The following is a 62,795-nucleotide window of genomic DNA, read 5'->3' as shown; positions in this document are numbered from 1 at the left end:
TCTCTGCACAGACAACTTTGGCCCCACCCCTGTGTCACTGTAACTCGCTAAGCCAAACTCCTTTTGTCCCTCAATTTGTTACCTTGCAAAACAACCTGCAGGGGTAGGAGGAGGGACCGAAATTTACAGACACTCCCTGACCTGGATAACACAGCAGTAACTCACCGTTAAACATCTCTTGTATACGGTTAACATGAATGTTCTAATTTCTCGCTGATGGGGAGTTTGATTTGGAGGAAGCAGTTTACTCTGGTGAGCTGACCTTCTATGGAGCATGTATGACATGCAAATGATTTCACGAGGGCTTCCCAACTTTGTCCATCAATCCAAAGAACCAAATTACAGAAGTTCATCCCGCTTTCAGGAATCTGAATTTTGGTCTCACACCAGATTATGTTCTCTCATCCTCTTAGACCTCCACCCCAGCCAGCCAAGAAGATTCTGTCCCTAATCTCCATTATGGTTACTGTGGAAGCTATGACCTGCTAAAAACCCATCTGGTTCAATAATGGTCTTGAGGGAAGGAAATCTTGGCCAGTCTGGCTGACGTGTGATTCCAGAGCCGCAGCAATAGCATTCACCCTTAACTGCCCTCTGAAATATACATTTGCATTAAATCACTCACACTGTGGCTTTATCTGCACCAGATGGACTGCAGTAGAATCTGAAATAATGCAACGTTACCTCAGCACTGACCCTCTGACAGTGCGGCGCTCCCTCAGCACTGACCCTCTGACAGTGCGGCACTCCCTCAGCACTGACCCTCTGACAGTGCGGCGCTCCCTCAGCACTGACCCTCTGACAGTGCGGCGCTCCCTCAGCACTGACCCTCTGACAGTGCGGCGCTCCCTCAGCACTGACCCTCTGACAGTGCGGCGCTCCCTCAGCACTGACCCTCTGACAGTGCGGCGCTCCCTCAGCACTGACCCTCTGACAGTGCGGCGCTCCCTCAGCACTGACCCTCTGACAGTGCGGCACTCCCTCAGCACTGACCCTCTGACAGTGCGGCACTCCCTCAGTACTGACCCTCTGACAGTGCGGCACTCTCTCAGTACTGACCCTCTGACAGTGCGGCACTCCCTCTGACAGTGCGGCACTCCCTCAGCACTGACGCCCTGACAGTGCGGCACTCCCTCTGACAGTGTGGCACTCCTTCAGCACTGACACTCTGACAGTGCAGCACTCCCTCAGTACTGACCCTCTGACAGCGCGGCACTCCCTCTGACAGTGCAGCACTCCCTCAGTACTGACCCTCTGACAGCGCGGCACTCCCTCAGCATTGACTCTCTGACAATGTGACACTCCGTCAGCACTGACCCTCTGACAGTGCGGCACTCCCTCAGCACTGACACTGGGAGTGTTGCTCTGGATTTTGGAGTTGAGACTGTGGATTGTGAATTAAATTCAAAAACAGCTCCCTGAGCACTGAAAGAGATTTGAACACCTTTTGTCACGTCTGTTGCAATGTGCCCACAAGTTGTGGATTTACTAATTTCCAACGAATTTATGCCTTGCGAAACCCCCAACTGTTTAGTGACAGTTTCAATGTCTCAACAAGCTGCAAACTTACAAAATTCCCCACATATTTCTGACTTGCATAATGCTCCCAGCTTCAACATTGAATTCTGGTGGTACATGCTCTGGGTACAATCTCGAGTTGGCGCAATGTTGGGGTCTGTAGTTGTGGGACTTGGAAATTTTTATTTCATTTTGGCAATCGGTTCCACAAGTTTGGGTGGGTGGGCGGTTTGGGGTGGGGAGGGGTGGAGGGGGTGGGGTTTGGGCGATGCAGTGGGGTTCCATTTGGTGTCTTGTTTTTACAGGGTGCTGATCTTTTCACTGGACCTTCAAGCAGAGAAGGTTTAATACAAATATGAAATATTCAGTAAATGGCAGAACACTTAAGAGTATTGACAGGCCGAGGGATCTGGATGTACAGGTACACAGGTCACTGAAAGTGGCAATGCAGGTGGAGAAGGTAGTCAAGAAGGCATATGGCATGCGTGCCTTCATCGATAGGGGCACTGAGTTTAAAAATTGGCAAGTCATGTTGCAGCTTTATAAAACCTTAGTTTGGCTGCACTTGGAATATAGTGTTCAATTCTGGTCGCCACACTACCAGAAGGAAGTGGAGGCTTTGGAGAGAGTACAGAAAAGGTTTACCAGGATGTTGCCAGGTATGGAGGGTCTTAGCTATGATGAGAGATTGGGTAAACTGGGGTTGTTCTCCCTCGAAAGATGGAGGATGAGGGGCAACCTAATACTCGTGTATAAAATTATGTAGGGCAGAGATAGGGTGAACAGTGGGAAACTTTTTTCCAGGTTGGAGGTAACGAATACAAGGAGTCACAGGTTCAAGGTTTAAGACAGATGCCAGAGGGGCATATTTTACACAGAGGGTGGTGGGGGCCTGGAATGCACTGCCAAGCAGGGTGGTAGAGGCGGACACACTGGGGTCATTTAAGACTTATCTGGATAGCAACATGAACAGACTGGGAATGGAGGAATACAAACAAATGGTCTAGTTGGACGCATGAGCGGCGCAGGCTTGGACGGCTGAAGGGCCTGTTTCCTGTGCTGTATTGTTCTTTGTTCTTTGCAATGAAGGAGTTCAACATGTATGAAAAATGTAGTACACAACAAAATCCTGCAAGAGAAAAAGAAACCAGTAGGACATATTTTAAACCCTGCACCTAAATGCACCCAATATTCGGATTAAGGTCAATGAGTTGACGGCACAAACAGAAACAAATAGGTACGATTTGGTGGGATTACTGAAATATGGTTACAGAGGACCAGGACTGGGATTTGAATGTCCGGGGGTACTCAGTATTCCAGAAGGATAGACAGGATGGAATAGGAGGTGGAATTGCTTTATTGATTAAAAGGTGAAATCGAGGATGTTTTATGAAATGACATTGGCACCATGAGCCAATATGTTGAATTGAACTGGGTGAAAAGGAAAAACAAAAGAAAAAAAACTTCTCGGTAGGAGTAATTTACAGCCCCCCAAGCAATACTGCCAAAGTGGGGCACAGTATAAACCAAGACATAATGGGAGCTTCTGAGCAAGGGCCAGTGGTAATCATGGGTGATATTAACGTGCATATTGACTGGATTAACCAAACTGGCAATGGTAGCCTCAAGGGAAATGTCATAGAGTGCACGCGGGATTGTTTCTCAGAGCAATATGTTACGGAACCAATCAGGGAGCAGGCTAGTTTAGATTTAGTACTTTCGGTTATGGTTGAGGTCAGAAATGCAGAAGTATTTTATGGAACTCACCTGGATTCTAGCCAACATGCAAACTTATGATCTAGGCGTGCTCCATAAAACACTTTGGAGTTTCTGACTTCAACCATAACATACTCCTTGAGTTTAGAAGGGTGAGAGGGGACCTGATCAAGGTGTATAAAATACTAAGATATATTGATAAGGTAAACCAAATGTTTCTGCTTATGAGGCAATCTAGTGACCACGTGATTCCTGTGATTCAGCCTCTGACCTTCGGGTAAGCATTCTCCAAGGCGGCCTTCACGACACATGACAGCGCAGAGTTGCTGAGCAGAGACTGATAGCTAAGTTCTGCACACATGAGGACGGTCTCAACAAGGATCTTGGGTTCATGTCACACTATCTCTAACCACCATGACTTGCCAGGGTTTGCAAAACCTCACTTACTGTACTGTCTGGAGACAATATACATCTCTGTAACCTGTGATCAGTGCTCCTTCCACTCACATTGTCAGCCACTTTAAGACTTGAACAGCAGGTTAGGTGTAAAGATTCGCATTCTAATCAGTAATCTGTAAACTATCTGTGCTTTATATGCTCTGTCTGAGGCCAGAACTCTCCATTCACCTGATGAAGGGGCTAACCCCGAAAGCTAGTGAGTGTACTATCAAATAAATCAGTTGGACTTAAACCTGGTGTTGTCAGACTTTTTACTATATTCTCCTTAACCAGTCGTGCAACTCCCCCACCCTTTTTACATCCCCCTCCCGCCTGAATCATCTGTGTCCTGGAATGTTAAGCTGCCAATCCTGTCCTACCCTTAACCAAGTCTCTGTAATGGTAACAACATCACAGTTCCTGGTACTAATCCAAGCTCTAAGTTCATCTGCCTTACTGTTACACTTCTTGCATTGAAACAAATGCACTTCAGTCCACCAGGCCCACTTTGATTAGCAACCCCACCCACCCTGCTGCTTCTCTGAGTCTTACTGGCCCTAATCTCTGGCTCCCCTTCAGCTAATTCACCTTTGCTTTGGTTCTCACCTCCCTGTCAAACTAGTTTAAATCCTCCTATGTGACACTAGGAAACCTCCTAGCCAGGCTATTTATGCCCTTCCAGTTTAGAAGCAACCCATCCTTCTTCTACAAGTCCCAGCTGCCCAATGGTCCAGATATCTGAAACCCTCCATCCCACACCAGCTGTTTAGCCACATGTTGAGCTGCACTTTCTTCCTATTCCTAGCGTCATTAGCATGTGGCACAGGCACCAATCCTGAGATTACAACCCTAGCTGTCCTGCTTTTTAACTTTCTGCCTAACTTCCTAAACTGCTGCAGCAGGATCTCCTCATTCTTCCTACCTATGCTGTTCATGCCAAAATGGACCACAACCTTTGGTTGTTCACCATCTCCCTTCAGAACGCTTTCTGTCCATTCAGGGATATGCTGGACCCTGGCACCAGAGAGGCAATATATCATCCTGAAGTCTCTTTGACATCCACAGAAAAGTGCATATTCAACCCTAACCAGACAGTGCCCTATAACTATTGCTCTAGTCCTCTTTGTCCATCTACCATTTTACCCATTAGCCACCTTCACCCGCCGCAGCCTGGCCTGCTGCGGACCCACCCGCCAATCACCTCACTCACTGCCCACCCTCACTCATTCCCCTCACATACTCACTTACCTGGAGTGCAGCTGCTCCAGAGTGAAATTACTCAAGGTTTTTTTTCACATTTAACTTTAATTTACAATATTAAGTTTTCAACTCCTTCTCGTCTTGGCCGGGGCTAATCAAACAAATCAAGCTCTCCCAGCGCTTGGCACTGCTCTGCGCATGTTCCTCCTCTCCTGACCCGAGTGTTCCCGCTCTGCGCATGCTCCTGTTCCCCCTGACCAGAGTATTCTCACCCGGCGCATGTTCTTGCTCTTCTGACCAGAGTGTTCCCGCTCTGCGCATGTTCCTTCGCTCCTAACCGGAGTGTTCCCGCCCTGCGCATGCTCCTGCTCTCCTGACCAGAGCGTTCCAGCTCTGCGCATGCTCCTCCTCTCTGCTCCCGCTCTGCACACGCTCCTGCTGTCTTGACCAGCGTGTTCCTGCTCTGCGCATGCTCCTCCTTTCTGAACGGCGTGTTCCCGCCCTGCGCATGCTCCTCCTCTCTGAACAAGCGTGTCCCCGCTTTGCGCATGCGGGTCAGGGAGCGGGGGTTTAGTATGTGGGGCATGAGGAGGGAGCACGGAGTGAGAGGGGAATGAAATGAAGGTGGGGGGGGGGAATGGAGCAGCGGTAAATGGAGGAGGGGAAGGGATAAATGGAGGGAGGAGGCAGAGGGATAAATGGAGGGGAAGGGGAGGGATAAATGGAGGGGAAGGGAAAGGGATAAATGGAGGGAGGGATAAATGGAGGGGGGAGGGTAGGGATTTCTCTAATTCTGTGAAGGTTATAAACAATCTGATTCAGACTCCATTACCAGGGAAAAGATGGAGCCCGTATCTAGGCACCACTAATTAAAAGAAACTGCTTTTTAAGTTGAGATAAGTTGGTTGCTCTAGGGTCATGATCAATGCTGTTTGGAACTCCTTCTCTCGTTCAGAGAGCTGACTCAGAGAGGGCCTCGTGAAGTTCAGCATCAGGGTGAAATGCATTCAGTTCTGGGTACTGACCAAGTGTCAGAGCATGGCAAACATAAAGGAAGCCATTTTTGCTGGAAGGAAAGATGGTATAGAAATGCAGGTTTTGCCTTAGAAAGTGGCCTCAGCCACTTTGCCATGTAATTGAGCCAATCAAAGCATCAGAAACAAAAGACAAAAAGGATTGTATGTCAAGACCCCAGGGAACCTCCCATGTGTCAGTTGTAGTCGGTTGCTTTCTTGTAGTTGCCACGATGAGATCTCCAGGTTCGGGCCAGTGATTGCTTCCAGATCACTGCACTCCCAACCTGGGAAACACCAATGTCTATAAAATCCATGCCCTCATCCCTCCTTATCTCTATGACCTGTGCCAGCCTCTGTGCCCCTCCGTATTTCTGTGCCCCACACCATCCAATACAGTCCATCTGAGCCTGGTGATTTAATCAAATGCAGAGTTACCAACCCCCTCATTGGAGTACAGGAATAAAGACGTCTTGCTATGGCTATATAAAGTTTTGGTAAGACCACATCTGGAACAGTGCTTGCACTTTTGGTCTCCACATTGGCAAAAGGATATTGGAGGGGATGCACTGAGGGGTCACCAGACTGGTCCCTGGGATGAGGCAATTGTTCTGAGTCTGTGTAAATTGGGTCAATATTATCTGGAGTTTTAAACATTGAAAGGGAATCTGATTGAAATATACAAGAATCTGAAGGGGCTTTATGCTGAGGGATTATTTCCTGCTGGCCGTGAATGTAAATCACAGTGGGGGAAGATGGGGAGGCGTGCGCAATCTCAGGATTAGGGACTGAGATGAGAAGAAATTTCTTCACTCAAAGGGTTGTGAATCTTTGGAATTTTCTACCCCAGAAGTTTGTGTGTGCTCCATTGTTGAATATATTTAAGGGTGGGGTAGACAGATTTCTGGTGTCTCATGGAATCAAGAAATATGGGGGATAGGGGGAGGGCCTCTTTGCTTCTGAAACTCAACACCTGTGACATTTCCCTCTTTCAGAAAGTTGAGTGCAGAGTATTAACTCAGAACCATGTCTCCACACAGGTTCCCTTTTTTGGTCAACTAATCAACCCTACTCTCTCCTTTGTTATCCTCTTTATGTATTTAGAAAATATCTTGGGATATTTTCCTCAGTGTTGCTTGCTGGCAACTTTTCATGCCCTCACTTTACTTTCCCAATTTCTTTTTAAATTTAATCCCTGCTCCTTAGATGTGCCTCTTACATTTCTGCAGTTTTGAGCTCTCGGTATCTGACCTAAGCTTCCTTTTTTTTGTATTTTCCTCAACTTCTAAGGGGCTCTCAATTTCTACATCGTAGCTTTTGTCTTTGTGGTGTCTGGTTGTTCTGAGTCCTCACTAACTCACTGCTCTAAGACTGATTTACCACCATGTGGCTGTTTCCAGTGCAATTTGGCCAACTCACCTTTCAGCTTAGTAACATAGGCTCCTCCCAACTGAGATCTCATGCCTTTGATCTATCTTGATCTCTTCCTGCTGCTGATCACTACTACCAAAGTGCTCTCCCTCTGAAGTTGCCCAACTGCCCAACCTCATTCTCTAAAACCAAATCCAGAATTGTGCCTTCTGTTGGCTTTGCTATGTACTGGATAAAATCCTCTCTATTTACTATAAATATTCTGTGTTCTCCCTACATTTAACACTGATTTTATCCCCATTAATATTCAGGTAGTTGAAATTCCCCACAATGACTGTCCTTTTTCATAGAAACCATAGAAATCCTACAGTGCAGAAAGAAGCCATCAGGCCCATCGAGTCTGCACTGACCACAATCCTACCAGGCCCTACCCTCATATCCCTACACATTTACCTGCTAACTCCCTACAACTCAAGACACTAAAGAACAATTTTTGCATGGCCAGTCAACCTAACCCCACATCTTTGGACTGTGGGAGGAAACTGGAGCACCCAGACAAAACCCATGCAGACACGAGGAGAACGTGCAGACTCCACACAGACAGTGACCCAAGCCAGGAATCGAACCCAGGTCACTGGAGCCATGAAGCAGCAGTACTAACCACTGTGCTATCGTGCCACCCAAGACATATGAACGATTTGCTGACATATTTATTCTCTATCTCTCTCTGACTATTTTTGGGGTGTGAAGCACATTCCCGGCAGTGTGATTGTGAATTTTCTGTCCCTCAGTTTGACACATATGGCTTCAATTGATTGTTCAGCAGTATCACCCTCTGCACCACTTTAGTTTTGTAAACTGATATTGTGACACCCACCCCCCCATGCATTTTTAAACTCTTCTCTGTCCCATCTGAAAACCCTCTAACTGGGAACACTGAGTGGTCAGTCCTGCCCTTATTTCAGTCAGAGTTCAGTAAAACTATGATGACAGCGAGTTTATGGAGCCCTATATCTCTCTGTGCCTCCATTCCCTCCCTTCTCCTTGTGCAACGTATCTGCCAGCCATTAGAGCTGTAATCTCAGCACTGTCCTCCCATCAGTACATTAAACATCAATTCCTTTCTACAGCACATACCATTGGGAATCGATAGAGATCAAATCACCACCCAAGTGCCAGGTAATGACCATCTTGAACAAGAAAGAGAATCTAATCATCTCCCTTGATGTTTAACAACATTAATATCACTGAATCCCCTACCATCAACATTTTTGGGGTTACCATTGAACAGAAACTGAACTGGACCAGCCATTTAAATACTGTACAAGAAGAAGTGAGACTTTGGAAGCTCTGCAGTGAGTAACTAACATCCTGACTCCCCAAAACCTGTGCACCACCTCCAAGGCAAAAAGCAAGGGTAATACATTGGATACAAAATGCGATGGAATAAACTGAGGTTGTGAAAGGTGTTACAGAAATTGAACTTGTTTAATTCTTTAAATCTAACTTTCCTTTTTTTCCTTTTTGCTTGCTTTCTTTCTTTCTCTTTCTCTTCCATTTTCTGGCTGTTTTGGGTGACTTCAGCTTCACAGTCCCTCACAGTCTGAAGAACTCCTTACCATCATTGAGCAACTTGTCTCCTCTGTAGAACATCCAGTATGTGTATTGCATTTTATCATTGGCGAGGCCATTGATGCTGTGATAAATTTTCTATGCTTTGGATCATCCTCGGAGGTGAATCTGGAAGGAAGGACCAAGTACAGTTCACACAGCAGGAGAATCACCAGTAAGGGCCCAGTCCACTCAATCAAGCACAACACAGTGATGACTCTTGTATTCACGCAAGAGATGTAATTTATTCCTGATCCACACCTGAGTCAGACTCCGGTCACCCTGACCAAGATTGCAACCCCAATGTCATGGACCCTGATGGAAGGATACACCGTCAATTCTAGCCCCATTCCTCCGCAGATCATGACAAAAGTTTAATTGTCTAACTCACCCAACAAAATGGCCAATTGTTTACTTGATACACACTAGGGACCTCGGGGTCCTTGTGCATGAGTCGCAAAAACCCAGCTTGCAGGTGCAGCAGGTGGTCAGGAAGGCGAATGGGATGCTGGCCTTCATCGCGAGGGGGATTGAATATAAAAGTAGGGAGGTCTTGCTGCGGCTGTATAGGGCATTGGTGAGGCCGCAGCTGGAGTACTGTGTGCAGTTTTGGGCGCCGTACTTACGCAAGGATATTTTGGCCTTGGAGGGAGTGCAGAGGAGGTTTACTAGACTGATGCCGGAGTTGAGGGGGTTGAGCTATGAGGAGAGGCTGAATAAATTAGGCTTGTACTCGTTAGAGTTTAGAAGAATGAGGGGAGATCTCATTGAGACGTATAAGATGATGAATGGGATGGATAGGATAGAGGTGGAGAGACTCTTCCCGCTCAGAAAGGATAGTAGGACTAGGGGGCACAGCCTCAAGATAAAGGGGGGGCGGTTTAGAACGGAGTTGAGGAAGAACTTCTTCACTCAACGGGTGGTGAATCTCTGGAATTCTCTGCCCATTGAAGTGGTGGAGGCTACCTCGCTAAATATTTTTAAGACGAGGGTTGATGGGTTTTTGATAAGAGAGGGGATTAAGGGTTATGGGGAGAGGGCGGGAATGTGGAACTGAGCCACGACAGATCAGCCATGATCTTATTGAATGGCGGGGCAGGCTCGAAGGGCTAGATGGCCTACTCCTGCTCCTATTTCTTATGTTCTTATGTTCTTATGACTTGGGTCACTGTCTGTGTGGAATTTGCACGTTCTCTCCGTGTCTGCGTGGGTTTCCTCCAGGTGTTCCGGCTTCTTCCCAGTCTGAAAGACGTGCTGGTTACATGCACTGCCATGTTAAATGCTCCCTCAGTGTACTCGAATAGGCAGCTAGTGTGATAACTAGGGTATTTTCACAGTAACTTCATTGCAGTGTTAATGTAAGCCTACCTGTGACACTAATAAATAAAATAAAAAACACTGATGTACAGACTGCAGCAAGATTAGCATTGATCTCATCAGCCTTTCGCCATCAGAATAAAGAGGTTGTGAGAGGTTGGCAGGATTTGGTGCATTGGCCATGCTAAATTGCCCCTTAGTGTCCCGGGATGCATAGGTTAGAGGGATTAGCAGGGTAAATATGTGGGGTTACAGGGATAGGGCAAAGGTGGGATTGTGTTCGGTACAGATTCGATGGGCCGAATGGCTTCCTTCTGCATTATCGGCATTTTATTATTCTTCTGTGGTGATTTTAAGTTTTTCAGAGATTAAAAATATTTTGTGGATACTGCTGTTTATATCATGGGGACATTTTGAGAACCCAGGTCAATGATATAATTTCAGAGATAAGGATGTTGCAATAGAAAGAAAATACAAAACTGGTAAAATTATAAATTATTTACCATTCACTTCATTAGGTTTCAGATTTCCTGATGTGAATTTGAAGTTACTGAATCTTTGAAGTCTTCCCCACAATGAGGGCAGGTTTGAAAACAAGTGTGAGCTTTCAACTGTTAGTTATAAACAAAGCTCTCTCCACAGTCTGTACATTTATAGGGTCTCTCTCCTGTGTGGATCTGCTAGTGATGATGGAGGCTCCCTGAGTCTGTGAAACTCCTCCCACAGTCTGTACATTTATAGGATCTCTCTCCTGTGTGGATCCGTTGGTGACGATGGAATTTCCCTGATTGTGTGAAACTCCTCCCACAGTCTGTACATTTATAGGGTCTCTCTCCTGTGTGGATCTGCTGGTGACGATGGAGGCTCCCTGATCTTGTGAAACTCCTCCCACAGTCTGTACATTTATAGGATCTCTCTCCTGTGTGGATCCACTGGTGACGATGGAGGCTCCATGAGTCTGTGAAACTCTTCCTGCATTCAAGACACTGAAACACCTTCTCTCCTGTGTGGATCCACGGCTGGTGAATATGATCTGATTTTATGAATTTGTTCTCCTGTGCAGATCGTTTGGATGATCCCTCATCTGCTTGATGCTGCAAAAGCCCATTGCTGGAATGAGAGTTTTGTCATTTTAAAATCTGCCCACGAGATTCGGGATGCCTTTGCATGTGCTTGTCAGAAAATCCACAGTGGAGAATGTAACTCTGCAGTAACGGCAAGGATGACACTCATCCTGTTCCTCTGCTGGGGAAGAAAGAACGAAAATTGTGATGATGCCTCTTAAAGTTTCTTTTAGAGATACAATTCAGGATTGTGTGGGGATGGGCCTGCAGGATCTGGAGTTAGCATTCTCATAGAATCATAGAATTCTACAGTTCAGAAGGAGGCCATTCAGTCCATCAGGTATGCGCCGACCATAATACCACCCAGGTCCTATCCCCATACCTCCATCCGTTTACCCTGGCGAGTCCCTGGAGCACACCTGAGCACCCGGAGGAAACCCGCACAGACATGGGGAGAATGTGTAAACTCTGCACAGATAGTGTGGAGTTTCAATAGAAACAAGGCTCAATAGAAACAAGTGCAGGACATTTTCCTGGTGTCCTGGCCAACATTCATCCACTAATCAACACAACAAACTCAGATTATCTGATCAATTACATCATTGCTATTGTTGGGATCTTGCTGTGTATCTGCTGAGCCGCTCAATTTGCTTAAACAACAAGTGATTGCCCTTCTGAAGGCAGCAGATTGGGTCTAAGAAAATTGGGACATCGAGAGCATTAAAAGTGCTTCTAACAGAGAAATTCTTTCCCAACCTGAAAATTATCAGGATATTTTAAAGGGAACAATTCCTGATCTCTGTGCCCGCTCGCCGTCCCCTGAGGTCCTGGGGGGAAAACGGCAGAACACCAACTCTGTCTCAGGCACAGAGATTTGCTCCAAATGAGGAGAATTAACACACCCACGATTCAGTGTTCAGGGTCCAGGAGAGGGAACACTGGCTGAATTCACTCTTTTCCTGAGGGAACTGCAGCAAGATGGGAACATTTTAAACATTGGAAAAATGCTGCAGAGCTGATTGTCCAATCAGAAGCTGGCTTCTGGGGAAATTTGGCTCTGATCGGATGAACGTGGGCAGGGATGTGACAGGGAGAGAGGGCCTTGGAATGGAACTCAGACCTGGCACCAGAACATGGGGCTGGGGGGTGTCCAGCATAGACTCGGAACGAGAGATAGAGGGGAGAGTTAGTGTGTGAGAGAGAGTGTCTGTCAGAGATAGTGAGTGTGTAGGAGAGAGAATGTGGCTTTGTGAAAGAAATTGTGCATATGTGAGTGTGAGACAGGGAGTGATGAATGTAACAGGGAGTGAGTGTGTGAGAGAGGGGGACTGAGTGTGAGACAGGGGGACTGAGTGTGAGACAGGGGGACTGAGTGCGAAAGAGGGAGTGAGTGTGAGAGAGGGAGTGAGTGAGCAGGAGTGAATCTGTTTGAGAGTGTGAAAGAGGGAGTGAGTATAACTAAAGGAGGTGGAGTGTGAGAGGCAGGGACTGAGTGTTTGAGAGACAGTAATGAGTGGGTGTGTGTGTGTGTGTGTGTGAGGGACAGTATTGAGTGTATGTATGAGATAAGGTGAGCGTGTGTGAGATAGGAGCCGAGTGTGTATGAATGAGGGAATGACTATGTGTGAGGGGGTGTTTGAGAGAGAAGGCGAGGATGTGAGTGTGTCCAAGATGGTTATCAACTTTCCAGCATCATTCCTCCCATTAAAGATGACAAAATGGAAGATTAAATATTTTTTAATCAGAGACCTTCCAGATTACAGCCTCCTAAAGTGGTATTCCTTCCAGGCGGCAATGTTGGACTGTGGGTGGGTGTTTTGGTCAGAGGTAAATGTGAGGGGGCCATGTAGCTGGTGAATGTATTTATGACTGTGATCCTCTTCAGAAATCCTAACAAGTGCACAGATGTAGTCAGAAAAGATATGTTTACATTTGGTTTCTGTGTTTGAGCCCATTTTATGACAAAAAGGGGCATCCATACTAAGAGAAGTCTTGTGGTTCCCTGATGCACTGGCAAGGTCACTAGGTTCTACAGCTCAAGAAGTTTGGGAAACCCTGATCGATTTTGTATCGACTGTGTGACTGCACCATTAACCCGCAGACTTTAATTTGTCAATAAGTCTATAATGTGGCACTTCATCACAATGATATTGTCACAGAAAATAAGAGGATCTTTCACCTAAATTCCCAGTTTTGGTCAGAATTCTTACAATTGTTGTTTTAAATTCCACATTGTCATCATTTGATGCCAATTTCCTTTGAATATTCATCCCCATTACCAGACCAGCAGCTCACAGCGAGGAGGAACAGGCTTGCAGGTCCTGTAGTAAATTTTGCCTTGGTGCTGAAAGGCCACAAGGTTCTGCTCCTCCTCTTTCCTGGCACAGTTAACAAATCTGGCACAAGTGAATACTCAACTGGTGAAAGCTCAGTTCACATTGTTGCATCAATACACAATGAGACACAATGAGAAACATGATCAACAGAGGGAAGACACCCACTGTGTTCGAGAGAAGACGTGTCCAGCAGAGGAAAGCAGCGTGGCGACTTTGATTGCCTTTTGCAATTCAGTTTGTTTCTCACTTGTTTGAAGTCATGAGGTTACACTGAGACTTCATTTGAAGTAATTTTTAAAGCGGCATCTTGGCCTTTTGGCTAAGGTGCAAATGACATTGAGCTTTGGAGAAGATGCAATGCCTGCTCCAATCAGCTTGGATCACATAGATCAAGCCCAAGTAAGAATTCTCGCAACGCCAGGTTAAAGTTCAACAGGTTTATTTGGTAGCACAAGCCACTAGCTTTCGGAGCGCCATTCCTTCATTAGGTGAGTGGGACTTCAGTTCACAAACAGGGCATTTAAAGACACAAACCCAATTTACAAAATAATGGTTGGAATGTGAGTCTTTACAGGTAATCAAGCCTTAAAGGTACAGACAATATGAGTGGAGAGAGCATTAAGCACAGCTTAAAGTGATGTGTATTGTCTCCAGACAGGACAGTTAGCCCAAGACAGGAGGTGAGAGCCCTGTCTTGTCAGCTTGCATCAAGAATGTCTCGCTTGCTGAGATTTTGAATTGGACTTTGATTGGATTGAATTAGAAATATAAAAATTCAGAATTAGATATATAAAAATGAAATGTATTGCCAAAAATAGACAGACTGTTATCCCTATAATCAGGGGATTGGAGCTTACAAAAGCAGGAAGTCGTATTCTATTTTAGTGCACAATTTCAGAATTATAACCAACAGTTTGGGATTGTTTGTGGTTGTTTTAAGTTAATGAGAAAGAATTAGTGCCAGGTAAACACAGACCTGCACTCCTCTCCTGCCACTTTGCCGAGCTGTCTGGCTGTAGCAATGCCCTGGCTTATCAAGGCCTTATGCCATCATACTAACCCTCCCAATAAATTCTCCCTGACACAAGGATTGGATACTTTGTGCATGCACAGGTAGTCATCATCACAAAGTTCCCCTTCTTCAGTGCAAACCTTTCTCTATTTCTTAAATTGTATCTCCTACTTTCAATCTCTTTGGTCACCTGTTGATTTGAAGATCCCACACTATTTCCAGCACAACCAACTGCAGAATTTATCAAAAATGTCATGAACCGAACTTGAACAAATCAACTGCAATTCTTTGCACACAAACGGTTGTTTGTTTGAAGGGCAGATGTTGAAGATATTGACGTAGTACAGATGGACACAGAGTTAATAAAACTTCAATCACTCCTGCACTGATCACATTGTCAACATAGAGAAATTATTCAACCTTGAAATTTGCCGTAATATTTAAAATCAATATACATTAGTGAAATCATTTATTCCAGGACAAAACCTTCAGTTGATTCACTATGAGCATCACTTTCCCAAATTAATGTACCTATTTCTTTGTTGATAGTTTTAAAAATTGTTTCTTCCACAGCTGAAACAGTCTCATTCGGGAAACCCCCAAAGCCATCATCTTTATACTCTTCTGAATGGGATGCAATCGATAACGCATCTTTTGGTTCTGAAAGTATAGAACATGTGGATTTTTGAATTCCTACAGAAATTATCTATGAGATAAAGTATTTGTCGATAATACACTCTGTTATTTACTATATATTTAGTAAATAAAGATGTCTCACAGCCCATCTGAGAAAACCAGTTGCCCCCAGCGTAGCACCAAGCTACACATTTCAGGAAGTTCCCATGTTTGGTATCATCCTCCTGTGTTCTGTTCACTGATATCAGCAATTGTAGCAAACTCATGCACAATTGCTGAAACAGAAGAATTTTTGTCCAACAAACAGTACTGAATTCTACTTGAGGCACACAAGCAACCGGAAATTTCTTCATTCTAACACATAGCACTATTTGAATTGAAGTACATCCACATTTGTACAAAGCAATTACAGAAAGAAAATCCACATTTGAGGAATTATCTGTGTGAGTAAATAATAATCAGATACTATACTCGGTTTTCTTTCATTCTCTCAGCTTTTCTGAGTATGTTCTATAGATGTTAATTATTATCCATTCTCTCGTTCAAATCACTACACAGCAAATATTAACAGGAAAATCAAGACTCAGGGGAACATGAAATCAGAGCTTGATCATGATGCTTTTCAACATCGCACACAAACTGATTTTTCCAGTAGAGCTCAAATGGTCAAAACTGCAGTGACCCTGGTTCAGCCCAGATACAGATTTCAGTGTCGAATCAGTGATCACTATCGTTGATCTTTGTGAACCATACTCTGGAGCCTCATGGTAACAAATAAAGTTAATGCCCGCCATCTAAGTAATTTACAGATATTCCAAACTGCTCACAGACTTTGGAACAATTTATTCATCAACAACATTATGAAAAGTTAATTTACAGCATCCCCATGTCATGACATTCAAACAGGATGAACTGCACTTAAGGAATATAAATACAAGTACAATTAAGCTCCCAGGGACAGTAAGCAGACATGTCACACTGATAAAAGGAAACATTAAGTGCTGGAAAAGGGTGGGTTAAAATCCTGGAACTCCATCCCTACAAGCACTGAGAGTGTGTATACATCATGTGGATGGCAGCGGCTCAAGAAGGCATCTCATCACGACCTTCTCAGGGCAATTAGGGATGGACTAGCCGGTCGTACCCAATGAGCTGGTACTAAATAAATGAAGATAGTAAACGCTGAAAGTGTGAAAAGGTCAATTTCAGTCTGAAGGAGAATAGCTGGTTAAAGTTAGGATTGGAATCCTGCAGCTCGATATCTTTCAGATACTGACAGGCCTGCACTGAGTATCTAACAGCTTGTTTCCATCTTGATATAATTGTCTCATCAAAATTTCAGTCCACATTGAATTATCTTTTTGATGTAAACTTTTTCAGTCTTCTTGCTATCATTCTTGAAAGGAAGCTTAAAGCTTCTCACCTCTTTAAAAGAATGATAATGATATTTTAGATTTCTGTTTTCATATGTTTCTGCTTTTTATGTTAGCAGAGTGGCAATTCCAGAAGTGTGTAACATTCTGTATCTAAAGTAGGAGCAAAACTTAAATAAACTTAAAAATTAGACAAAGAAAGCTTACATTAATATTCTACGCCCATACACAAAACTTTTCCAGATTCTCAGAGACCGGTAGAAACCTCAGGGTCTGGGGTGCATCATCACCCCAGGAAATGATATTTCTGTTCAGTTAATTCAATTTCCTTTGATGTTTTGTCTCAGTTACATCGTCCCATCAGAGACTGTCACCCATTTAATAATTTTAGGTTCATTTTGCCTTATCAAATGAATATACACAAAAGTGAGCATCACACATTTAATCAGATGGCCCTAAGGTTCCAGTCCCACTCTGGCAACCCCTTTGAAAACACAGAAGGCAAGCAATTTACGCTGAATTCTGCTCCCTTAATGAAAGTGAGAGTTAAACACAAAACCAAAGAAAAATATCATTCAATTTCTTTATCTTCCAACTCTCCTAAACACAAAGACAGTAAAGTAACTGTCTTTGACGAGCTCAAGACAAGACTGATTATAATCAGGCTCACCAAAAAAGCGCTGTGAATATTTTAATGAAGAAAACATTTTCATTTTACACGGTGGGTTTTTCACAAGAAACTTAGGTGTCCAATCTTCATCTGAATCACTAGATTCACACACAGGAGGTCGACACCCCCTGCCATGACTTGACATGGATGCTGGCTTCGGTACATTCAATCCTGTAAAAATTAAAATATTCCAATTACCCAAAGTATTTAATTTGACTTCCCTTGGTGACATCAGGTACATGCTGAATTAATTCAACCATTTTAGAATATCAGGAAAGAGCAGTACAGAGTTCTCTTCCACTTTTGGCAACTGAATTTAAAACCAGCCTAACCTCTTCAGATGAAAAGGGGATTTTACATCATGCTAGAGTGCTGGAAACATAGCACTCAAACCCATGACATCAAAGAGTCTTCTCACTGTTGTTATTTCTGGTGCCTCACTGATCCGTATTGTACCATGGAGAGTTGAAAGAAAGGACCTTTACAATTGTGACAGCTGATGATCACTTTCTTATCCTGGGCAAAGGCAGGGCAATAATGACATCTGAGATGCACAGTTCACCTCCATTATTCCAATACATATCGGTTGTTTATTCTTGTGGTAGAATCTTTGTGCAAAAGGAGTGAGGGAGGAAAGCTTCAATCACTATTTTTCATCCAGATTAAAGTCCAACAGGTTTATTTAGAATTGAGAGCTTTCGGAGCGCTGCTCCTTCATCAGGTGAGCCAGAGTAGTGCCACGGAAGCTCATGATTCTAAATAAACTTGTTGGATCTTAACCTGGTGTTGTAAGTATTCCTACTGTGCCCACCAAGTCCACCACCAGCATCTCTACATCACATTTTTCATCCAGTTGCACTCATTTCGACAGCAAGTGAAACAGAATAGTGTCTTCACTTCACTTTTTTATTGATGGGATCTGGGCATCAGTGGCTGCACAGTAAGAAGTCTGACAACACCAGGTTTAAGTCCAACCAATTTATTTGATAATAAACTCACAAGGGGTTTGCCCCTTCGTCAGGTGAATGGAGAATTCTGGCCTCAGACAAAGCATGTAACAGCGCAGACAGTTTACAGATTACTGATTACAGCTAACCTGCTATTCAAGTCTTAAAGATGCCGACAATGTGAGTGGAAAGAGCATTATGCATAGGTTAAAGAGATGTGTATTGTCTCCAGACAGTACGCTAAGTGAGGTTTTGCAAACCCAGGCAAGTCATGGGGGTTACAGATAGTGTGACACGAACCCAAGATCCCGGTTGAGACTTGAGGCCAGAACTCTCCATTCACCTGACGAAGGGGCAAACCCAAAAGCTTGTGAGTTTACTATCAAATAAACTGGTTGGACTTAAACCTGGTGTTGTCAGACTTCTTACTAAGTTTACCCCAGTCCAACGCCTGCACCTCCACATCAGTGGCTGGGCCAACATTTATTGTCCATCCCTCATTTAACTGAGTGGCTTGCTCAGCCATTTCAGTGGGCAGTTAAGAATCAAGCACATTGCTGTCAGTCTGCAGTCACAGGTAATCAAATGGAAGATTTCTTCCCCTAAAGGATTTGTGAACTAGATAAGGGGTTTTTACAGCAATGGTTTTAGGGCCATTATTAAATTATTTCCAGATTTCATCCAATTCAAATTTCACCGTCTGCCACAGTGGGGTACAAATCAGGATCCCCAGAGCATTTCCCAGAATTACTAGTCCAGTGACAATATCACTACACACCACCTCTCCACTGCTTTAAAACATTCACTGTGTTCTTCCTAACTGCACTATTCCTCTGCATATCAACCAGGGTCATCTTTACCTTTATGAATGGGGACATTGATTTGTTCGCTCATTTGCCATTCACAGTAAAGTATACACAAACATGTGGTGACAAACCAATTGTAAGACGAGGTCACACTTTTACCCTATCTGTTAAGGCCATTGGCTTTCTGATATAAATCATTCTATTTGATTATGGTGTAAAACGGCCAATATCGATTGGAAATCAGTTGTTGGGAGACTCTGGTGCATCAACGATTTGTAAACTGTGCTCTCAGAAAGGAGATACTGGGGAATTTCTCGATATTCATTCTTGAAGTCCCAGTGATGAAATGGAAATTCACATTCAAAATTTTCTGTCCTCTTCGGAAATTGTCCACCAGGGTGTAACATCAGCAGAATGCTGTGCCTGCGTGTGTCGAAGTTTTCACAAGAGGGAGTGAGAAATTTAGAGAGAACAAAAAAAATCATTGATTTTGCAGACCTATTGTAAGCATAGCCTCATAGTTCCACTTCACATTCTTATACCAGCCCTTTACCCATTCACTTAGCTCTGCCCATTCATCTTTGGAAAAGTGAACAGACATGTCTTTAAACTGGTCTGTAACCTGAAAATATAAAACTACTGATTCCTCACACATCACTAAATCAGTAATATTCACCAACATAAGCTCTAAATATAGGAGTAACCCTCCTGTCAGCACTGCCATCCTTTATAAGAAAGTCCTTCACTATACTCTATAATCGCAAGTAGAAAACTGACATAAGATGCAGTCTCTCTACATGTTGTTATCCATGTGATCTTGGGGTTCTGACTCATTAAAAACAGAACTGGACAAGGCCAAGGAGCACCACCTCGATCAAATCACCCCTCAGATCCAGGGAAGTTCATTCAGTTTCTGGTCAGAGCTAAGATGGAATGAAATGGAAAAGGCAATTTCAAAAAAATGCTTTCAATTAAATTGGAACAACAGGACTGGAATAAATCTGGGAAAAAGAGAGTTCAGAATTAACGTCAGAGAATTATCAAGAACTGAAAGCCACCTGGGTCAGACAATAGAAAAAAATAAGTTTGATCAGGGCTTTATATACTTCCACAGGAAGAATCAATACATGGGACTGAATGGTCTCACCGGTCAATATTGACATTTTTAATCCCGTTGACACACTGGGGAATTCACTCACTTCTGACTGACAGTGTTAATGTGACTGACCAGCTGAATCTTCCCCATCTAAACTGCAATACCCAGACCCAGCATTTTCTTTCTGTTTTCCATTTCATAAAATATAGAACATAGAACATTACAGCACAGCACAGGCCCTTCAGCCCTCGATGTTGTGCCAAGCTATGTCCGAACCCAAGATCAAGTTATCCCACTCCCTATCATTCTGGTTTGCTCCATGTGCCTATCCAATAACCGCTTGAAAGTTCCTAAAGGGTCCAACTCCACCATCACAGCAGGCAGTGTATTCCACAGCCTAACCATTCTCTGAGTGAAGAATCTACTTCAGACATCCCTCCAAGATCTCCCACCATTAGCCTTATAGTTATGCCCCATAGTAACAGCTACATCCACATGAGGAAATAGTCTCTGAACATCCACTCTATCAATCTCCCTTATCATCTTATAAACCTCTATTAAGTCGCCTCTCATTCTCCTCCGCTCCAAAGAGAAAAGCCCCAGCTCCCTCAACCTTTCCTCAAAAAACGTACCCTCCAAACCAGGCAGCATCCTGGTAAACCTCCTTTGCACTCTCTCCAATGCTTCCACATCCTTCTTGTAGTGAGGTGACCAGAACAGCACACAATATTCCAAATGTTGTCTCACCAAGGTCCCGTATAGTTGCAGCATAACCCCACATCTCAAACTCAAACCCCTGTTAATAAACGCTAACACACTATAAGCCTTCTTCTCAGCTCTATCCACTTGAGTGGCAACCTTCAGGGAGATCTGTGGATATGAACCCCAAGATCATTCTGTTCCTCCACATTCCTCAGAACCCTGCAGTTGACCCTGTAATCCACATTCAAGTTTGTCCTACCAAAATGAATTACCTCGCACTTATCAGGGTTAAACTCCATCTGCCACTTTTCTGCCCCAGCTCTGCAACCTATCAAAGTCACTTTGCTGCCTACAAGAGCCCTCCGCCTCATCCACTACTCCACCAATCTTGGTGTCATCAGCAAATTTACTAACTCATTCTTCAGCCCCCTCTTCCAAGTCATTGATAAAAATCATAAATAGCAGAGGATCTATCCCTGTGGTACACCGCTGGTAACTGGCTTCCAGCCTGAAAATTTTCCCTCTTACCACTGCTTTCTATGAGATAGCTAGTTACTTATCCAATCGGCCAAATCTCCTTTTATCCCACACCCCCTTAATTTCTTCATGAGCCTACCATGGGGAGCCTTATCAAACGCTTTGCTAAAATCTATGTCTACAACATCAACTGCTCTACGTTCATCTATATACTTAGTTACCTCCTCAAAGAATTCAATCAGACTTGTGAGGAAAAACTTACACCTCACGAATCTATGCTGACTATCCCAGGTTAAGCTGCATCTTTCCAAATGGTCATAAATCCTATCCCTCAGGACCTTTTCCATTAACTTACCGACCATCAAAGAAAGACCAACTGGCCTATAATTACCAGGGTCATTCCTATTTCCTTTCTTGAACAGAGGAACAACATTCGCCACTCTCCAGTTCTCTGGCACTATCCCTGTGGACAGAGAGGACCCAAAGATCAAAGCCAAAGGCTCTGCAATCTCCTCCCTTGCCTCCCAAAGAATCCCAGGATAATCCCATCGGGTCCAGGTGACTTATCAACCCTCAGGTCTTTCAAAATGGCGAATACATCTTCCCTCAGAACATCTACCTCCTCCATCCTATCAGAACATATCACACTCATCCTCAAAAACATGGCCCCTCTCCTTAGTGAGCACTGAAGAAAAGTACTCATTCAACGCCTCACCTATCTCTTCTGGCTCCATGCACAAGTTCTCACGACTATCCTTGACCAGCCCTAACCTCACCCTGATCATTCTTTTATTTCTCACCTAAGAGTAAAAAGCCTTGAGGTTTTCCTTGATCTGACCTGCCAAGGACTTCTCATGCCCCTTTCTAGCTCTCCTACGCTCTTTTTTTAACTCATTCCTTGCTACCTTGTAACACTCAAGCAACTAACTGAACCCTGTTTTCTCATCCTTACATACGCTTCCTTTTTCCTCTTGACAAGACATTCAACCTCCTTCGTGAACCAAGGTTTCCTCATTCAGCCATTTCCTCTCTGCCTGAGAAGGACACATCTATCAAGGACATGCAGTTTTCGTTCCTTGAACAAGCTCCACTTTTCATTTGTGCCTTTACCTGACAGTTTCCGTTCCCATCTTATGCTCTGTAATTCTTGCTAATCGCACCATAATTACCCCTGCCCCAATTATAAATCTTGCCTTGCTGTGTGACCTTATCCCTTTCCATTGCAATAATGAAAGAATTGTGGTCACTATCTCCAAAGTGCTCTCCCACAAACAAATCTAACACTTGTCCAGTTCATTATCCAGTATCAAGTCTAATGTGGCCCCATCTCTTGTCGGCTTATCCACGTATTGTGCCAGGAAACCCTCCTGCACACATTGTACAAAAAGTGCCCCATCTGAACTATTTGACCAATAAAGGTTCCAATCCATATTTGGAAAGTTAAAGTCATCCAATGATAACTACCTGTGACTTCCACACCTATCCATAATCCGCTTTGCCATTTCCTCCTCCACATCGCTATTACAATTTGGGGGCCTTGAAAACTCCTAACAATGTGACCGCTCCTTTCCTATTTCTAACTTCAACCCATATTACCTCAGTAGGCAGATCCCCTTCGAAATGCCTTTCAGCAGCCATTAAACTATCCTTGATTAACAATGCTACTCCTCCACATCTTTTACCACCTTTCCTACTCTTACTGAAACATCTATACCCTGGAACTGCCAACAACCATCCCTGTCCTTGTTCTAACCATGTCTCCGTAATGGCCACAACATCATAGTGCCAAGTAACAATCCACACTCCCAAGTTCACCTACCTTATTCCGGATGCTTCTTGCATCGTAGATACACTTCAACCCACCATCCTGTGTGCCTGTGCACTCCTACAACCTTGATACCTTCCTCAGTACCTCACTACCCTCAACACTGGCTTCTAAATTACAGCTCGATTTCCCATTTCAAGTCTCCCAGGATCTTACCTCGGATTTCCTCTGCTCAGTAAAAAGTCTGACAACACCAGGTTTTAGTCCAACCGATTTATTTGATAGTAAACTCTAAAACCTGGTGTTGTCAGACTTTTTACTGTGTTTACCCCAGTCCAACGCCGGCACATCCACATCATCCCTCTGCTCAGACAGGGTCTTTCCCTCTCCACTATCTGCTATGTCACTCTTACCCATCGCCTTCTTGAAGTCAGGCACCTGACTCACTCGACTTTTCCCGAGAATTTGTTCTGCCTGAATCTACTCCTCAGTCTTTTCAATAGTTATGTCCTGGATCTATTATTTCTTCCGTCTCTTGATCTCTCACAGTCTGAAAAGAAGTCCAATCTCATTTAAATACGTTCCGATCATCAGCAGTGTCTAATGTTTATAGTACTAATACCTGAAGCTGTCTTTTTACTCACTTTCCCTCAGACTAACACCACCTCAGTCTCTTTCTCACTAAAAGTAAACACACCGGCTCCTGGTTTCCCTCAGGAAATTTAAATATTATCTAAAAAGCATCTGAAATATTAAATACAATTTACAAATTGAATTTACTGAAGACTCAAAATACAATCTAAATCCTCACAACACTAAACTATTCCAATTTTCCTATTTTATAAACTAGGAATACAATTTATAAACTGAATTATTATTTTTCTCACCAATTTATCAAATATAAAATCTTAACTAAAATTGATGAAATTTGACTTTCATTTCTTTTAGGACAAAAAATCATCAAATTTATTTCGAATAAGTTGACGAAATAATCTGCAGTAATTTAATCTATGCTCTTGTTTCTTTCTCAGGCAGTTTAATTATTTTTTCTGAATGATTGAAGTTTAAATTGTAGCTGTAGCTCTTCTCAGTTATTTCTTTCAGCTCCAGTCCCTCAGTGTGTGAAAGGTTGAAATGTGTCGAGAATGATTTGTTCCCTCTGCCACACTCTATTGACTATCTCCGTCCGCCCAGCCTCACTCCTCTCTCTGCCCCCTTCAGCCTCCCACAAACTCAGCACCGTCCGGTCCCGCCGCCTCTATTTATATCCCCGGCCCCTCCCTGAAGGACGACTTCAGCCTCGAGCTCCTCCGGCTCCGTGGCGCCTTTTTCCGAAGTCCTCGCGCTCCGCCTCCCCGGGCCGGCACGTGGTGCCGCGCAGGCGCACTCTCTTCGCGCCGCCGCCCAACCGGGAAAGATTCTGCTCCAATTGTCACCTCTCCAGTGATCATTGCAGTCACATTAATGCAATGTGTCTCACAAAATCACCTCAATAGCTTCACCTGCCACTGAAACAAGAACAAACCTTTCAATGAATAAAACTCCTTATTCTGATTTACTCCACATCTACTTTCACTGGAAAGAATTTGGGATCACTAAATTGAAGAAAGGAACAAAGAGACTGAAAGTTTGAAATACAGTTTTGGAAAACAGAGAAATGTTTACACTGAAGAAAGAGAACATTGCAAATAGATCGCTGCTTTCTGTAATTGTAAGCAAATGATCCCGATTACAGGGAATAACATTGCTTTATTTAAAACAATCCTTCTAATTGCGTTAATTTGATTCCTGTAAGCCAGTAGTTCTTCTCATGCTAGAGGAACATTCTCATGTTCTTCTCAATCTAAGACGATTGATGGACAGTGTATTTGTCTGTTATCACCCTGAAAATAATATTCAACAGATGCTGGAAGTGTTCACTGAAAAACAAGAAGATATAGCAGTGAGATGTTTGGGATATTTAGTCTTCCCGTGTGGATGACTGAACTTTCACCAAACCCAATTCATGCTTCGTAAATGTTTGAGTTTTGTGACAGGCAGTACCCTAAATGAAGTCCATGGGTATTTACCAAACAGAATTTCATTCAGATGCGTCTCCTTTAAGTGAAGGGGGTCAAACGAGGACATTGAGGAGTAAGCCTCACCCTCACAATGAGTCTCACCGTGAAATCAAATATCACAACAAGTTGATAACTGAATATAGTGCAGGCAGGAGGCTGAGCAAGCAGTTTCAGTGAAGGAAATGCAGTTGGACAGAGTGCATTTTCGGACATGGGTATCTGTTTCCACGTTCGAGGTCACTCTGTCATTTTGCGAACTGAATGAAAGCTCCAGGAGTGCTTGATCAACTGTTTCATCAAGGTGAAGTCCACTTTCGCTGGTTCAGCCAAACCGTGAGATCACAGAGCAAGTCTCATCCTCACTCTGAGCATCACAATGAGTTCAGACATCACAATAGCTCCAAAAACACAACCACTTTAAGTGAAAGAATTGGAACTGCACAGATTGGTACTAACTGCCCATCTATCTCGAAGTCAAGGAGAGGGGTGGGGGGTGTTGCCTGGAAATTCTGGACAAATTTACTTTGTGAATTGAGTGTGAGGAACAGCAACGCCATCAAGCGATTGATTAGAGAGAAGGCTGAGGACATTGATAGCTTGTCTTTATTTTATTATTCTTTCACGGGAGGTGGGCATTGCTGGCAAGACCAGAATTTGTTGCCCTTGAATAAAGTGTTTTGCTCGGCCGTTTAGAAGCTAATTAAGAATCATCATGGATACTGTGTAGTTTCTGAACATCACGATAGGCAATATGATCAGTATAACAGACCCAGTGATACTGAAGCACAATCGGGTGGATTATTTAAAGTTGTTGCCGGTTACTCTTCGGTATTGTTACTCATGGGTTACCTGGGTCATGGATGCTCACACTGATGGTTACACAACCCCACTGTCAAATAATTCCTTATCAACCCTCATCAAACGACTACAACCTGTTCTTGAATTTGTTTCTCACTGTTCCGTACCTCAACAAAACAGAATCTGCTTCTGGTCAATTTAGCTCAGCTCTGGGAAGTTTGAATCTAATGAAATTGAGAAACATTGAAAATAAAGTCTATGATCATTTTTGCTCGAGTGATGTTACTAGTTGTAAATATTTGTGATTTGTGATTTAGCTCAATTGATGATGCTGGTGTCAGGTACCGTACCTCTAAGAGATACCGTACCTGACATCAGCATCATCAATTGAGCTAAATTTACCTCAGTAAATTTGTTTTTTTTTTCACTGAAATAAATGATCACACGTCTAAAATATTACATGCAATTTACAAACTAATTTCCTCATAAAGCTGATTAAATAATTTTTTTAACACCAGTGACGTAAAATGACAGCTAAATGATTGCTTTGGAGGGAACTTGATATTAAGTGAGTGTAAATGAACATAAATAATGTCAGACTTTTCAGGTAGGTTCTGGTGTCTCTAGTATCCCGAAAGCTCATCAAAAGATACATATGTGGTGAATGGATTACTTAGCCTCAACATTGGAAGTTTGGTGGTAGCCAAGAAACTACTTGAGGTGGAATAATCAACAATGGGAAACAAGAAAGATGCAGTTGCCTCAGGGTTAAAAATGAAAATAAAAGTTCATTTGAGCTTAAAAGAGGGGCTGGATTGAACCCTACCAGCTTCTAATATATAATGAGATGTCAAGGCTCTTTCTCTTTCCCATTGAGCCCTCATATTGTCCCTTCCCCCATGGGTGGCTGAACTGGGTTTTGGCGCCTTTTTTCAAAGCCCTCGCGCTCCGGCTCCCTGGGCACGTGAGGCACGCGCTCACCACACGGCGGGACAACGCACCGATTGGTGGAGCGTGAATCACGTGTCACCTGTCCCAACGGCCCGGGGAAGTCGCTGCTATAAATAGAGGCGGCGTCGAGGATCGAGCGGGAGAAAACGGGAGGGTGGGTTGGGGGCTATCGCCACAATGTAAGCACACGGACTTCACTGAAATAAATGATCACACGTCTAAAATATTACTTGCAATTTACAAACTAATTTCCTCATAAAGCTGATAAAATTTAACTTAATTGTTTCAGAAAAAAGCTCCATGTATTTATATCTAATGATTTGATGAAATAATCTGCAGTAATTTAGTCATTGCTCTTGTTTTTCCCTCAGGCAATTTAAACAATTTATTTGAATGATTGAAGTTTAAATTGTAACTGTAGCTCTCCTCCGCTATTTATTTCAGCTCTAGTCCTTCAGTCTGTGAAAGTTGAAATTAATTATGATTTGCTCCATCTGCCACTCGCTTGACTATCTCCGTCCGCCCAGCCTCACACCTCCCTCTCCCTCCTTCAACCTCCCGCAAACTCAGCACCGTCCGTCCCCGGCGCCTCTATTTACATCCCCGACCCCGCCCTGAAGGACGACTTCAGCCTCGAGCTCCTCCTGTTCCTTGGCGCCGTTTTTTGAAGCCCTCGCGCTCCGCCTTTGTGGTGGATGGATTACTTAGCATGAACATTGGAAGTTTGGCGGTAGCCAAGGAATTACTTGAGGTGGAATAATCAACAATGGGAAGCAAGAAAGATGCAGTTACCTCAGGCTTAAAAATGAAAATAAAAGTTCATTTAAGCTTAAAAGAGGGGCTGGATTGAACCCCACCAGCTTCTAATACATAATGAGATGTCAAGGCTCTTTCTCTTTTCCATTAAGCCCTCATATTGTCCCTTCCCCCATGGTGGCTGAACTGGGTTTTGGCGCCTTTTTTCAAAGCCCTCGCGCACCTGCTCCCTGGGCACGTGAGGCACGCGCTCACCTCACGCCGGGGCAACGCGCTGACTGGCGGAGCGTGAGTCACGTGTCACCTGTGCCACCCGCCCCGGGGGCAGCCGCTCGAAGCCCTCGCCCGCGCGGTGGCCGGCACGTGGTGGCGCGCAGGCGCACGCTCCTCGCACCGGTGCCGCTCGCGCTGCCGCCCAACCGTCAGCGGCAGGTGGAGCGCGGGTCACGTGTTTCCCTTCCAGGGGTCGGCGACAGGGAGGTCCGAGGCTATGAGTAGAGGCGGCGTCGCTGTGCGGGGCTGCGGGGAGGGCCGGGGGAGGGGCACACCATTGGAAATCATGGCAAACTTTTACCTCACATACAACTCAAAGCACAAAGGCACAAGGATTGCAGCCACAATCAACTCTAAATATAATCCACAGCAGTAGTTTAGAAGGTAAAACATGAACTGAACAGGGAGGATTGAGCTTCTGTCATCTATTCGTCAGAAGAGGACATTATTGAATTGAAAGAAGTCAGTTTGTAAGCTTTGGTTTTCATTGATGGCTCCCACATGATGTTATTCAACTGTTTATCAGCTCCCAGTGTGGTGTGAAACATATTTCAACAAAGTTAATTCAGGACTGTTCTCATCATAAACCTCAGCAAGTGTCTTTATTGAACGCTGGTTAACAGTTCAAGTTACACATGGGAATAATTTAAATACAATACAGAATCCTACAAATCAAAGTGTTTCCGTCTGTCTAACTTGTGTCAAATAAATTACAACAAATACGGTTTTCAAATTCAACTTCTGCTTAATATTTTATTGACAATTTACCTTTCAAAACAAAAACAAGCGAATTTTATTGATCATCTTATGATTAACCAGTGAAAAGTTCATGTGGGAGGAGGTAACTGGAGCAGAGTCCACAGCACAGAACAGTTTCCAACAATCACAACAACAAGTCATTAAAATTATAATTTATTTACCATTCTCTCCATTAGGTTTCACGACATTTCCTTATGTGAATTTTGAAAGTTGCTGAATCTTTGAAGTCTTCCCCACAATGAGGGCAGGTTTGAAAACAAGTGTGAGCTTTCAACTGATACTTATAAACAAAGCTCTCTCCACAATCTGTACATTTATAGGGTCTTTCTCCTGTGTGGATCCGTTGGTGACGATGGAGGCTCCCTGAGTCTCTGAAACTCCTCCCACAGTCTGTACATTTATAGGGCCTTTCTCCTGTGTGGATCCGTTGGTGAACATGGAGGTGACCTGATTGTGTGAAACTCCTCCCACAGTCTGTACATTTATAGGGTCTCTCTCGTGTGTGGATCCATTGGTGACGATGGAGGTTCCCTGACTGTGTGAAACTCCTCCCACAGTCTGTACATTTATAGGGTCTCTCTCCTGTGTGGATCCGTTGGTGAACATGGAGGTTCCCTGAGTCTGTGAAACTCCTCCCACAGTCTGTACATTTATAGGGTCTCTCTCCTGTGTGGATCTGTTGGTGAACATGGAGGCTCCCAGAGTCTGTGAAACTCCTCCCACAGTCTGTACATTTATAGGATCGCTCTCCCCTGCAGATCCTGTGATGACAATGGAGGTTTCTGCCATGTGTGAGTTTCTTCCCGCACTCAGGACATTCAAACACCTTCTCTGCTGTGTGGATCTGTGGCTGGTGAAGATGTTCTGATTTTATGAATTTGTTCTCCTGTGCAGATCGTTTGGATGATCCCTCTTCTGCTTGATGCTGCAAAAGCTCATTGCTGGAATGAGAGTTTTGTCTTTTTAAAATCTGCCCACGAGATTCGGGATGCCTTTGCATGTGCTTGTCAAGAAAATCCACAGTAGAGAATGTAACTCTGCAGCAAGGGCAAGGATGACACTCATCTTGTTCCCCTGCTGGAGAAGAAAGGAGGAAAAATGTCAGTGTGATTAAACATTTTGAAGTTTCTTTTGGAGATACAATTCAGGACTGTGTGGGGATGGGGCTGCAGGATCAAGAGTTAGCATTCTCACATCCAAATCCTACCTTGGATGTGGACCTACCTCGCATTAAACTGATCTTTCTCTACACCCTAACTATGACTGTAGCACTACACTCTCGACGTTCTTTCCTTTTCTATGAACGGTATGCTTTGTTTGTATGGTGCACAAGAAACAATACACTCTATACCAATACATGTGACAATAATAAATTAAATCAAGTTAGAGTGTGTGGTTTTATGTCCCATTGAAGAGATTTTTTAAATTTATATCCAATTCAATCCAAAGTCCAATTCAAAGTCTGAGCAAGTGAGACATTCCAGATCCAAGCTGACAAGACTGTGCTCTCACCCCCTGTCCCGGGCTTGATCTACATGATCCGAGCTGATCGGAGTCAGCATCTCTCCTTCTCCAAGGCTTGATCTCATTTGCATCTTAGCCAAAAGGCCAAGATGCCACTTTTAAAAATTGCTTCAAATGAAACCTCAGTGTAACCTCATGACTTCAACCAAATGCAGGATTGCAAACCTACAATTGATCTTATCCAGAAATTCGAAAAGTGGCCCATTGAAGAGTTTTTTTTATTCCAAAAATATACTTTATTCATAAATACTCTGAAATAAACCATTGCAGAAACAACATTTCTGAAAATTATAAACAGTGACAAAAACAGCCATATTTACAATACTTCACGGTGCTCAGTTCCAAGACATTACATTAATTACAGTTCAGTTCTTCAACAAAAACTATTGATATTCATCACATTTCACTGTGTGTTGTTATTTTTACAGGGCTGCACATAGTTATGCAGTACGAGGGGTTTTTACAGTTACTGGTCCCTCGGTCTGTCTTGGTTGAAAGGCTTAAAATGGGGGCCTTTCCCCACTGTGCCTTTGGAGTGGCTGCCCGAAGCTTGACAGCATCCCTCAACATATAGTCCTGGACCTTGGAATGTGCCAGTCTGCAACACTCGGTCAAGGACAAATCTTTGCACTGGAAGATCAGCATTTTTCGGGTGGACCAAAGTGCATCCTTCACCGAGTTGATGACCCTCCAGCAGTTGATATTTGTCTTTGGAAACAGACCATAGGGCCCAGAGTTCTGCGTCACCGAGCTGCTTGGGACGAACCTCAACAAATACCACTGCATCTCACTCCAGACCTTCTTTGCAAAGGCACATTCCACAAGGAAGTGTACGACCATCTCATTACCCCTGCAGCTGCTTCGAGGGCAGCATGCAGTTGTGTTGAGACCTCGAGGGTGCATGAAGGATCTGGGGGAAGTGCCCTTCTCGCCACAACCAAGCCAATATCTTGGTGCTTGTTTGAAAGTTCTGGTGATGAGGCATTCTGCCAGATGATACTGACAGTTGGCTCAGCGAACTATCTGACAGGATCCACCATCTCCTTTTCCTCAGGTCCTCAAGGAATTACACGCGGACCACTGCTTGATCGCCATGTGGTCAAAGCTGTGTTTTTGGAAAAATTTCTCCACGAAGGACAGATGCTGTGGTACAGTCCAACTACTTGGAGCATTCCATGGCAGCATGGCCAGAACAATCCTCCGCAACACTTGGAGTAGGTAGAACCTGAAAAAGTAGTGGCATTTGGTGTTAGCGTACCAAGGATCTTGATGCACCCGCACACAAAGGTGGCCATCAAAATGAGGGGGTTGTTGGGAATATTTTTCCCTCCATTCTCCAGAGATTTGTGCATCGCTTCCCTCCGGACATGATCCATCTTAGATTTCCAAATACATTTGAAGATGGCCTGGGTGACTGATGCTGCACAGGATTTTGGGTTCGGCCAGACCTGCTCTACGTACAATAAAACAGACAGTACCTCACGCCAGAAGACCAGAGTTTTGCTGGTGATAGAGAGGGAGTTTTGTTCCCACAGCCCAATTTCTGACTTACTATGGTGATGCGCACTTCCCAGTTTTTGGTGCATGCCCCCACAGCTCCAAACCATATCCTCAGCACCTTAAGGAAGTCTGTCCTGACGGTGAAGGGGACAAAGGATCTGTCAGCCCTGTTCCCAAAGAATGTAGTTTCATCTTGCCCCGGTTGACTTTGGCTCCCAAGGCCACCTCGAACTGCTCACAAACTTGGAGAAGCCTGCGAACAGACGACAGGTACAAGCAGAAGACAGCCATGTCATCCATGTACAGGGAAGCTTTGACTTGTGTGCTTCCACTGCCCGGCATGGTAAGCTCTTTAATGCCTGGGTCCTTTCTGATGAATTCAGTAAAGACTTCAATGCAACAAAAAGGACGGTGGAAAAAGGGCAGCCCTGCCTGACTCCAGACCTGACCTGAAAGTTATCTGATTCCCACCCATTGATTCAGACTGCACTACTGATGTCTGTGTAGAGCAGTTGCATCCAATTGCGGATTCCCTCCCCAAAGCCCATTTCGGAGAGTATATTCATCATGTAGGTGTGCAATATTCTATCAAATGCCTTCTCCTCGTCTAAGCTGATGCGGCAGGTGTCCACCTGCCTGTCCTGTACTTAGGCAATTGTATCCCTGAGTAGCGCAAGGTTATCAGAGGTCTTCCTGCCGGGTACAGCACAGTTTTGATCAGGATGGATCACCGACCCCAGAGCAGACCTAACCCTGTTGGCAATGACTTTGGCTAGAATTTTGTAATCTACATTCAACAGTGAAATGGGTCGCCAATTTCTAGTTTCTTCCCTTTCCCCCTTCTGCTTGTAGATGAGGGTAATGATGCCTTCCCTCATGGATTCTGACATTGCCTTCCAGAAGCATAATCTCGTATACTTCCAGCAAGTTTGGGCTCGTCAACTCCCACAATGCCAAGTAAAACTCAGCCGGTAAGCCGTCGCTTTCAGGAGATTTAACTTCTGAAAGGACTAGACGGCCTTTGTCAGCTCATCCAGAGATACCAATCTGTCCAGGCTCTCCCGCTCAGTCATCTAACATCTCTGTGATAGACAACAGGAAAGACTGGGAGGCCATGCTGTGTTGGCTTCAGGTCATAGAGTCTGGCATAGAAGGAATTGCAGATCCTTAGAATGTTAGACTGCAATGACTTTACAGAGCCATCTTCTTCCTTCAGGCTGCTGACTACAGAGGTTTCTCTGTGCACCTTTTGGAAGAAGAAACATGCTCACCTGCCAGAGATCCTCCTTCAGCTGCAGTTGGAGTAGACCCCCATCAACTGCAGTTGGAGTAGATTCTGCGTGCTTTTCTGGAGTTGGGACATTTCCCTCCATCTCTTTCTTCTGAACCATTTTATGGATGAAGAACATTTTGATGTTATCCTTGGTTGTTTGCCACCAGAGGCTGGAGACTCAAAAAAAGGGTTTCATGGTTCTCCAACCCCCGTAAACTATTTTGAGTTCCTCGAGGTTCTCTGGGGTCAACTGTTCTACGTTTAGCTTCCAGGATCCCCTGCCCACTTTCTGGTTTTCCTCTGGATGACAGTCGCTCAGTAGGAGGCTGTGGTTAGAGAAGAACACCGGCTTGACATCGGTGGACCTGACTGTGAGCACATGAAACATCAACAGAAAATCAATGCTGGAGTGGACAGACCCGTCTGGCCATGACCAGATGTATCTATGCTGAGCTCCGTCTGCAGACTTGCTGAAGATAACGTGCAGCTTGGCATCTTTGACTGTTGCCTGCAGGAGTCTGGACATAGCGTCCAGTTCATTTTTGGCCCTGCTGGATCGCACAGCCATGTTGATGATACAATTCAAGTTCCCACCTGGAATGATTGCCTGGAGGTCATGAGCAACAGTGGCAGCTGTTGAAAGACTGCCAGCCGTTCATTCTTAATGTTAGGGGTATGTAATTGAATAGCCTGAGAGGGCAGTTCTTATACGTGACATCTGCTACAAGGAGGCGTCCACCCAATACCTCCTTAACTACGGAGATGGTGAAGTTGCTTCCTTGCAGCAGAATGCCTAGGCCGCAGGAACGGCAGTCATTCCTGCCTGACCAGATGTGCGACCGCACGCTCAACCAGTGCCTGTGACTGCTGAGGTGAGGTATCCCACACTCCTGCAGGAACAGCAGGTTGGCCTTGACGTTGGCCAGGTAGGTTAGGTTGGCCGCACATCACAAAGTGTCTTTAATACTTTGCACATTAATGGATGCAAACTTCAAAGACATTTTTAAAGTTTCAAAGGTTTGACATTCTTACATTGTCCAGAATCTTTTAATCAGTATGCTCCAGTTGCTTTATGCCTGTGGTGCTGACTCTGCAGGGATACAGGGCTGAGGTAGCAGTCCGCCACTGCCTCAGGTCCCTGATTGCGACTGGGTGACATCGGCAGTGTTCTGTAGCCCTCTGTTGGTGCCAGGGTTGCAGGCCAGTCTCCGTTTTGGATGTTGCTGTCGGTGTCCTCGTTTGTGTTTTGCGGAGTCAGGAGAGCCTTGGCTGCACTGCTGCTTCCATTGGCTGAATGTTTCCCGGCTGTTTCGTTGTGGGTGGTCTGCAACTGTTGTGGTTCCTGTGCCACTTTCGTGCTGAGCCTCTTGTTGTTCTGTTGGTTGCCAGCTTGTTTTTCCTCATCTGAGGAGGCATGGCCCCGAAGGCTCTAGCTGCAAGGGACTTCCTTTCGCGCTTCTTTTTCTTGGCGATTGGGTCTTGCCATGGTTCGTCGAGATCTCCGCTCTCCTGCTGCATGGGCTGTACGCCTTCCGCTTGGGGTGTGGGTGTGTCATCCTGCTGTGCTGGGGCATCCACCTTTGCTTCAGAAGCGTTCTCTGTGCCAACTTCTTTTGTGATGGAATTCTTGTTCTCAGAGGAGGCAGGAGTTTCCTTTGCATTGGCCTTTCTTGCTCCGCCATAGGTGATCTGGACATATGTTACCTTTTGTTTGGAGCAGATCTTGTAGACATGGCTAGCCCCCGCACAGATTTCTTTGTTTACAGTCATTTTCTACATGTCCCTCCTGCAAGCAGTTTCTGCAGAAGATGGCGCTGCAGCTTGCGGCAAAATGGCCAGTTTCCTGCAGATGCGATACACTCATGGCTGTCCCGAGTAATAGAGGAAGCCTCGATTCTCTCCAATGGCAAAATTGGAGAGGGGTGCAAAAGACCTCTATTGGGATCGGTCTTCAGGGTGACTTTCACCTGTCTTTTACATGTCCAGGCACCATACTTGTCCATCACGGCCACGCTCTCTCCCTTCACCTCCACATACCTGGAGAGGAACATCACCATGTCCATCGCAGGGATGTAGGTGTTATACATTTGGAAGGTGACAACCCGGTTCCGCTGCAATGTAATTGTGAACAGAGGCTCCATTGTCGGTATAGGGAGGGGGCCCCTCTTTGCCTTTTTCCTTCAACACTGTCAGGCTTTTGAAGCTGACATCAACAAACAGCTGGTTGTTGTACCGCGCCACACTGTCGAAGTCTGCTGCTTGAAACCCATAGCACTTGAACAACACCTTCTTCATGAGGTAATCCCGATCCATAGGTGAGCCTCCTTCTGAAGTCTTCACCAGGATCGTGTTTCGCAGTCCTTGGCCTCTTGCTCTAGGAGCAGCTGCAAGTATAGCTCTAAAACACTGAGTCTAAACTATTCCAGCATTAGGTCCAAGCCAGGAGCTTGAAACCAGCATCAAGATCCACAGCAGAGCTCAAATGGCCCATTGAAGAGATCTGTGTATGTAATCCAGGCTGACAGCACGATGCCGCAGTGAAGGAGTGCTGCACTGTCAGAGGTCCTGTCTTTCAAAGCGTGCTAGACTCCACATTGTCTACAGGCCCGATTTTACCATCAAGTAAAACTTGGTAAAGTCAGGCGTGAGACAAGTAACACGATCCTCGACCACCTCTGTACCGGTTTCCCCTTTACCCCAAGGCCCAAAAATGACTGCGATTGTGACAGTGCCTGAAATGGGTGTGACAGCCATTTAAATGTATTTAAATTGACAATGGGCTGCACGCCCAACCTACTAGCATTTTCCCCTTTACCACCATGTTTACCCATGCAGAATCGGTGCGAAACAGACATGCTTCACAAACGTCCGATTCGGGTGTTCCGTTTACTGAGAACGTCAGTACCAAGCGTCCAACAGTTCTTAGAGATCGGTGGGTGGGGGAAAGGTTGGGGGGGGCGGTGTTGGTCCAACAGCTCTCTGCTTCAGATTCGTGAACAGGAAGAGAGATCTGCTGCCACTCTGCCTGTGATCAGTGAAGGGGAAAGGAGGAGAGGGGCCCACAATTGGTCTGGGTGGCGGAGTGGGTGGGGAGATAAGGGGGTCAGTAATGTTGGGGCAATGTCTTTGGGGGTCGGGGGGAGGCATTATCCAGTCTGGGAGCAATGTGGCAGGAGAGCCGCATTCTATCTTTTTTTTTGCTGCACATGGATCATTCAAGGCGCTGATCGGAGCAGCAGGATTCTGGACGCATTAAGCCCTGCCCACAGGCTTCTGAAGCACAATTTGGAATTGCTGATATTTTTGCGTGCAGAGTGCATATGGCGGTGCCTGAGAACAGGTCTAAAAGTCAGATCTGAAACACTCCTTTTTGTCACAAAATAGGTTCAAACATTGAAACCAAATGTAAATAAGTCTTTTCTGACTATATCTGTGCACAGTCATAAATACATTTACTATCTACATGACCCCCTTCATATTTTCCCCTGACCAAAACACCCTCCCACGCTCCAACATTGCTTTGGAAGAAATACCCTCTTTCTGAGGTGGTAATCTAGAAAGTCTCATTTTAAAACATATTTAATCCTTATATTTTCTCACCTTTAATGGGAGGAATGACGCTGGAAAGCCAATGCCCATATTAGACAGCTACACACTCACCCTCTCAAACACTTACTTCCTTTCTCTCACACACACCCTACAGCCCTGTCTCTCACACTCTACTCTCTCTCCAAGTGCATTCACTCCCTCTCACACACACTCAACTTCTCCTCATTCATACTCAATGCCCTCCTTCACACATGCTTTTCACCATCTCTCAGGCATACTCTGCTCTTCCCCTCACACTCACTCCATTGCACACACACACACACATACTCACCCTCTCACACAACTGGGAGGGGGTCATGTAGCTGGTGAATGTATTTATGACTGTGTTTCTCTTCATAAATCTTAACAAGTGCACAGATATAGTCAGAAAAGATTTGTTGACATTTGGTTTCTATGTTTGAACTCATTTCATGACAAAAAGGGGCGTCGATATTAAGAGAAATCTTGTGGCGCCTGATGCAGTGGGGAGGTCACTAAGATTCTGTGGCACGAGGAGTTTGGGAAGCCCGGATTGATTTTGTACCAACTGTATGACTGAACCATTAATACCGCAGACTTCAATTTGTCAACAAGTCTATAATGTGGCACTTTTTCACAATGACATTATCACAAAAAATAAAAGGATCTTTCACCTAAATTCCCAGTTTTGGTCAGAATTCTTACATTTCGATTGTTGTTTTGAATTCCACATTGTCATCCATTTGATGCCCAGTTCCTTTGCGTATTCATCCCCATACCAGACCAACAGCTCACAGTGAGGGAGAACAGGCTTGCAGGTCCTGTAGTAAATTTTGCCTTGGTGCTGAAAGGCCACAAGGTTCTGCTCCTCCTCCTTCCTGGCGCAGTTAACAAATCTGGAACATAAGTGAATACTCAACTGCTGAAAGCTCAGTTCACATTGTTGCATCAATACACAATGAGAAACATGCTAGTATAGTGTGTGAGAATGACAGGGGATCTCTCCACCCATTGTCATATTTCAAGCACACTGTTGGAGGGGACACTCAGTGGAGACCAATTGTTTCAGTGTAGGTATCAAAAACAGTCGCCTCAACATTTCAGGGGAGACAGCAGGGGGAACTTCAGGTGAGGCGGTAGACATCTCCAGAGGTATGCATTTCCCAGTTCCAGAGTCTTCCTGCTGCACTTCCTCTTCTAGAATAAGCCGAGTATTTTGCAGCAAGCCATTTGCCAGGCACCATGTCACATATCAAATACATATCAAGGGACAAGGATAGCCTGCTGGGATCTTTACTCAGAAACCATCTCACTGCCCAACTCTCTTCATCACCCAAAAACTCACTCTTAACTCAGCATGTTTAAAATCAAAAGCTTGGGGCCCTCAGTTGTGTCAAATTAGTTATTTGGAAATCTGCACAAAGGTAGATCCAGGCTGTCCTTTGCTGTGTTTGAATGTTGCAGTGGAGCAGAAACTCCTGTGGCATCATGCTGCAGCTCAAGATTGTACAGCAAGGAGGAAAACACTGAGTCAGACGGAGGAATGAGGAAATCAGTCCAATCAGCCTCAGAAACAGGGATGGGTTCAGGGTGATCATTCAGCCTCAGGAGGACTGGCTGGGGCCAAGGTGCTCAAATCCTGACAATATTGTATCAGTTTTCCCTTACCTCATCCAATTTGAATTAGATTCATCTTTCGCGTCAATATATTCAAAATCCTGCTTGCCTTTACTGATCTGCAGAAAAGTATTTAATAAAAGATTATTCAAAGTTTAGAAAATCAATTTGACCTTTGTTTTCACAGGTGATCATGCTGAATACAAATGGCAAGGTGTTGGTCGTGATCTCTCACTTCTTGCAATAAAACTTAACCAAACCCTAATCTGATTTCTGTGATTATACCATTGAATTAGATATCCCAGAGCTACATACAAGCTACAAACACAGAGATGGTGAACAGTTTCAGGGAGCTTCACAAAGTCAGTCTGAGAATCAGAGGTTTACAGCGTGGAAACAGGCTGTTCAACCCAACTTGGCCACGCTGCCTTCCTTACAACCACTAAGCTAGTCCCAATTGCTCACATTTGGTAAAATATATTGACCATCTAACTGATCTATGCCCCTGATCTATATATTTTATCAACCTCTATAATATCCTACTAAGTCTCCTACACTCCAACGAAAAATCCCAGTCTATCCAGCCTAACTCAAACCATCAAGTCCCAGTAGCATCCTAGTAAATCTTTACTGCATTCTTTCTAGTTTAATAATATCCTTTCTATAATAGGGTGACTAGAACTGTACACAGTATTCCAAGTCTGGCCTTACCAATGTCTTTTATAACTTCAACAGGGCATCCCAACTCCTGTATTCAATGCTCTGACAATGAAACCAAGCATGCCAAATGCCTTCTTCACCACACTGTCCACCTGTGACTCCACTTTCAAGGAACTATGAACCTGTACCCCTAGATCTCTTTGTTCTATAACTCTACCCAATGCCCTACCATTAACTGAGTAAGCCCTGCCCTAGTTTGATCTCCCAAAATGCATCACCTCGCATTTATCTAAATTAAACTCCGTCTGCCATTTGTCAGCCCACTGGCCCAACTGATCAAGATCCTGTTGCAATCCTAGGTAACCTTCTTCACTGTCCACTATGCCACCAATCTTGGTGTCATCTGCAAAATTACTCACCATGTCTCCGACGTTCTCATCCAAATCATTAATATAAAGGACAAATAATGGACCCAGCACTGATCCTTGAGGCACGCAGCTGGTCACAAGCCTCCAGTTTGAAAAACAACCTTCTACAACCACACTCTGTCTTCTGTCATCAAGCTAATTTTGTATATAAGAACATAAGAACTAGGAGGAGGTGCAGGCCATCATGCCCTCGAGCCTGCTCTGCCATTCAATAAAATTATGGCTGATCTTTTTGTGGACTCAGCTCCACTTACCCAACTGCTCACCATAATCCTTAATTCCTTTACTGTTCAAAAATTTATTTATCCTTGCATTAAAATCTTTCAGAGGTAGCCTCAACTGCTTCACTGGGCAGGGAATTCCACAGATTCACAACCTTTTGTGAGAAGAAGTTACTCCTCAACTCAGTCCTAAATCTGCTCCCCTTTATTTTGAGACTATGCCCCTTAGTTCTAGTTTGACCCACCAGAGGAAACAATTTCCCTGCTTTTATCTTATCTATTCCTTTCATAATCTTATGTTTCTATAAGATCTCTCCTCATTCTTCTGAATTCCAATGAGTATAACCCAGTCTACTCAGTCTCTCTTCATAAGCCAACCCTCTTAATTCCAGAATCAACCTAATGAATGTCTTTTGCACCCCCTCCTGTGCCAGTGTATTATTTCTCAAGTATCACTTTGGCTACCTCACCCTGGATCCCATGAGAGAACCCTATGCAACAACCTACCATGCAGTTCCTTGTCAAAGGTCTTACTAAAGTCCATGTAGATAACATCAATTGCACTGCCCACATCTACCTTCTTGGTTACCCCATCTAAAAACTCCATCAAATTTGAGAGTCATGATTTCCCACTCACAAAGCCATGCTGACTGTCCCTAATCAGTCCTTGCATCTCTAAATGCCTGTAGAGCCTGTCTCTCAGAATACCTCCTAACAACTTACCCGGTACAGATGTGAGGTTCATTGTCTTGTAGTTCCCAGGCTTTTCCTTGCAGCTGTTTTTAAACAAAGTCACACAATTTGAAGTGGTGAAGGCTGCCTCGCTAAATATTTTTAAGACGCGGGTTGATGGGTTTTTGATAAGAGAGGGGATTAAGGGTTATGGGGAGAGGGCGGGAATGTGGAACTGAGCCACGACAGATCAGCCATGATCTTATTGAATGGCGGGGCAGGCTCGAAGGGCCAGATGGCCTACTCCTGCTCCTATTTCTTATGTTCTTATTCTTATGTTCTTAATTTGCCACCCTCCAATCTTCAGGTACCTCACCTGTGGCTGTTGATGATTCAAGTATCTCTGCTTGGGGACTTGCAACTTTCTCCCTAGCCTCCCATAATGTCCTGGGATACACTTCATTAGGTCCACAGGGATTTATCTACCTTGATGAGCTTGAAGACTTCCAACACATCCTTCTCTGTTATACGTACACTCCTCAAGACATCACTATTTATTTTCCCAAGTTCCCTAACATCCATGCTTTTCTTAACAGTAAATACTGATGAGAAATATTCATTTAGGATCTCAGCCATCTCTTGTGGATCCGCACACAGATTATCATGGGTCTCTCATTGATGGACACCTTAATTGTTTACAAAACTAACACAATTTCCCCATGTTGGGAAAGTGGTGCCATTAGGCAGTGATGAGTTAGTCTTTGATCCTTAAGAGCCCCTACTCTCTCCCTTGTTAATCTGTTGCCCTTTATGCATTTGTAGAAGCTCTTTGGATTCTCCTTTGCCCTTTCTGCCAAAGCAATCTCGTGTCCTCTTTTTGCACTCCTGATTTCTCTCTTAACTCTACTCCTATACCCTCCCTACTCTTCAAGGGATCCACATGATCCCAGCTGCCTATGCAGGTCATGTGCCTCCTTCTTCTTGACCAGGGCCTCAATATCCCAAGTTATCCAGGATTCCCTACTTCTACCAACCTTGTCCTTCACTCGAAGAGGAATATGCTTACCTTGAACCCTGGTTAATACACTTTTGAGGAATGATCCCTGAACTAAGTGAAGATATTAGTGTTCTCTGCCATGTTGCTCTCTGTCCCGTTGCAATCTCTTCCACAACTTTTCCCACTCAGATATCTCAAAGACTAACTCATCACTGCCTAATGGCACCACTTTCCCAACATGGGGAAATTGTGTTAGTTTTGTAAACAATTAAGGTGTCCATCAATGAGAGACCCATGATAATCTCAGCCCAGCCAAAGAACAAATTATCCTGATTTCCAATGTTTAGTTCCTCATGTGTGCAAAAGGATATGAATAAAGCAAAGGGGAGGGAACATGGAGAACAGAGATTAAAAAAAAGAGAACTGGTTGAAGGGTAGAACAGAGAGCAGAGGAACAGGAAGATCACAAAATCAGCTGAGGAGAGAGATGAGAAAAAGGAGAGAAGGTGTGAGCAGTGAAATGAAAAGTGATTAGAAATAAGGAATGAGTGGGACAATGGAAGACAAACAGGGACAGATAGAAATCAAACTTCGCCTCGGCCAACAGCAGAGATTTATTTTAATGAGGAATTTTGGGCTGACAGGTAAAGATTTTATCTAAAGGTAAGACGTTGGGGGGTCTGAGTTGGTCTTCAGAGGGAGGAGTTTTGTCAGATGAAGATCTGGGCCTGAATTCTCCAATCTCACCCATGACTGGATTCTCCAGTCCCACTGCTGTGAATTCAGATTTGGCCAAGCACCAAATTCTCCATTCTCATTGGCAGTGGTGGAGAAGTCTTTGACATTGAAGAATTTTGACTCTTGATTTCTTTCTGAATATTGACAAAGCACCTCTGTGGAAAGCTGCAATTAACTTGGATGTATCTTTGGATGAATTGAAATGATTTATCCTGTGGTGGTGTTTACTGGGTTTCAGCCTGATTGAGGTGCATTTGCTTTTTGCTTTCTGTTAGTGGTGATTCCGACTCAAAGCATTCCTTGGTTGCTGCTAGACTTCCAATGTGCATATCCCAGTAATCCAGTTATCACTTGTGAACATATCCACATGTTTTCAAACTAAATGAATAAATCAGCACTGTCGGCTAGAGAGACGGATGCATTCAGAGTGATTATTCGGGCCCTGGGAGATTGGCTGAGGCAAGATGCTCAAATCCTGACAGTATTGTTTCAGCCTTCCCTTACCTAATTTACCAATTTAAATTAGATTCACTCTTCACATCAGATAAAGCTCAATAAAGCCGATTTTGTCTTCACTTGTTTTCCATTTATCAGTTACATCCAATAGTAACCAGGAACAGGAATCTTAAATAACTAATTGAAACTTCATTCAGATGAAGACTGAACTTTCTCTTGAAATAAGAAAGAAAATTGAGAACCATTTTCAAAACTCACCATCCATGAATATCCACTGACAGCAGCTGACTCTTCATTTGATACAATTCCTTCATATGGACCAAAGTGAACTCCTTTGGGAATAACCTTTCCTTCATTCCATACACCAAGACCCGCTTTTCGAATTTTTGAAGTTGCGATGCTCAGACCCTCTGGAAGGGTTAAATGTGCTCTGTCTGGTTGGCTGAATTCAACAACTGTGTCCTTGATGAATACTGGAAGACCATGCACAGGGCATTCTTCAATGAAGAATATCTCACAATCTTCACAAACTATCAAGAAACAAATTAAAGATCAATCAGGGTTTAAGTTCATTATTCAGCATTTATAAAGATGAAAGGGCTTTTTCTGAGAAGGGAAGATAACCTATTATAGGTCTTTATTGTCTAATTGCAATTCAGTTTGCAAATAGAAGCAGGATCTTTCTGATTGATCAGATGATGAAAGTGACTGAGTATCTTCCCTTACTGAAAATTACATCCGGTATCAGTCAGATATTCTCCACTCTATTGTACAAAAGGGTTTGTTCTGGGCAATGTGTTCAGTCCTTCACTCCAAAAGGTAACATTGATATCAGGAACAATAACAATGCAAACTCTGGCAAAAGTATCTCCAAGCCAAGCTCCACCTGAGATGATATGCATGGACAGCACCGGGACTTTGAAAATGGAGACTGAATTTCAAGAAAGCCTGAATATCATGCGTGCAGTAACAAGCTATAATTACAGAGATAATTACAAATTGTCACTACCCACATATCTTCCCAGACTGAGGAACTCCAAACATCATTCTTACAGTATATTGAATAAATATAATGAAATGTACTGCCAACAATAGACATAGCTGTTATTCCTATAACCAGAGGATTGAAGTTTACAAAAGCAAGAAGTCATATTCTATTTTATTGCACAATTTCAGAATTATAACCAACAGTTTGGGGCTATTTTTGTGATTCTAATAGATTAATAAAGAAGAAGGTAAACACAGGCCTTCACTCCTCCCCTGCCACCATGCCGTGCTGTCTTGTTGTGGCAATGCCCTGGCTTACCAAGGCCTTCTGTCATCACACTAACCCTCCCAATAAATTCTTCCTGAAACAAGGATGGGATACTTTGCACATACACAGGTAGTCGTCATCACAAAGTTCCCTTTCTTCAGTGTAAACCTTTCTCTCTCTATTTCTTAAATTGTATCTTCGACTTTCAATCTCTTTGGTCGCCTGTTGATTTTTTGATCCCACGCTATTTCCAGCACAACCAACTGCAGAATAAATCAAAAACATCATGGAACAGATCTTGAACAAATCAACTGTAATGCTTCATATACAAAAGGTCGTCTGTTTGAATAGCAGATATTGAAGGTATTTACATAGTACAGATGATCAGCAAGTTTATACAACTTCAATCACTCTTGCACTGGTCACATTAACATACGAACATAAGAACTAGGAGCAGGAGTAGGCCATTTGGCCCCTCGAGCCTGGTCCACCATTCAAAAAGATCATGGCTGATGTTTTTGCGCACTCAGCTCCACTTAGCCGCCCGCTCACCATAGCCCTTAATTCCTTTACTGTTCAAAAATGTATCTATCCTGGCCTTAAAAACATTCAATGAGGTGGTCTCAACTGCCTCACTGGGCACGGAATTCTACAGATTCACAACCCTTTGTGTGAAGAAGTTCCTCCTCAATTCAGTCCTAAATCTCCTCTTTATTTTGAGGCTTTCCCCCCTAGTTCTAGTTTCACCTGCTAGTAGAAACAACTTCCTTGCTTCTGTCTCATCTATTCCCTTGATAATCTTATATCTTTCAACATGATCTCCCCTCATTCTTCAGAATTCCAATGACTATAGCCCCAGCCTACTCAGTCTCCCCTCATAAGCCAATCCTCTCAACTCCAGATTCAACTTTGTGAACCACCTCTGCACCCCTTCCAGTGCCAGCATATCCATTCTCAAACAAGGGCCTCACCAGCACCTTGTACAGCTGTAACATAACCTCATTGTTTTTAAACTCCATCCCTTTGCACAGCAGCAAGATGCAATTTCTTACTATTTAAATATTAGTCCATTTTGCTGTTGCTCCTACCAAAATGGATTACCTCACATTTACCAACATTGCACTCCATCCGCCAGACCCTTGCCCACTCACTTGGATTATCGATACCCCTTTTCAGGCATTCAACGTCCCCTGTACACTTTGTTCTGCCACTCATCTTAATGTCATCTGTGAATTTAAACTTGATCCCCAACTTCAAATCATTTACGTAAATCGTAAACAATTGCAATCTCAACCCTGATCCCTGAGGCACACTACTCATCACTGATCGCCAAGCAGAAAACACCCATTTATCTCCACTCTTTGCTTTCTGTTAGTTAACCAATCCTCTATTCATGCTAATACATTCTCCGTAACATCTGCACATTTATCTTATGCAGGCACCTTTCAAATGCCTTCAGGAAATCCAGATACACCACATTTACAGGTTCCCCATTGTCCACTGCACATGGAATATTCTCAAAGAATTCCACCAAATCAGTCAAACACGAGCTGCCCTTCACGAACCCATGCTGAGTCTTTCCAATGGGACAATTCAAATCCAGATGTCTCGCTATTTTTTCTTTTATGATAGATTCAAACATTTTCCCTACTACATATTCAACATAGAGAAATTCATCCTTGAAATTTCCCCAGGTATTTAAAATCAGTATACATTACTGAAATTCTTTATTCCACAACAAAAACCTATAATGGATTCATTACGAGCATCACTTTCCCAAACTAATGTACCTGTTTCTTTGTTGATATTTTTAAAGGAAACTGAATCTGCCATAGCTGAGACAGTGTCATTCGGGAAGCCCCCAAAGCCATCATTTTTATTCTCTTCTGAAGGGGATGCATTCAATGATGGATCATTTTGGTTCTGAAATGTAGAACATGTGGATTTTTTGATTATCTACAAGACAAAGTATTTGTCAATATTACACTCTGTTATTTTTGATATATTTAGTAAACAAAGATGTCCCACAACCTGAGAAAACCAGTCGCTCACCAGTGTAGCACCAAGCTACACATTTCAGAAAGTTCCCATGTTTGATACCATCCTCCTGTGTTCTGTTCGCTGGTATCATCAATTATACAAACTCATGCACACTTGCTGAAAGAGAAATAGTTTTGTCCAACAAACAACATTGAATTCTACCTGAGGCACACAAGCAACTGGAAATTTCTTCATTCTAACGCATAGCACTATCTATTTGAATTGAAGTACATCCACATTTCTACAAGGCAATTACAGAAAGAAAATCCACAATTGAGGAATTATCTGTGTGAGTAAATAATAATCAGATACTATACTTGGTTTTCTTTCATTCTCTCAACTTTTCTGAAGAAATTAAAATACATTCCATAGGTGTTAATCAGTATCCATTCTCTTGTTCAAATCACTACACAGCAAATATTAACATGAAAATCACAACTCAGGGAGCATGAAATCAGAGCTTGATCATGATGCCTTTCAACGTCACACGCAAACTGATGTTTCCAGTAGAGCTCAAGACGTCAAAACTGCAGTGACCCTGATTCAGCCCAGCTACAGAGTTCAGTGACGTATCAGTGATCACTGAAGTTGATCTTTATCAACCACACTCTGGAGCCTCATGGCAACAAATAAAGTTAACCATCTAACCATCTAACAAGTTTGACGATATTCCAAACTGTTCACAGACTTTGGAACAATTTATTCATCAACAACATTATGAAAAATTAATTTTTGGAATCCCCAATTCATGAAATTCAGACAGGATGAACTGCAGTTAAGGGATATAAATACAAGCACAATTAAGTTCCCAGAGACACAAAGCAGACATGTCACATTGATAAAAAGAAACATTAAGTGCTGGAATAGGGTGGGTTAAAATCCTGGAACTCCATCCCTACCAGCACTGAGAATGTGTATACATCATGTGGATGGCAGCGGTTTAAGAAGGTACCTCATCACCATCTTCTCAAGGGCAATTAGGGATGGGCTAGCCAGTCGCATTCAAGCTGATATTAAAATAAATGAAGACAGAAAATGCTGAAAGTGTGGACAGGTCAATTTCAGTCTGAAGGAGAATAGCTGGTTAAAGTTAGGGTTGGAATCCTGCAGCTCGATATCTTTCAGATGCTGACAGGCCTGCACTGAGTATCTAACAGCTTGTTTCCATCTTGATATAATTGTCTCATCTCAATTTCTGTCCATTGAATTACCTTTTTGATGTAAACTTTCTCAGTCTTCTTGCTATCTTCATTCTTGAAAGGAAGCTTAAAGCTTCTCACCTCTTTAAAAGAATGATAATGATATTTTAGATTTCTGTTTTCATATGTTTCTGCTTTTTATGTTAGCAGACTGGCAATTCCAGAACTATGTAACACTCTGTATCTAAAGTAGTCAAAACATAAATAAACAAAAATTAGACAAAGAAAGCTTACATTAATTTCCTATGCCCATATACAGGTATATGCAAAACATTTCCAGATTCTCAGAGACTGGTAGAAATGTCAGGGTCTGGGGTGCATCATCACCCCAGGAAATTATATTTCTCTTCAGTTAGTTCAATTTCCTTTGATGTTTTGGGTCGGTTACACTGACCCATCATAGACTGTCATCCATTTAATGATTTTTGGTTCATTTTGTCTGATCAAATGAATATATACAAAAGTGAGCATCTCATATTTAATCAGATGGCCCTAGGGTTCCAGTCCCACTCTAGAAGATGTTCAACTTCTTTGAAAACACAGAAGGTGAGCAATTTACACTGAATTCTGCTCCCTTAATGAAAGTGAGAGTTATACAAAAACCTAAAGAAAAATATTCAATTTATTTATCTTCCAGCTCTCTAAAACACCAAAGTAAAGTAACTGCCTTTGACGAGCTCAAGGCAAGAATCAGGGTGAACAAAAAGTGCTTTGAATATTTTAATGAAGAAAACATTTTCAATTTACGTGGTGGGTTTTTCACAAGAAGTTTAGGTGTCCAATCTTCATCTGAATCACTAGATTCACACACAGGAGGTTGATGCCCTCTGCAATGTCTTGACATGAATGCAGGCTTCGGTACATTCAATCCTGTAAAAATAAAAATATTCCTATTACCTACAGTATTTGACTTCCCTTCCTGACATCAGTACCTGCCAAATTAATCCAACCATTTTAGAATATCAGCAAAGAGCAGTACAGAGAGTTTCCTTCTACCTTTGGCAGCTCAATTTAAATCCTGCCCAACCTCCTCAGATGAAAAGGGGATTTTATGTCACACTAGAGTGCTGGAAACATAGCACTCAGACCCACGACATCAAAGAGTCATCTCACAGTTGTTATTGCTGATACCTCACTGATCCCTACTGTACCAATTGTAGAGTTGGAAGAAAGGAGCTTTACGTTTGTGACAGCTGATGGCCACTCTCTGATCCTGGGGAGTAAATAAACCTGTTGGACTTTAACCTGGTGTTGAGACTTCTTACTATCCTGGGGAAAAGCAGGGCAATAATGACATCTGAGATGCAGTTTGCCTCCATTATACCTGTGTTAGAATCTATGTAAAGAAGGAGTGAACGAGGAAAACTTTAATTTTTCATCCACTTCCATTCATTTCTACATCAAGTAAAACAGAACAGTACTCTTCACTTCACTTTTTTTTATGGGATTTGGGTATTAGTGGTTGGGCCAACATTTATTGCCCATTCCTAATTGAACTGAGTGGCTTATTCGGTCATTTCAGAGGTCAGTTAAGAACAAACCACAATGCTGTAGGGCTGGAGTCACATGTAGGCAGATGAAAGATTTCCCTCCCTAAAGGAGTCGTGAACCAGTTGGGGGGGTTTTACAACAATGGTTTCATGGTCATCGTTAAATTGTTATTTCCAGATTTCATCCAATTCAAATTGCACTCTCTGCCATGGTGGGATAAAACTCGGATCCCCAGAGCATTGCCCTGGATTACTACTGAAGTGACAATATCACTGCAATTCACGTCTCCACTGCTTCCAAACAATCTGTGTTCTTCCTAACTGCAATATTCCTCCATATATCAACAAGGGTAATCTTTATCTTAATGAATGTGGATTTTGATTTGTTAGCTCATTTACTGTTCATGGTAATTTCTACACAAACCTGTTGTTACAAACCAATCATGACAACAAGTCACAATTTTACCCTTTGTGCAAAGGCCATTGGCTCTCTGATATAAATCATTATATTTCATTATGGTGTAAAATGGCCAAAATCGATTGGAAATCAATTGATGGAGGCTGCGGTGCACCATTGGTTTGGAAGCTGTCCTCTCAGGGAAGGGAGAATGTGAGGGAAAAGTATACATATCCTAACACCTCTTTCAAAACTGCAATGACAGGTGCTGAGGAAGGCTGCTATCAAACACACTTTTCGCGACATTCAGTAATTTGCTTGGTAGAGATTAGTGGGGCTGGGAAGAATCTCATAATATGAAAGCTGTCAGATTCTCAAAGTTGATTATTTGTTAAAATCTTCTGCATAATAATGGTTTCAAATTCACAAAGCTCACAAACTCCGAGATCCAATGTGGGTGGGCAGTTAGCTCATTTCCACCACAGTGACATAGAATTGGGAGAAGTGATCTGTCTTTAGATTGGGAAGGAGTAAAAATATCGATCAAGAGTTTAACATTTCTTGACAATACAGTTTTCCTGCTGAAAAGTACACATGAGCTAGTCAGGTGAACAAGGATCAGCTTCCCCATCTCCCACATCCCATTGCAACTAACACTCAAGCAGGATTTTTCACTGCAGCATTCCTGATGCACAGAAGGAAAGAACATTTTAAAATTCAGCAGGTTATTCCACAGCCGTTAGTTTAATATTCAGGGACTCACAGCCTGATGCTGGGGAGTTTCTCAGTATTCATTCCTGAAGTCTCAGCAGTGATAAAATGGAAATTGCCAGTCAAAAGTCTGTCCTCTTTTGAGATTGTCCACTTGGATGTAACATTGGAAGAATGCTGTACCTGTGTGTGTCAAAGTTTCCGGAGGGGAATGAGAAATGTAGAAAGGAAAACATTGATTTTGTACAGACCTATTGCGAGCATGGCCTCATAGTTCCGCTTCACATTCTTATACCGGACCTTTTCCCACTCACTTAGCTCTGCCCATTCGTGTTTGGAAAAGTGAACGGCAATGTCTTTAAACTGGTCTGTAACCTGGAAATGCAAAACAACTGATTCCTCACTCATCATTAAATCAATAATATTCACCAACATAAGTTCTATAAATGTGGGATTAGCCACCCTGTCAGCTTTGCCATTCTTTGTAAGAATGTCCTCCACCAGAAAGCAATGTCTCCATAATCACCGGTAGAAAACTGACATAAAGAACAGTCTCTCGACAAAACAATTTAATGAAATGATTGTTATCCATGTGATCATGGGGTTGTAACTCATTAAAAACAGAACTGGAGAAGGCCAAGAGGCACCACTTCGATCAGCCCACCTCTCATATCCAGGGGAATTCACTCTGTTTCTGGTCGGAGCTAAGATTGAGTGGAATGGAAAAGGTAAATTCAAAAAACTGTTTTCAATTAAATTGGAACAAGACTGGGATAAATCTGGGAAAAAGAAAGCTCAGAATTAATGTCACAGGGAGAATTGTCAAGAACTGAAAGTCACCGGGGTCAGATAGCATGGAAAAAAAAATTCAACTTATATTCTGAGGTGGACTTTCTGTATTTCCACAGGAAGGATCAACTAGATGGACTGAATGGTCTCACTGATCAATATTGACATTCTTAATCCCATTGACACACTGGGAACTCATTCACTCCCAACTTGCAGTATTAATGTGACTGACCAGCTGAATCTACCCCACCTCAACCTGCAATAATTATCTAACTGACCAGCTGCATTTTATTTACTTATTCATCATAAGTAAGTACATTAACACTGCAATGAAGTTACTGTGAAATTCCCACGTACGGTGAAAATCGCCACAGTCCAGCACCTGTTTGGGTCAATGCGCCTAACCAGCACGTCTTTCAGACTGTGGGAAGAAACCAGAGCACTCAGAGGAAACCCATGCAGACACGGGGAGAACATGCACACTTCACACAGACAGCGACCCAAACTGGGTATTATTCCCAGGTCCATGGAGCTGTGCGACAGCAGTGCTAACCAATGTGCTGAATCTTCCCCATCTCAAGCTGCAATAAATACCCAGACCCAGCATTTTCTACCTGGTTTCCATTTCAAGCCTCCCAGGGTCTTACCTTGGATTTCCTCTGCTCAGACACAGTCTTTCCTTCTCCACTATCTGCCCTGTTGCTCTTACTTTTACCCATTGCCTTCCTGACATCAGGCACCTGATTCACTCAACTTTTCCCTAGATTTTTTTCTGTGCTAATCTACCCCACAGTCCTTTGAATAGTTATGTCCTGGCTCTATTATTTCTTTCCTTTCTTAATCTCTCACAGTCTGAAATGAAGTCCAATCTCAGTTAAATACTATCCGATCAGCAGTAGTGTCTAATGTTTATGGTACTAATATCTGAAGTTGTCTTTTTACTGACTTTCCCTCAGTCTCTTTCTCACCAGAAGTAAACACTCCGGCTCCTGTTTCCCCTCAGGAAATTTAAATATTATCTAAAACACTGAAATATTACATACAATTTACAAATTGATTTTACTGAATAAGAATCAAAATACAATCTAAATCCTCACAACACTAAACTATTCCAAATTAATTTTCCTATTTTGTATACTAGGAATATAACTTATAAACTGGATTATTATTTCTCTCATCAATCTATTAAATATAAAATTCAAATAAAATTAATGAAATTTGACTTTAAATTCTTTCAGGAAATATTCCTTCAATTTAAATCTAATAATTTGATGAAATAATCTGCAGTAATTTAATCAATGCTCTTGTTTTTCTCTCAGGCAGTTTAAATAACTTCTCTGAATGATTGAAGTTTAAATTGTAGGTGTTGCTCTCCTCAGTTATTTCTTTCAGCTCCAGTCCCTCAGTGTGTGAAAGGTTGAAATTAATTATGATTTGCTCCATCTGCCACTCTCTTGACTATCTCCGTCGTCCCACGTCCTACCCACGCCCCACGCACGCCCCACTCCTCCCTCTCCCTCTCCCTCTCCCTCTCCCTCCTTCAACCTCCCGCAAACTCAGCGCCGTCCGGTCCCGCCGCCTCTATTTATATCCCCGGTCCCTCCCTGAACGATGACTTCAACCTCGAGCTCCTCCGGCTCCTTGGCGCCTTTTTCCGAAGTCCTCGCGCTCCGCCTCCCTGGGCTGGCACGTGGTGCCGCGCAGGCGCACTCTCTTCGCGCCGCCGCCCAACCGGGAAAGATTCTGCTCCAATTGTCACCTCTCCAGTGATCATTGCAGTCACATTAATGCAATGTGTCTCACAAAATCACCTCAATAGCTTCACCTGCCACTGAAACAAGAACAAACCTTTCAATGAATAAAACTCCTTATTCTGATTTACTCCACATTTACTTTCACTGGAAAGAATTTGGGATCACTAAATTGAAGAAAGGAACAAGAGACTGAAAGTTGAAAATATAGTTTTGGAAAACAGAGAAATGTTTACACTGAAGAAAGAGAACATTGCAATGATGATTAGTTATGTGTGTGTGCAAAGTAACCAATCCATTTCCTTAGGGCGGGGAGAATTTATTGGGAGGGTTGTGTTGATGAGGTGACTCAATGCCTGGGTGGAGCAGACCATTTACAGAGCAATGCAGCGTGTGACAGGAGAGAGTCTAGACCTGTGTTTACACATAAACTGATGCTGATTGTGCTCCATGAATAAGAACACACACTATCGCCAAACATGTGATCGTTTTGAAATTGTGTAATAAAATGGATCGCTTTTTGTAAGCAAATGATCCCGATTACAGGGAATAACATTGCCTTGTTTATTTAAGACAATCCTTTTAATTGCGTTCATTCGATTCCTATAAGCCAGTGGTTCTTCTCATGCTAGAGGAACATTCTCAAATTCTTCTCAATCTAAGACGATTGCTGGGCAGTGTATTTGTCTGTTATTACCCTGAAAATAATATTCAACAGATGCTGGAAGTGTTCACTGAAAAACAATAAGATATAGCAGTGAGGTGTTTGGGGTATTTAGTCTTTCTGTGTGGATGACTGAACTTTCACCAAACCCAATTCATGCTTCGTAAATGTTCGAATTTTGTGACAGGCAGTACCCTAAATGGAGCCCATGGGTATTTACCAAACAGAATTTCATTCAGATGTGGCTCCTTTTACTGAAGGGGTCAAACGGGCACATCACAGAGCAAGCCTCACCCTCACAATGAGTCTCACCGTGAGATCAAATATCACAACAGATTGAGAACTGAGTATATTGGAGGCAGGAGAGTAAACGATCAGTTTCAGTGAAGGAAATGCAGTTGGACAGAGTGCATTTTCGGACATGGGTATCTGTTTCCACGTTCGAGGTCATTCTGTCATTGTGAACTGAGTGAAAGCTCCAGGAGTGTTTGATCAACTGTTTCATCAAGGTGAGGTCCACTTTCGCTGGTTCAGTCAAACCATGAGATCACAGAGCAAGTCTCATCCTCACTCTGAGCATCACAATGAGTTCAGACATCACAATAGCTCCAAAAACACAACCACTTTAAGTGAAAGAAATGGAACTGCACAGATTGGTACTAACTGCCCATCTATCTCGAAGTCAAGGAGGTGGGGGTGTTGCCTGGAAATTCTGGACAAATTTACTTTGTGAATTGAGTGTGAGGAACAGCAACGCCATCAAGCGATTGATTAGAGAGAAGGCTGAGGACATTGATAGCTTGTCTTTGTTTTTATTTTTCTTTCACGGGAGGTGGGCATTGCTGGCAAGACCAGAATTTGTTGCTCTTGAATAAAGTGTTTTGCTCGGCCGTTTGGAAGCCAATTAAGAATCAACATGGGTACTGTGTTGTTTCTGAACATCACGATGAGCAATATGATCAGTATAACAGACCCAGTAATACTGAAGCACAATCGGGTGGATTATTTAAAGTTGTTGTTGCCGGTTACTCTTCAGTATTGTTATTCATGGGTAATCTGGGTCATGGATGCTCACACTGATGGTTACACAACCCCACTGTCAAATAATTCCTTATCAACCCTCATCAACCGACTACAACCTGTTCTTGAATTTGTTTCCCACCGTTCCGTACCTCAACAAAACAGAATTTTGTCAATTTAGCTCAGCTCTGGGAAGTTTGAATCTAATGAAATTCAGAAATATTGAAAATAAAGTCTATGATCATTTTTGCTCGAGTGATGTTACTAATTGTAAATATTTGAGCGCTGTGATTTAGCTCAATTGATGATGCTGGTGTCAGGTACCGTACCTCTACCGTACCTGACATCAGCATCATCAATTGAGCTAAATTTCCTTCAGTAAATTTGTTATTTTTTCACTGAAATAAATGATCACACGTCTAAAATATTATATGCAATTTACAAACTAATTTCCTCATAAAGCTGATTAAATAATTTTTTAACACAAGTGGCGTAAAATGACAGCTAAATGACTGTTTTGGAGGGGACTTGATATTAAGTGAGTGTAGATGAAAGCTGTTGAATATAAACAATGTCAGATGTTTCAGGTAGGTTCTGGTGCCTCTTGTATTCTAGTATCCCGAAAGCTCATAGAAAAATACATATGTGATGAATGGATTACTTTGCCTGAACTTTGGAAGTCTGGTGGCAGCCAAGGAACTACTTGAGATGGAATAACCAGCAGCCGGAAGCATGAGAGGTGCTGTTGCCTCAGAGTTAAAAATGAAAATAAGAGTTCATTTGAGCTTAAAAGAGGGGCTGGATTGACCCCTACCAGCTTCTAATATATAATGAGATGTCAAGGCTCTTTCTCTTTCCCATTGAGCCCTCATATTGTCCCTTCCCCCATGGGTGGCTGAAGTGGGTTTTGGCGCCTTTTTTCAAAGCCCCCTGGGCACGTGAGGCACGCGCTCACCTCACGCCGGGGCAACGCACGGATTGGCGCAGCGTGAATCACGTGTCGCCTATGTCGGCGGCCCGGGGGGGGGGTGCGCTGCTATAAATAGAGGCGGCGTCGCGGATCCTGCGGGAGAAAATGGGCGGCTGGGGCAGGCGGGTAACGCAATGCAGTAAACACACCGGCTCTTGTTTTCCCTCAATGGGGCACAGTGGTTAGCACTGGTGCCTCACAGCACCAGGGACCCAAGTTCGATTCTCTGCTTGGGTTACTGTCTGCGTGGTCTGCACATTTCGTTCGGGCGCTCCGGTTTCCTCCCAGTCTGAAAGATGAGCTGATTAGGTGCACTGGCCATGCTAAATTCCCCCTTAGCGTACCCGAACAGGTCCGGAATGTGATGACTAAGGGATTTTCTTATAAACTTCATTTCAGTGTTAACGTAAGTCTACTTGTGACACCAAAAAATAAACTTCAAACTCCTCAAATATTAAATACGATTTACAAACTAATGTGACTGCCTTGAATTTATGTCTAATAATTTGATGAAATAATCTGCAATAATTTAATGTATATTCTCATTTTCTCTCAATCAGTTTAATTAATTTATCTGAAAGATTGAAGTTTAAATTATAGCTGTATCTCTCCTCAGTTATTTCTTTTAGCTCGGGTCCCTCAGTGTGTGAAAGGTTGAAATGATTTGCTCCCTCTGCCACACTCTGTTGACTATCTCCGTCCGCCCAGTCTCACTCCTCCCTCTCCCTCTCCCTCCTTCAGCCTCCCACAAATTCAGCGCCGTCCCGCTCCCGCCGCCTCTATTTATATCCCCGGCCCCTCCCTGAAGGACGACTTCAGCTTCGAGCTCCTCCGGCTCCTTGGCGCCTTTTTCCGAAGTCCTCGCGCTCCGCCTCCCCGGGCCGGCACGTGGTGGCGCGCAGGCGCACTCTCTTCGCACCGCCGGCGCTCGCGCCACCGCCCAACCGTCAGCGGCAGGTGGAGCGCGGGTCACGTGGCTCCCTTTCGGGGGGCCGAGGCTATAAATGGAGGCGGCGTCGCTGTGCGGTGGGCGGGGCTGCAGGAGGGTTGGTGGAGGAGCGACTGCAATTCTTATCTCAATCGAATCTTTCAGATCAGGTGTTGGGAAATTAGAGCTCAGAAATTAGTTTGGACATTAAACAAATTGGTGAGAAAGTTGCAGATAAAATGAAAACCTAAATAGTTCAAACACCTTTAAAGTGTCAGAATAAAGCAGATAAATAATAACGCATCACCATCACATTAAATCGCTCATCATAAATTGAAGCAACATCTTATTCAAAGAATTTCAAACAAGATTTCACTAATTGTCTTGAAAAATACAACGAGTAAATTGTGGAGGAAATATATTCTCGTTCTTAATTTGTTTACCTCATATTTGTAACCAGAAAATGCCTTTGGAATAGTTTTCCACTCTGAGGATTTTTAAAAATCCAAATTTTGTGATTTGAATTGATTAAAGGAAATTCACTTGGGAAATTTTACTGCCAATGTTTTGAAATGTGACGACTTATTTCTGTGAAGGAAAGGAAACAAAATTTTCCTGAGGGAAAACAGGAGCCGGTGTGTTTATTTGTTATGAGAGAGAGAGAGTCTGAGGGAAAGTCAGTAAAAAAGACAGCTTCAGATATTAGTACCATAAACATTAGACACTGCTGCTGTTAGGGAAGTGTTTCACTAAGATTGGACTTCATTTCAGACTTTGAGGAACAAGAAAGGGAAGAAATAATAGGCCCGGGACATAACCATTGAAAAGTCCGAGGGGCAGATTAGGACAGAAAACATTCCAGGGAAAAGTCGAGTGAATCAGATGCCTGATGTCAGGAAGGCAATGATTAAAAGTAAGAGTGACAGGGCAGATAGTGGAGAGGGGAAGATCATGTCTGAGCAGAGAAAATCCGAGGTAAGATCCTGGGAGATTTGAAATGATGTCGCGCTGGTGGAGAGGAATCAAACATTTTCACTCTGGGAGACTTTGAACAGCTGCCTGAAAGACAGCAGCAAAACTGTGCTGTGAGTTAATGGATGACAATTGGTGCTGAAAAAACGTGTATTGCCAATTGCCTTTATGGCGGTGATGGTGAGCAGTGAATGTGGTGAAGATACTCCAACAGCATGCAAAGGCAGGGATTAGTAGGGTTTTGACTCAGTGATGGTGAAGGAACAACTATATATTTCCCAACCTGGGTGACACAGAGTACAATTTCAGTTGGTGGTGTTCCCATTCGCTGACTCTCATTCCTCTAGGTGGCAGAGGTCACAAGTTTGATGGCACTATTGAAAGAACCTTGACAAGGTGCTACTCTCCATCTTTTAGCTGGAGCAAGTGAACGCCAACATTAATTGTATTCAGTGTTGCAAGAAGACTTTCCTTCAAGACCCTTCCAACATCTCAGGGCCATGCTATCGATGGCTCCCAATAAAGGCTACCACCAATCGAAGTGACATGGTGGATAATGTTTCAAAGTTTGCCATATCAGATGGTGTAGATGATCTTGCATTAGTAAAATGTGAACTTGAGTGGTTTGTAGGTTTAAAGCCTGAGTGGGTCAGAAATTGAGTTATTTTTAGGCCTCCAGATTCTAGAGAAGCTCAAAGCCACGTAGCTTTCCAGTGATGAATGGACAGAGCTAAGTGAATGGATAGAATTCCATTGTAAGAAGAAGCAGCAGAACTATAAAACTATGCTTGCAACAGGTTGGAAACAAATCGATTATTTTCTCATTGTCAGCATTTTTTCCCTCCTCTCCTGAACACTCTGATTCATATAGCTGACATTTCCAATATTACAGCCAAGTGCTTCAACATTCTGGTTAGAATTTCCCATTTCACCACTGCTGACTGAGACATTAGGAATGAATATCAAGAAAATCAAAACCCCATGCTACAATTCCCTGATCATTTATCCTGTCTTTGTGAAATCGCAGTTCACAATTTCCTAGTCTGTTTTCCTCGTGTCTTCCAGGTGTGCTGAAATGAAAACATGGAATAAACCACAGTTGATGCTGAACTCCTCTGATTATCATAGAGACATTGTTTTCTCATAAGAACACTTCCTGTTCCTGCCAATGTAACTATCCCCTGCACTCTAAATGCAAAACCAAAAATTGGTTTTCAGTACAAACTAAATGAACCAGGAAACAATAGTTGATGTTGCAAAAGAAGAAGTGAACTCTACATCTCAGATATTATCAAACACCTTCCTTTCCCTCAGTGTGGTTAGTCACCATCGACCAAAATGTAACACTCCTTCCATTGGATCCTCCAAAGGGTGCAAACAGGATCCAGTTTAAAGTTCATTCATTATTGTTGCAAGTAGGTTTACATCACCACTGCACTGAAGTTACTGTGAAAATCCCCTAGTCGCCACCCTCTGGTGCCCGTTTGGGTACACAGGGGGCACAATTTAGCGTGGCCAATGCACCAGGTCAGTGCACCTTTCAGACTGTGGGTGGAAACCAGAGCACCCGGAGGAAACACATGCAGTCATGGGGAGAATGTCCATACTTCACACAGACAGTGACCCAAGCCGGGAATCGAACCTGAGTCTTTGGCACTGTGAGGTTGCAGTGCTAACCACTGTGCCACCGTTTCTGACATTTATATTCCACGACATACACGTGAAGAAAAAGTGAGAGAAAAGTCTTTTTGGGAGCATGGGTCTGAGTGTCGTACACACAGCCCCCAATGTTACTGCAAAATTTCTTTACATCTGATCAGTCTGGATTTAATTCCAGGTGCCAATTATGAAAAGGAAACCCTCCGATCCATTCTTACCTGATCTTATTCTAAAATGGACAGATTCAAAAGATACCTTATATCAATAACTGATGTCACACTAAGTACAGGTCATCCACAGTGGGTGGTGATTGTAAAATTTTAATATCATAGGATTGAATGTATCAAGGCAGAATTCATGTCAATTCTTAGAGGGGACATCGGTTCCCAATGTATGTTTGCAGTGACTCAGATGAGGATTGGGCTCCTAAACCTCCTGTGAAACCCCCACCGTATAAATTGAGTGTGTTTTCTGAATATATTTTGACATCTCCAAGATGTGTGAGTTAAGTTGATTGGCCATGCTAAATTGTCTTTAGTGTTGGGGGGACGAGCCAGGTTAAAAACATGGGATTATGGGGATAGGATCCGGATGGGACGGCGGTTGGTGCAGACTCAATGGGCCAAATGGCCTACTTCTGCACTGTATGATTCTATGATCCAAAAAGCTGATTATAAACAATTAGTACATAGCTTTTGTCAGGAGGCAGTTACTTCAAAATTTAAAAAAAAATGAAATTTTACCTTGCATTTGTCTACTTTTCTGTATTTTGTTGCATAAAATATTAATTCTTCATTGGAACTGAATAAACTAGATTCAAAAAGAATGTTCCTGATGGTGGAGGAGTCCAGAACCAGCGGTCATAGTTTAAGGATAAGGGGTAATCCTTTTAGAACTGAGGTGAGGAGAAATTTCTTCACCCAGAGGGTGGTGAATGTGTGGAATTCAGTCCCACAGAAAGGAACTGAGACCAAAATGTTATCTGATTTCATAAAGAAATTAGATATAGCTCTTGTGTTTAAAGGGATCAAGGGATATGGGGGGAAGGCAGGATATTGAACTTGATGATCAGCCATGATCAAAATGAATGGTAGAACAGGCTCAAACAGTACAGCACAGGAAACAGGCCCGTCCATATAGAGGCCAAATGGCCTACCCCTGCTTCTAGTTTTGATTTTTCTATGCCGATCTTTTTTGAATCATCACTTGATTAATATAAGTAAACTGAGGTATGAGATTATTTCAATCAGTAGTGATAACATTTTTTTCATTTAAGAGATTAAATTCATTAAGCCTCTCTGACAGAATGAGGATAGCAAGAAAACTCAAAAAGAGAATGCCAGAAAGGTGATTCTGTGGGAACAGAAATTCTTATCAGACTGGCCTGTCAAGGTGGAAGTAGTCTGCTAGATAATCACAACATGCCTGTCAGCATCTAAAGGATATATCGATCGACTTGGTCTCGCTCAAACCTTAATCTGTTTTATCCTTATTGACTACAAGCCTCCAGCATGTTTTCACTTTACCTCAGATTTCCATCTATTAATTTTTATTTTTCGTTCTGCTACATGGATGCCCTGTTCTGGCCCATGATCCTCAGTAATTTGGTTTCCTTTTTATCAGTAATGTACTTACTTTGTTCTCTTTCAATTTCATGATCTGGAAATTTTGTACATGAACTCTAGGTAAATAATCAATCAGCATCCCAAAATCTGTGAATGGCTGCAGCTGGAAATATTTACAATTTTATGACAACGTGTGTCCAACACTGAGGTACCTCAAAGGGTAGAGATGTCTGGAATTGAAGAATTCACTGGCTGAGATGGATGGGACATGTGGTACGTATTGATTATCATTGGTTTATCACCTTGTGCAAGCATCCAGAGCAAACACTGACAGGGAAATCAAGACTGAGATGGCTCCAAAGCACAGCTAGATCGTGATCTCCTCCAACACTACACGTACTTTGCCAATCAAGCTGAACTGTAGCAATCAAGAGCAGGGACCTTGGTTACGGACTGGAAACTTCTGAAATCTTAGTGCTGCAGTGGTGACTAAAGGAATTTGTCTTTAGATCACAACATGCCTGTCAGCATCTAAAGGATATATCGATATGTATTCTTCTCTCATAATCATGCTTTCCTTTACCAGTTTGCATTCTGAAATCCTGTTCAGGATTTTCAAATGACACTTTTAAACAAAGCTGCTCCGTTTTTAACAGTGAATCCTACCCCTTTTTAGGACTATTTCATCTGAACTGACTTCCACTGTAAACATAGCTCCGTTATCCAGCCAATACTGTCTTCTTTATTACTTTAAATTTGTTTTATAGACTGTAATAAGACACTCCAAACTTTTAAGATAACTTCAGAAACCTTTAGGATTACTTTAGAAATCTAGCTTCTCAGGAGCCAATTCCTTCTCAGCTATGTGATGGCCATGATCAATATCCTGTTCTACTTCCAAGTTTGGGCAGCACAGTGGCACAATGGTCAGCACTGGTGCCTCAAAGCTCCAAGGATCCAGGTTCAATTCCAGCCTTGGGTCATTGTTCGTGCAGTGTCTGTTAAGTTCTCCCCATATTTATATGTGTTTCCTCCATAAGCTCTGATTTCCTCCCACAGTCCAAAAGATATACTGGTTAGGTGCACTAGCTATGCTGAGTTCTCCTCCATACCCAAACACACACAGAGTGTGGCAATAGTAACTTCATTGTAGTTTTAATATATGCCTACTTGTGACCAATAAATAAACTTTACTTGTCAAGGACAGGCTGGAGCAACAAAACTGTTTGTCTCTCTCAACTAAAGCAAACTCCACAAACCACCACTTTGCCATGAGATAAAAAAAAATCAATAAAATTGTCAGTTTTCAAAGTTCAAGTTTTGGACGCAAGCTGAGTTTGAAGATTTTATAATTGGCTGGATCAGACTAGATTGGCCAAAAATTTTATAATGCAGTATTCTGTATTGTATTTAAAGTATTTGTATGCAACAGATGGATCTGTGTCTACATCATCCAAGTATATGTTGATGTTCAATGTTATCTCAAAGAAAATTGTCAGAGGTATTAATTTAACATTAATATACTTCAGGCTGTAGCTGGTTATAGAGAGGATTCAAAGTACAAGATTCTGCTTTGTAAGTTGAGCCTTTGCTAAAGTGATGCATCTGTTGTGAAACTAAGCAGCAGGAAACAATACACCATCCATGTAATCTCCAAAAGATCAATGTAACTCTAAACTAAAAAAGGTGAAACCTGAGTGACTTGGGCCTTAAGTTAAACAAAATGCAACTAAATAAAGTCAGGAAAAAGCATCAGCAGTCATGCCCAGGTTCCTGGAACATTGCTTCCCAAACACAGAAAATGCTGAATAAGAAGAAGTAGCGTTTGCAAGAGAATTGTGTGGCAGCAGTACAGTTGATGCTCGAAATCAAGCTCAGAAATGCCTGGATATGACAGGGAAGCTTTCCTGGCAAAAACACTGAACAAAACTCAAAGGAACAAAGAATGTTTAATCTGTACTGCTCCATCACAAGCTTCCTCGCTATTATTGGGCAGGAATTCAAGAATTATATAATCATAGGTAACAGTATATAAGCATCCTTGGGATTACCATTGACCAAAAAAAACTGAACTGGACCTAGCCATGTGAATGCTGCAGCTACAAGAGCAGGTCAAAGGCTAGGAATACCATGGTGACTAATTCACTTACTGACTCGCCAAAGCCTGTCCCCAATCCCATCAGGAATGTGATTGAATATTCTCCACTTGCCTGGATAAATGCAGCTCCAACACTCAAGCTCAATACCATCCAGGGCAAAGCAGCCTCCTTAATCTGCATTCACTTCCTCTACCACAAACTCAATATAGAAGCATAGAATCCTTACAGTGAATGAGGCCATTCAGCCCAAGTCTGCACTGACCAAAATCCCACTCAGGACCTATCCCCACATGCATTTACCCCAGCTAGTTCCCCTAAGTCAATTGAGCTTGGCCAATCTACCTAACCCACACAACTTTGGACTGAGAGGAGGAAACCAGAGCACCCGGAGGAAACCCACACAGACATGGGGAGAATGTGCAAACTCCACAGTGATCCAAGCCAGGAATTGAACCCAGGTCCCTGACGCTAAGACAACAGCGCTAACCACTGTGCAGCACTGCAGCAACTCAAAGCTCCTTCGACAGCACCTTTTAAATGCATGACCTCTACCATCCAGAAGAGGGCAGCATATACGCAGGAACAGAGATAAAGGAAGGAGCACTGAAGTGGAGAAAAAAGAAACGGGAAATCTCAAACTAAAAAGAGGAAAAGCTGGATATGCACTTTGCAGTTTACATCCTTAAGCAAAAAGAATGGTTTAACTGCTCAAGAATAACCTGGTCTCAGGTGGTGTTAATCACAGAATAGTAAACCAAACATTTGCGACATAAAATGCATTTGAGTTACTGGGTGCATTTCATCAATATATTGCAATCTGCTGTCCCTTACTAACAAAATACATCTCTTGGTTCATCTTCAGGCATTAGGACATTTGTAATATTGGTATATTTACTAACAGATCTATGTCATTATGCTCATTTGTTCCTTTCAGTTAGATCATAAATTCATTTATGCTTTTTTAAAAA

At 43.1% G+C, this 62,795-nt stretch overlaps 1 protein-coding gene across 1 annotated transcript; it reads right to left on the bottom strand.

Annotated features, from left to right (window-relative positions):
- Positions 1–35,041: 35,041 nt before the first annotated feature.
- LOC145337585 (histone-lysine N-methyltransferase PRDM9-like) lies at positions 35,042–50,918 on the bottom strand. Its single transcript, XM_080182378.1, has 9 exons — positions 50,847–50,918; positions 49,662–49,785; positions 46,825–46,895; positions 44,725–44,824; positions 43,699–43,836; positions 42,577–42,848; positions 38,198–38,265; positions 37,235–37,425; positions 35,042–35,346 (listed from the first exon to the last, which is right to left on the bottom strand). Exons 1-9 carry the CDS (start codon positions 50,916–50,918, stop codon positions 35,042–35,044), a joined length of 1,341 nt encoding a protein of 446 aa, XP_080038504.1.
- Positions 50,919–62,795: the final 11,877 nt, after the last annotated feature.

Source organism: Carcharhinus amblyrhynchos, unplaced genomic scaffold (assembly GCF_965287045.1).
Source record: "Carcharhinus amblyrhynchos unplaced genomic scaffold, sCarAmb.v2.hapA scaffold_53, whole genome shotgun sequence".
Lineage (NCBI taxonomy): Eukaryota > Metazoa > Chordata > Chondrichthyes > Carcharhiniformes > Carcharhinidae > Carcharhinus > Carcharhinus amblyrhynchos.
This window is presented reverse-complemented; position numbering and strand designations above follow the sequence as displayed.

Excerpts from the sequence above, each read along its gene's own strand:
- LOC145337585 (XM_080182378.1), bottom strand. The coding sequence starts at position 50,918 with ATGGGTAAAAGTAAGAGCAACAGGGCAGATAGTGGAGAAGGAAAGACT. Across the intron at positions 46,896-49,661 it reads TGAGGCCATGCTCGCAATAG|AGGTGAGAAGCTTTAAGCTT; the intron begins GTCTGTACAAAA and ends ATTCTTTTAAAG. Across the intron at positions 35,347-37,234 it reads TTCAAAACAACAATCGAAAT|CTGCTCCTAGAGCAAGAGGC; the intron begins GTAAGAATTCTG and ends CTATACTTGCAG.